We start from the raw sequence: 72,089 nt of genomic DNA, 5'->3' as shown, positions 1-72,089 counted from the left end.
ACACTCTCTGTGCCCTCTAGTTAGTCTGGCTAAGGGTTTATCTGTCTTGTTGATTTTCTCAAAGAACAAGCTCCTGACTTTGTTAATTCTTGTATAGTCCTTTTTGTTTTAACTTGGTTGATTTCAGGCCTGAGTTTGATTGTTTCCTGCATTGTACTCCTCATGGTTGTATTTGCTTCTTTTTGTTCTAATTCTTTTAGATGTGCTGTCAAGCTGCAAGTGTGTGCTCTCTCCAGTATCTCTTTCAAGGCACTCAGAGCTATGAGTTTTCCTCTTAGCACTGATTTCACTGTGTCCCATAAGCTTGGGTGTCTTTTGCCTTTATTTTCATTAAATTCTAAAAAAAAGTCTTTAATTTATTTCTTTATTTCTTCCTTGACCAAGCTATCATTGAGTAGAGCATTGTTCAACTTCCATGTATATGTGCTTTCTGTCTTTTTTGTTGTTAGTGAAGACCAGCTTTAGTCCCTGGTGATATGATAGAGTGCATGGGATTATTTCAATCTTGTATCTGGTGAAGCCTGTTTTGTGACTGATTATGTGGTCAATGTTGAAGAAGTTACCTGTGATGGTTTGTATATGCTTGGCCCAGGGAGTGGCACTATTAGAAGGTGTGGCCTTGTTGGAAAAAGTGTGTCACTGTGGGGTTGGGCTTCAAGACCCTCCTGCTAGTTGCCTGAGGATTCTCAGTCTGTTGCTGGCTTTTTTCAGATGAAGATATAAAACTGTGAGATCTTCCTGCACCATGCCTGCCTGGATGCTGCCATGCTCCTGCCTTGATGATAAGCAACTGAACCTCTGAACCTGTAAGACAGACCCATTAAATTTTCTCCTTTATAAAATTCACATTGATCATAGTGTCTGTTCACAGCAATAAGATCCTAAGGAAGACAGTACCAGGAGGGGCTGAGAAGAAGGTATATTCTTTTGTTTTAGGATGAAATGTTCTGTAGGTATCTGCTAAATCCTTTTAGCTCATAGCTTCTGTTAGTTTCTCTCTATCTCTGTTTAAGTTTCTATTGCCATGATCTGCCCATTGCTGAGAGTGTGGTGTTGAAATCTCCCATTATTATTGTACAATGTGTGCTTTGAGCTTTAGTAAGGTTTGTTTTTTTTTCCAAATGTTTGTGACCTTCATTGAGAGCATATATATTCAGGACTGAGAGTTTATCTTGTTGTATTTTTCCTTTGATGAATATATGTCATTCCTTATCTTTTTTGATAACTTTTGGTTGAAAGTAGATTTTATTTAATATTAGAATGGCTACTCCATCTTGTTTCTTGGGACCATTTGCTTTTTTTCCCAGCATTTTACTATGAGGTAGTATCTGTCCTTGTCACTGAGGTGTGTTTCCTGTATACAGTAAAATGCTGGGTCCTTTTTACGTATCCAGTCTGTTAGTCCATGTCTTTTTGTTGAAGAATTGAGTCCATCGATGTTAAGAGATATAAAGAAATAGTGATTGTTGTTTCCTGTTATTTTTGTTGTTAGAGATAGAATCATGTTTGTATGTCTCTCTTCTTTTGGGTTTGTTGCAAGAAGGTTATTTTCTTCATTTTTCTAGGTTATAGTTCCCCACCTTGTGTTGGAGTTTCCTATATATTGTTATTTGTAGAACTGGATTTGTGGAAAGATATCATGTAAATTTGGTTTTGTTATGGAATATCTTGGTTTCTCCACCTATGTTAGTTGAGAGTGGACTGGCATTTGTGTTCTCTTAGGGTCTGTATTACATCTGCCAGGGTTCTTCTGGCTTTCATAGTCTGTTCTATCTCTTGTATTCCATTGGTGATGCTTCCACCTATGGCTCCTGATCTCTTTCCTAGGTATTCTATCTTCAGATTTCTTGTGATTTCTTTATTGTTTCTATTACCCTTTTAAGATCCTGATTGATTTGGTTCAATTCCTTCACCTGTTTGGTTGTGTTTTCTTGTAATTCTTTAAGAGATTTTTGTGTTTTCTCTTTAAATGCTTCTATTTGTTTATCTGTGTTCTCCTGTATATCTTTAAGGGGGTTATTTATGTCCCTCTTAAAGTCCTTTAACATCATCATGAGATGTGTTTTTTTTTTCTTTTTTTTTCTTTTTTGTCCGGAGCTGAGGACCAAACCCAGGGCCTTGTGCTTGCTACTCAAGTGCTCTACCGCTGAGCTAAATCCCCAACCTGAGATGTGTTTTTAAATCCAAGTCTTGCTTCCTGGTGTGTTTGGATATCCAGTATTTGCTTTGGTAAGAGAATTGGGCTCTGATGATGCCAAGTAGTCTTGGTTTCTCTTGGTCAGGTTCCTGCGCTTGCCTCTTGCCATCTGGTTATTTCTGGTGTTAGCTGACCTTGCTGTCCCTGACAGTGGCTTGTCCCTCCTGTAAGTCTGTATGTGAGCACTCCTGGAAACTGGCTTTCTTCTAGCAGGATCTGATTACAGAAATCTCTGGGACCATCAGCTTTGCTTGCGGGTGGATACTGGAAGGATCCTGTCCCAGACTGTGTCCAGAGTGCTCCAGGAAGGTTCCTCTTGGGCCAGAAATGACTTACATATTTGTGATACTATGAGCCACTTCAATGACCAGCCTGGGATGATAACCCTAAGGGTACAATAGTGGCAATAATCAACAAGAGGAAAAGCATGTTTGGTAGTGGAAACTTTAACTCCTCAGTTCTAGTGAAGTTCTAGATATTTAAGGAGAATATATATCCATGATTTAAGAACAGCATAATTTCCAACAATAATTAATAAACATTTTTGATTATAGCCACAGTTATGTCTACTTCACACATCGTTAAGAAAATATCTCCCTGCAATATTCAGAGACAATAAATAACAGAGACCCCAATGGATAAAAAAATGCAGAGTTGAGGAGCCAAGTATCAATGTACAGCTACAGGACCTAGAGAATGTGACTGAAGAGGGAGCAGGGCAACTATAACAGGAAAGAATTGGGGAGTGTGACGTGAGCCTGAGTCTCCTAGTAACATTTGAAGTTATATTTGTAAAGGAGCAGCAAAGTGACTACCACAAAACTGACCTGAGATTTCATGAAACTAATGAATTGTAGAAAGATACCACAAGGCCCCAACTCTGCACAAAGAACTATATGCAACTGAAGAAAGCTGGGATGTGGTATTCCCCAGCGAGAAACACAGAAATTGGTTTCATAGTGCCAAATGGTTAGCTAAATAACTAGATATCTGAGAGATAGTAGGATTTTATTTACTGTAGTGATTTTTACTTTAAAAATTTTTCAGATTATAATTACATCATTACTTCTTCCCTTTTCTCCACCTAAACCCTCTCATATACTCCTGTTTACATTTTTGCAAATATTTGGCCTTTTGGTATTTATTATTATTATATATAACACATATATGCCTTTGCCTTCAGAGCCTCTGTCTAATCTCCCTTCGAGGGCTTCCCTGTGTCTGAAGTGGTGGCTGTCACCAAGTTCAAGCCCATCATAGTCAAGCCAAAGACTCTCCCCAGGGGACCAGCCTGAGTGTCCCCTTTTCCCCCTCAGCCCCTGGCTACATCCAGCCCTGTGGAGGGGGAGCATGGGACACTCCATTTTCAGCTCTTCCACATCATCCCTGGATGCCCAAGAGCCTGAGAACTCAAGGTCCTGGCCTTTTTGAGGCCTAGGGACTCCAGAGCCAGTTCCAGCTGTCCTGTGCTCAAACCACTCACCACCCCAGTGGTGTCCTGAGTCTTCCCACTGCCTGACACCTGCCCGGCAGTGGTGTGGGGAAAGCATGGTCAAACTTCCTTTGTCCTACCTCCCCAGTAGTTGAGCCTTGCGGCATAGTGGACAATAGACCCTGCCTTAATCCTACACAGATTTGTGCACCCAACCAATGAACAGAAGCTGCTAAACCCTCTAGTTGAATTAGGGAAATGCTGGAGGAAGCTGAGGAGAAGGCTGACCCTGTAGAAGAACCAGCAATCTCAATTAACCTGAACCCCTCACATTTCTCAGACACTGGATCACCAACCTGGCAGCATATACCAGTTGAGATGAGACCTCTAACTCATATAAAGTAGAGGACGCTGGGTCTGGGTTCAGTCAGAGAAGATGCACCTAACCCACAAGAGACTGGAGGTCCCAGGAAGTTTAGATGTCTGGTGGGGTGGTTGGGTGGGTGGGTGTGGAGACTGGGGTGGGAGAATATGGGATGTTTAATAGCCGGGGGGGGGGTGATTAGAACAGGAAGGGAATGATATCTGGAGTGTAAAATTAAATAAATAAATAAATAAATAAATAAATAGATAAATAAATACAATTAATGTTTGATTTAAACTATAAATCGCAAGTGGGATAGAATTTAAGTAGTAGTTAATTGGCATATATCACAAATGAAACACCATTAACAAGTAATAAAACTTGGTTGAAGAACATGTGCTTATCTCATGTGTGTCAGGTGCTGGCTTTGATCCTCAGCACAAAAAAAATCTTTATTCAATATGTATGTGTATATTAAAGAAATGTCATACATTATATTGAATTTCACTGAATGATGACATGTTTAAGTACTGTATGAATTATTTAGACAAATTCAAATATAAATCTTTGTTAAGAGCTATGCAAAAATGCACAGGTTTGGGAAAAATTATATTTGTTTCTTTAAACTACAAAGAGAATCATTCCTTATAAATTCATTTACACTAGCATTCATAGTCATACAATTAAATCGACCCTAAACCACCTCAAAAAAAGATGGTTCCAATGTCATCTAAAGCAACGTTAAGGGATTAAAAAAATTGATCTGTAAAAAGTCTAAGCTTGAAATGGCAGTTTGGTTAGAAGGAAAATGAAAAGTGATTCGGGGAGATTCAATTCAGCAGTGCTGATCTAAGCCCTTTTGCTAAAACCAGTGTCTCCTAATACATGCTAAAGCCTGAAAAAAAATAATAAAAAATACTGAATTTTAGTTGGAAAAGTGAGACATGAACATAAACCTTTGATCTAACCTGCCAAGTGACTTTGATGTTCACTACTTAGAGAACTAGGTGACTTAAAATGTTTGTTTGATAAAGTACATGTTTTAAATTGAGTCATTTCGTTACTTGTTTAAATTTGACTATCGTCAGGTAATAATGAACATGAACATACAACATGCATACTCATGATACAAATTCCATAAACCCAAAGTATTCTTGTGCTCCAGTGAAGTATAAAATAGATGTTTATATTATAACTATTTTAATAATTTTCAGGATTAGGGTTCATTTTCAAACATGTTTGTCAATTCGGTGTGTTCCTATTTCCTCCAATACTGTTCTATGCCCACTTCTATTCTGGAGATATAGACACAAATGAATTAAAAAAAATGTAAATTTCATGGATGAAAGAAAACAAGTTTTATTTTCTTTTGATATTTCTCACATCATTCTTATTCTCCATATTTTTTCCTTATCTTTATTCCTACCCTCAAACAAATATCTTCATTTACTACACACTCTCAGATACAGGTATTGAATATTTCATGTAGCAGATGATATTTTTCCTTGTTTGACTTGTTTACCATGGTGATCTCTATTTCTACCCATTCCTGAAAATGGCATAGTTCTATCTTTCCTATTTGAATTGGGTTTCTTATCAGACAAATTTTACCTAGACATAGCATTCCTAGAATAGCTCTACCAGAATTCTTATGACTGGAATATTTAGATTGCCTGAGAACACTGAGAGGCAATTAGGGATACTTTGCATGTCAATTGAATTCAATATACACTGTATTGTAGAAACTCACTATGGAAAGGAGTTTTGTCTTTTATCAAAAGCACTCAATATGTGTAAAAAGAAGCAATTTAAACTCTATTTTTTATTGCAGTTAAAAAATCATAAAAATTCTAAGAGTTCAGGAGTGAAAAGAATTTAAAACGGTGAAGAATGTAATGTTTGACAGAGGTGGATGGATGGTACAATGCTGCATTTTGAGTATCCATCTGTCAGTCAATTTATGTTCTTAAACAAGGGGGCAAGTGAGAACTACACGAACAAGGCAGTTCAAGTGTTCTAAGAAGCTTATAGCTATTTTGGGAATAAAATGCTCTAGAAAACTAGTCAATTGCAGCTTAATAATATAGAGAAATTTTGCATTTGTTTATTTTGTTGACAGCTTCAAAACTCTGACCTTATACTAATGAATTAAAACAACAAAAACAGGCTTTATAGTTATATGCAGCCAATTGAAGAAAGTAGATTTTAAATAACTAATCAGAGAAACGTGTAATTTATTCTATGAAAACAGTAAGAAAAACAAGTGATCAAAATCCACCATTGCATAGTAACTGACAGGATCTGAAACATATGCTTTTACTAGGCCATAAGTTTGGATTTCAGTGAAAAGAGGGAATGTTCCAGTATTTGAAATATGCCAGTATTTGAAGGCATGGATTTCTAAACAAGGGAAAAGGATGTCCTACCTGTACACAAAACTTGAGCACATAGTATCACAAGAAAAGAAGAAATCAGAAAAAAATGCTAGAAGGCATACATAGAAGAAAATAAGTAGAACATAAAATAAGTTAATTTGTATTAAAGAGTTTTAGCAGCTATTTAATGAGTACCGAAGAGTGCAGTGATAGAAACTAATTTCTAATTTATAAGAATAGAGCAGATACTTGAAGCAATACTCCAGGGACAGGAATGGTAGAAGCAGGGAAATAAATCAGGGTATTGCAGCGTCCCTGAAAACAGTGGGATAGGGGATCATGGGGTAAATTGAATACCAGTTACATTACAGAAGGGAAATAAATTAAGATTTTTCACAGATTGAATGTAGATGGGAAGGGGAAAAAGGATAAGGCTAAAAACTGTAGTTTCGTTCTAAATAATAAGTAAAGATTGCATGTTTACAAACCTGGAAGATTTGTACAAAATAATTTGCTCAGATTTTATTATTGTACTATATGTTTACCATATTTATATATTATCATACTCCAATTCAGTAGGCTGCCAGTTTTTCCTATTGACAATATCCTTTGTCTTATAGAAGCTTTTCAGTTTTATGAGGTCCTATTTATCAGTTGTTGATCTTAGTGTCTAATCTGTGGTCTTCTGTTTCATGAAGTATCTTCTGTGTCAATGAGTTCAAGGCTACTTTTCATTTTCTCTTTAATTAAATTTAGTGAGTCCAGTTTAATGTTGATGTCTTTGATCCACTTAGATTTGAGTTTTGTACAGGATGATAACTATTTATCTATTTGCATTCTTCTACATACAGACATCCAGTAAGACCAACACCATTTGTTGAAGATGCTTCCTTTCTTTATCACTGTATGTTTTTTTAGATTCTTTGTCAAAAATCAAGTGTTCATAAGTGTATGGTTTATTTCTGGGTCTTTAATTTGATTTCATTGGTTTACATGGCTAATCAATAACTGGTCCAACTTGAGAACAATCCCATGGGCAAGAACCAATGTGTTCATGATATCGCATTGTGCTTGTAAATAGGAGTCTAGCTTAACTGTCCTCTGAGAGACTCGACCCAGCAGCTGACCGAAACAGATGCAGAAAATGCAGTCATGTATGAATATGAAATCACAACTCCTATAGTAGAGGCAGGAGAAGGATTGAGGGACCCAAAAGACATAGCAACTCAATGAGAAGACAAAATATACTAATCTGGAAACTTGGACACTAACTAAAGATCAAGCATGGGCTAGACATAGACTCCTCCCACACATATATAGCAGACGTGTATATTGGTCTGTATGTGGGTCCCCCAACAACTGGAATGGTGTCCCTGTTACCTGCCTGTGGATATAGTTTCCTAAGTGGGCTACCTCATCTGGCCTCAGTGGGAGAGATGAGCATAGTTCTACAGTGACCAGATGTGCCTGGATGTGTTTATACTTGGGGGTTGGGACCTCCCTCATCTCAGAGGAGAAAAAAAAAATGAGGGGATGGTGGAGGGGCTGTGTGATGTGGGGAGCAGAATGAAAGGGACTGAAATCAGGACATAAAGGGAATATAAACTAATTAAAGTATATATATTTATTAATAATCATGTGTCAGATAGATAGATGATAGATAGATAGATAGATAGATAGATAGATAGATAGATAGATAGATAGATAGATCAAGAAACTCAGCATCAGCAATGGAAATAATCCAACTGAAAAAAATGGACTACAAATCTAAAATGAGACTTCTAAACAGAAGAACCTCATAAGGTGAAGAAACATTTAAAGAAATGCTCAACATTTTTAGTCATCAGGGAAATGAAAATTAAAATGACTCTGAGATTTCTTCTTCCAACTCTCAGAATTTCTACATTCTACATTCAAAAAACCCAAGTGACAGCTCATGCTGGCCAGGATGTAGAGCAAGAGGAAGTCCTCCATTTTGGATGGGAGTACAAACTTGTACAGGCACTTCAGAAATTAATATAGTGCTGTATCAAACAATAGGGAATTGACCTACCTCAAGATTCAGCTATACCTCTGTATAATTATGCTCATATATCTTCAAATATGTTCATAGCAGCTTTCTTTTAATGGCCAGAAAGTAAAAACAATGTAGATGCCCCTCAACCAAAGAATAGATAGAAAAAAGACTTGGTACCTTTACACAGTGGAGTATTACTCAGGTTTTGAAAGAAATAACATCAAGAAATTTGCTTCCTAATGATATTCTGCTATACTTAAAGATTGGAGCCTAGTATAATTGTCAGCAGAGAGATTTCATCCAGCAATTAATTGATGGAAACAGATACAGGGACCCACAGCCAAACACTAGGCAGAGTTCAGGGAATCTTTCAGAAGAAAGGAAGAAAGGATTGTAGCAACCAGAGAAGTCAAAGACAACATGGGAATACAAAATGGCTTACAGAATCCACTAACCAGGACACGTATAGGCTCATGGAGATGAAACCAACAATCAGGGAACCTGTATGAGTCTGACCTAGGTCATCTGTATATGTGTTTTGCTTGGGTAGCTTGGTGTTTTGGGGGGACTCTTAAGTGGGATTAGTGGAAGTCTCTGACTCTTATGTCTTATGTTGGGACACCTTTCCTCCTACCAGAGGAGAGGATATGCCTTGCCTTATAGCAACATATACGCCATATTTTGTTGCTATTCCTTTAAGGTTTGCCCTTTCTGAAGGGAAATGGAGGAGGAGGATTTGATTTGGGGGAGGATTGATGGGGTAGAAGGATATATAAAAGAGGAGGGAAGTGAGACTTCATGAATACATGAGAAAATAATATTTATTTCAAAAAACTTACAAAAAGAAAAACAAGCAAAAGAGCACTAGTAAAACATGTTGGCCTATTCTAGGGAAAGAAGAATGTCTATTTATGACTAGAGAGAGTGAAAACCTGTGCAGTTATTAAGTCAAAAAAATAAAGCTAGGTCTTCTGTATGGTTTCACTATACAACTCAAGGTAAAACAATCAAGTGATGTTCTATGAATTATGACAGAGACACTTTCTCATACATGTTTCTGGCAGTTCTCTTTACAGTAACTAGGGAATCAAAATAGACTATGTGATCATCAATTGATGAATGGATAATGAAACTAATACACATTTACACAATTGAATATTATTCAGCTAATAAACTAAAACCAAATTCCTAAAATACCCTATGTAAATGGATAGGGCTGGAAAAAATCATCTTGAATTTAATGCTATCTGTGTTCTATTTGGAATACCCATAGAATGGCTGAAGGTAGTAGAGCCATTATGTACTCAATTGAGCAAGAGTCATTTTGGTGGAATGAAGCATCCTTTGGTTGTGTGTCTAGGAGTGGTATAGCTGAGTCTTGGGGTAGATCACTTCCAAGTTTTCTGAGAAGCTTTCATATTGATTACCAAAGTGGCTATATAAGTTCCCATTTCCACCCAAATGGAGGATTTCTTGCTCCAAAATCCTGGCAAGCATAACCTGTCCTTTGTGGTTTTAATCTTTAAAATTCTCAGAGGTGTAAGAATCTCAGAGTTCCTTTGATGTGCACTTCTCTAATTGCTAAGGATTTGAGGAGCTTGCAAAGGAGGGGAGACAGAATACTCTGTTATAAAAACAGAAATTATAATAATGAATTCAGAGTAGTTAAATGAAGTTTGGGACAAGGGGGAAAGTAAAACAGTTTATATGGGCAGGGATAATTAACATTGAGTTTTATTTTTAAAATGTCATATGGAGATGCACTGTTGACGAAATTTCTTAAGACATATGCATACACATATATGAGAGAGAAACAAAGAGACAAAGAGAGAGAAAGAGAAAGACAGAGTTGAAATAGAGTTACCCTATAATATGGCACACAATCTTCTATTGGGTATTACATACAAACTAAAGTCCTAATGATGGTGATTTGAGGGATAACTTAGTTGTTAAGGGTCCCTGTTGCTCTTGCAGAAGAACTGGGTCTATCCTTATCATACAAATGATAGATAACAATCAACTATAATTCTAGTTACAGGGTATCGAATGCCTTCTTCTGATCTCTGCAATTACTAGGCATGCAAATATATATCTACACAGTTGTACATGCAAATCACTCATACACATAAAAATAAATTTGAAAAAAAGATTTTGAAAACAAATGCCATTAATGTGTTGCTTCGCTTAGATTTACTGGACACTGGGGTACCATAGAATTCACCCACCAAGTATTATGAGCTATGGTCATTATTTCTGGATAACCTCTACAGTTTAACAGTAGGAGTCTACTGTTGAGGATACTACTTACTTGAACATAGAAGACACTTCTCTGAACATGAAGAAATTGAGCTGATACTCACTAAAAAGCTTCATTGCTATTGGCTTCTTTTTTATCCATAGTGTTATAGATTGCAATGACACCATTGAAGGCAATATTTAATCATTAATCTTATCCTTCTGCAAACCATGTAAACTCTAGTAATGATTTGACCAGTATGTCTACTGGTGAGATAATGGAAGGAATGCTATAGGAGAAATCAACCACTTTTTGAGTAGATTTAAGGCCTTCTTCATAAGATGTAAACCATATATTTCACCAATCCAGGGTCCCTGAACCTATGTATGAGTTATTAAGTCATAGAAAAACACACACAAAGTTATTCTGTTAAATGGACATAGTATTAAAGTGAATCTTGATGGTACATTGTTTTCTAAATAGATCGTACATCTCACAACCCTCATTAGAGATGCCACTTCTTATAGTAGATGGTCATTAACGGAAATATCCAGAACTTTTTAAGGTGCACAGAGGAAGACTTCAGTATACTTAAGTCTAAATAGGACATTTATATCATACTCTTTATTTTAATCGGGGTTCTTTAGAGTTATATAATTTATGCAATGAATCTTTATAGACTCCTTTTTTAGAGTTTCTGCTGCTGCAATGAAACATGATGATTCAAAACCAACATGGAAATAAAGATTTTTGGGGGGTATACCATCAAAATAAAATCCATAATTGGAGGAAGTCAGGCCAGGGACTCAAACTGCAACCTGGAGTCAGGAACTGATACAGAAGCCATGAAGGGTTGCTGCTCACTGGCTGGCCTCCCCTTGCTTGCATTCCTAGCTTGCTGAATCTGCTTTCTTGTAGAACGCAAGACTACCAGCTCAGGGTAGAACCACCCAAATGTGCTGGTCCCTCGCCTATGGATGACTCATTGAGAAAATGCCTTACAGCAAGTTAGATGTCTCCTCAGCTGAGTCTCCTTCCTCTCTTGGGATCTAGTTTATGTCAACTTTACACAAAACAAGTCAATGTACACTTTCTTCCTTAGACTCAGGAGTAATTGTAGAAGAGGGTGACAGAAAATTTCTAGTGACAGGGGAATGAATAACCATAGCTGTAGAGGGTGAAAAGGCCTTGTGCACACAGGTAAACACAGAGTAGCCACAAACACAGCTTACCTTTTCAATGAAATGAGGTATGTAGCTACTCTTCCTGGAATGCCAGGAATGATGCAGTTTTACAACTTGGTGATCCCTTGCTGTCTAATGAGACAGGATCTGCCTTTATCTTCCAGATTTTATTTATCCCAGACAATATCCTTTCCCCTTAAATCTTGAGCAGTACTTTTAGACCATAAAAATCCATTCTTCTGAGTGATGTCACTTGTGCTTTGCAATATCCTAAATAACTTGCATGATTTTTAATTGTCTGGACAATCCTGAAACCCATAGGCATTATTTTTCATTAATCTTACCAATTACACTCCATAGACACTAACTCTTGGGCGTTATCTCTCTGTCAACAGTGCCTATTCTTATGAAAGAAGCCAGATGACTTGGAAAAGTATTTCAATCTAAAAGTTTCTTAAATTTTCACTTGGGACTGAATTAATTATTATCTGAATAGTTTTGGCCACAATTGCATTGTGCATACTTATATGGCTAAAGTAAAATTTCCTGGGCCTGACCCTATGATTCTTGGTTGAGCACTAGTTACAATAAAAACCTGCTGAACTAAGTTTTATTCTTACCTCAAGGTATCATTTTTCTCTGTCTGTTGTAAAACCTAGGAGAGGAATCACAACATATAACCAAACAATATTTTAAGGGGGGAATAGAGAAGTTATGTACAGGTTTTCATAGTAACTATATGAGCATACACTGGACCGGTTAAACCTCAAGCCAGACAGAAACCTCAGGAGGGAGCAGGAGAGGGAATCAAATCCCTTCCACTTCTGTTTAATAGTTGATAGTTGAGGAAAAGTTTCCTTCACTGTGTGATCCATGATAGGTTGACCAAGTTCTGTGACATGGCCACACACCCAAGTATATATGAACCCCCAAAGTGGGCTTAATAGTTTAGAAAAGGAGAAGGAGCAAGAGGAGGGGGAGGAACTTTGTTAGATAGGATGGTTGGGTGTAGATATAGTAGGAGTTGGGACAGAAAGGTGAATAGACCAATATACCTGTATGCATATATAAAATTCTCAATAATTAAAAAGTCCATTTATTTGAAGATCATTTGGGAAGGTGTATGATATATGTAACTGTTAGTATATATCCATGAAAACATATGCAGTTACAGGAGAAGGACAAAGATGACTGTCAGTTTCTTTCTCAATCTCTCTCAACTTTTTTTTTCTTTGAAAGAGTATTACTGAATCTGGAAATCAAGGCTTTGTAAAGAGAATCTGGGCAGTGAGTTCTAGAAATCTTGTTGTCTCCATCTTCCTGACCTTTCTCCTAGCTGATGTTACCCACTTCTACTTCCATACCACCCTGTTCACATGAAATGTGGTAATCTGAGCTCAGCTACTCATCCTAGCCTTCAGTGTAAGGACTGTAATGTCTGAACATCTTCTCAAGAAACACCTGACTGGTTAGAGGATCATATTCTGTATATTTTAAAAAACTGGTTTGAATTTCTCCTTCCTGAGACCAGCTTTTAAGGTACCAGACATTGCCACGCAAGCTTTCAAAGGATAAAAAGAGATCATCAGTGCTAGCCAGATATGATGGCTATAAACCACAAATTTACCAGTATGACAGGATGACTCCAAGGATAAAGTAGTAGCATACATTCCTTGGATTAATCAACAACTCTCATTAATTGATTGATTGATTAATTAATTAATTAATTAATTTTACATCTTATCACAGCTTCACAGCCAAACCTTTTCTCCTTCCCTTCCCCCCATTCCCTCCCTTTAACTCCAGAGATGGGGAAGGCTTCTATGAATATCAATTAGTCTAAGCATATGAAGTTGCAGTAGGGTTGGGTGCATCTTCTCCTACTGAGGCTAGACAAGGCATCTTATTTTGGGGGAAAAGATTCAAAGGCAGGTAGCAGAGTCAGAGAGAGCACTTGTCCTGCTGTTATGGGACTCACATGAAGGCCAAGCTACAGGTTAGTTACATAAGTGTAGGGACCTAGATATGCCTCATACATGCTCTCTGGTTGGTGGTACAGTCTCTGTAAAGTATCACCCCACGTTAGTTGATTCTGTAGGTTTTCTTATGACATTAATGACCTCTCTGGCTCTTTTAATCCTTCCCCTCTCTCTTCCACAGGATTGCCTGAGGTCTCATGTTTGGGTGTGGGGGTCTGCATTTAGTTGAATGAACTTCTGAATGAAGTCTCTTAGATTACAGTCATGCTAAGCTCCTGCCTGAAATTATAGCAGACTATCATTAATATTCTTATGGTGGACTTCCTTATGTTTCATTAATATTCTTTTGGCAAATCTTTCATTGGACCAGTCACTGGTTGGCCATTCTCTCAACTTCTGCTCCATCATTATCCCTGTAAATTTTGTAAGCAGGAAAAATTGAGGGTCACAAGTTTTGTGGCTGGCATGGTGTCCCAATCTCTCCATTGGAAGTCTTTCCTGGATAGAGCTGTCCCTTTGGAATTAATTCCTGTTTTAAAAGAGGGAAACTGTACCTTTTATTGGAAACCTAGCCAACTCCACAGGGTTCCTGAAGTTGTGGATCCTGGAGGAGAACCAACAACCACCACTTTATTAAAACAGCATAAACTCTGGCTATTTTCTTAATATTTGCTTTTATACCCAGAAATATGTGAATCTTTGCCACTCATTGAAAACTTTATCTTTGCAACAGATGGATACTGTTACAAAAAGCTGCAACCAACAAAAATGCAGAGCCGTGGAGCCCATTCCCAATGGATGCATCCAGAGAACTCCCTTGCACTCAAAACTCCAGGAATTTTGTTGAAGAGGGAAAAATATCGTAATAGCTTGAGATTCAGGCTGTCTCTATGAGAGCATTTCTTCTAGTAATGTCAGAAGTTATACCCATAAAGTTACAGTCATATGACCACCTAAACATGAGCTAAACAACAGTAGACATTCCAAATAGGAAAAAGGTCTTGAGGCCTCAATCATGCATAAAGAATTTATGAGCAGGGGTTGGGGATTTAGCTCAGTGGTAGAGCGATTGCTTAGGAAGCGCAAGGCCCTGGGTTCGGTCTCCAGCTCCGAAAAAAAGAACCAAAAAAAAAAAAAAAGAATTTATGAGCAACTAAGGAATAATGAGTAGTAAAAGGAGTCTTCTGAAGGCAAGAACATACCAATTTATCACTGGGAACCAGACGGTCAGCCAAATATATACATACATATATATATATATAATTATGCATATATTCTGCTGTCTGAACACACTTATATGCATATATAAATGGGTATGTATATTGCATAAATATATTTACATATAATTATAATCCCAAAAAGAAAATTTAAAATTTGTTCCCAGATATTTGTGGTAGATTAGAATGAATAGAATGCTAGACTAAAAGCTTAACCACAGAAGTTCAAACTGGACTTTAGACTAGAGTAATAGAAAAGACAATATAGGACCAGTTAATAGCACAACATCATTTGCTATGCAGCTTGAAGACCTAAGATCAATCCATGGATCCCTGAATACGGAAGGAAAAATAGACTTAAAGTACAGTTATTTCCAAACAGTGACAATAAGAAAAAGGTATTAGATGTCTTAACTTACTTTAAAGATTTTTTAAAAATTTAATTGTTTTACTTACTTATTCTATATCCCACTCACTGCCCCCCTCATGGCCACTCCATATCCAAATCCTTACCACATTCCAGAATTCCCAATCCCCTTCTCCTCTGAGAGTGTTGGGTGCACCTTGGGTATCCCCCAAATGTGGCATTTCAAGTCTCTGCAAGGCTAGGCTTTTGCTCTCCCACTGAGGCTAGACAAGGCAGCCCAGCTAGTAGAATATATTCCACAGACAGGCAATCGCTTTTGGGATAGCCTTGCTCCAATTGCTCAGGACTCACATGTAGATCAAGCTGTACATCTGCATGTATGAGTGGGGAGGCCCAGGTATGTTCTTTGGATGATAGTTTAGACTCTGAGAGCCCCAAGGGTCCAGGTTAGTTGACTCTGATGTTCTTCCTGTGGAGTTCCTATCCCCTTTGGGGTCCACAATCTTTTGTCCTATTCTTTCCTAAGACTTCCCACTGTTTGGTTGTAGTATTTGTATCTATCTGTGTCAGTTGCTGAGTGTAGTCTCTCAGAGGACAACATGCACCTGTCTGCAAGCATAACAGAATGTCATTAGTAGTGTTAGAGTTTGGTGTTCGCCCATGCGATGAGTCTCAAGTTGGGTTACTTATTGGGTGGCCATTCCCTAAGTCTGTGCTCCATCCTCCAGTGCCTGCATTTCTTGTAGACAGGATATGTTTTGGGTTGAAAGTTTTGTGGGTAAATTGGTGTCTTCACTGTTCCACTGGGATTCCTAGCTGGCTACAAGCGTCAGCCCCTTCAAGTTCCACATCCCCAATATTTTGAGCCACAGCTAATGTCACCCTTTTGATTTTTGGTTATCCCAGATGTCTATTCTATCCTGGAGATGCCTCCTACTCCTCATCCCATTAATTGCAGATTTTCATTCATTTTCATGGTCATGTGACCATATCTCCTATCTTCCACATCTGATCCTGAACACCCCTTTCCCTTACCCACTTTGCATCCCCCAGTTCCTTCCCTCTATCTGCCTTTTATGACTATTTTATTCCTGTTTCTAAGTGAGATTCAAGCTTCGTTGCTTGGGTCTTCCTTCTTTTTTGACTTCTTTGGGTCTGTGGAGTGTAATTTGGGACCTGCATTTTATGGTTAATATCCACGTACAAGTGAATACATACCTTCCATCATTTTAAAGATTTATTTTAATAGAATTGACATAAAGGTTCCTTTCTATTCCCACATATATTCTTTACTTTTCTTCTTTTTCCCCCTTGTAGAAAATGACAAAAGTCAGGCATCATCTTCTAACATTTGGTGTTTGTATTTATGAAAAAAAATGCATCAGTTTTCCTCAAAGCATTTAATTTAAAATTACTGAAGTTTTACTGAATATAAAGACTTCACCATTAAAATTAACTAGGACACTTCTTTGTTTATGGTGGTATGTCTAATTTATAGAAATTATCTAAACATATCCTTTTGAATTTTTTAAGGAGCAAGTTGTGATATTTTACTTTCAGTATACCCAAAGAATTTCTTCTCAAAAACAATTATTCTAAATATATAGTTAGACGAGTGCTTTATCAAGTCAGGAACCATATATTTAATCTCAGCTCAGAATAAAGTGTGCAAATGAAAACTTCCTACCATACAAATAACACCTTAAAATTATCCATCCATTTAAAATGTTTATTGAATATCTACTATAGCTGAACCACTGTGTCACACAAAATTGCGTCTTAATTAAAAACTTTCCATTGTGGTTTCTTCCCTTAAATTACCTTTAGTCTATAAATAAATATAAGACTTCAATAAGACAGAACTGTTCAGAGAGAAGACTCATCAATGTAATAGCTGAAGAGCTGTGTACTAAATAATGAGTCTATGGTAGCACAGCAGTGTTAATACAATAGTGCTTTATTGCTGTTGGATCTTTATTAGCCTAAGAGAAAGTGTCCAGGGTTAGCTAGGGTTTCTATTGAAAATAGGGTTTCTAGTTTCATGACTAAAACACCATGACCAAAAAAATCAGGTTGTGGAGGAAAGTGTGTATTCAACTTATACCTCCAAACCATAATTCATCATTTAAGGAAGTTGAGTAGCCACTCAAGAAGAGCTGGAACCTTGAGCCAGGACCTGATGCATAGGCCATAAAGGAGTGCTTGCTTACTGGATTGCTTCACACGGCTTGCTTGGACTACTTTCTAATAGAACCCAGGACTATCAGCTCAGGTATGGCACTACCCGCAGTGGTCTGGGCCCTCCCCCATTGATCACAAATCAAGAAAATGCCTTATGACTGGATCTCATGGAGGCATTCTCTCAGTTGAGGTTTCGTTATCTCTTATGTAAACCCAATTAGTGTAGTACTGCTGTTCATTCTTTAATGCACATTCACAGGAATGACTTTAAGACATTCTGGGAAGTAAAAGGGTCTCTGCCAGACATATTTCTATCTTTTTCTCCAATGCTTTGTTAATTCTTTGTGAATTCCACATCATGTACCCTGGTCCTGCTCCTCTCTTTGTGACCTCATATCCACCCTCTGCTCTTGCAAATGAACAACAAAAAATAAACAAAAAACAAACAAAATAAAAAACAAAGCGTAGAAAACATCCCCCCATGGAAGCTGTAGTAAGACACAATGTGTTCCAGAGTATATCTCTTTGTCCACACATCTTCACTTACAAATGTTTATTCCAATTGGTCTGGTGCCAGATCTCTAGCTTCTATGACACCATCAATACTTGATTCTCACAGGGATTCCTGATTATCCTGTTGTTGCCCTGTGCTGTGGAGATCTTGCTGGTTTGAATCAGCAGGACTGGCAATTTCATGTGTCTCAAACATTTACAGATGATATAGATTTTGGGATGGCCTAGTCAGCGTCCTGTCTGGGCCGTGTAGTAGCTGAGTTCATCAGCAATCCAGCTCTCCCTTATCCAGACCACCATGTTGAGCTGTCCCCACTGCCCTACCTAGTCCACCTACTGCCAGCGTTAGCAGGAGGAAGGACCAATTCTCCTGCTCTCATGGCCTGGGATATGCTAATCTGCAGCCACACCTTATGTCTCCAGAGCCAGCTTTACTTCTTTACCCCACTAAGATTCCTGACTACCTTTTTCTAAGCCTTCGTGGATCTGAGACAGGTTTCCTGCTCTTACATCCTCAAGTCTGACTCACTCCTGACTTCTCCATCAGCTCCAGCTCTTGTGTGGGGCCCAGGTAGGTCCAAATCCTGTTCTCCAGAGTGTTAAAGCCAGTTAAGAGGGAGGGATACTTCTCATGACCCTGGGGTCAACTCTCTTGACTACAGCATGTGACAGGAGCAGAGAGGGAGGAGTCAGAGGAGTCGTGGGGCCAGCTCTCCAACCTCTTCCCCTTAGGGTGATTCAACTGCACCCTCCCTCTGACCAGCCAAGACGCAGAGCCTGCCTTCTTGACTGCTACAACCAGTGAGGGGCAGGTCCAGGTCACCCACTCTCATGACCCAGGGTCAGCTCTCCCAGGTTCCTCACGAGGTAAGGGATGAAGGATGCCCTACCTCCAGCATCCTATCCCAGGTCAACTCATGACAGAGGAAGAGTGTTGTGGCCATCTTTCTCTTGTTCATGACCTTGGGGCAAGTTCACCTGAGACCCTACCATTAAGCCCAGCTCTTCTGTTCTGCTCAGTTGAGGTGCATGGTCCACTATCCTCAGTGTGGCAGCTAGCATGAGGGGCAGAAGCAGATCTCCGGCTCAAGACCCAGGGCAGTTCTCTAGACTGCCACAGGTGGCATGGTGTTGGGGAAACATTCCCCATTCCCCATATTTTCCAGACATATTTCAAATATAATCTTAAAAGGTTATAACTGAGCCAGCAAACAGGCAGCACACACCAGCTGATTTGAGGCCCACAACACGTATACAGCAGAGGACTGCCAGTTCTGGACTTAGAGAAGATGGGCTTAACCCTCGAGAGACTTGGGGCCCCAGACAGTGGGAAGGTCTGGTGAGGTGGGACAGAGGACATCCTCTTGGAGAAACGGGGCAGGGAGGAGGTACGGGATATGGAACAGTCTGAGGATGGACCAGGAGAGGGATAGTCTGGATGTAAAAAAGATTAAAGAATTTTTAAAAAGTAACATCAATCAAGGAGCATACATTCTTTTGTCCCTTTTAATTTTCAAAGAAACTATCTTCCATTTTACTCCTTGAACTATGGCAGCCATCTTGGAATCCAAAAATTTATTAGTAATTTAACAAGGGCAGAATCAAAAGATTGAGAGGGAACTAGACCATTGATATGAACTAATGAATCAATCAAGCAAAAATCGAAGGGATGCTCATCACTTGCAATGTTAGATAGTTATTTAAAAATGAATTCTCTTTGAAGGAGAAAGAGTGGCATGAAACTGAAAATATCAGAATTAAAAGAATATTCAAAATAGCATCAGGGCTAGGTTTGTTGTTGATTTTGTTGTTGTTGACATTTTAGTTGTGAGAATATTCAAATATTATAACATTATAATATTACTGGCAATTGTGATATTATCTTGAAAAAGAGCACCGGAGTTTACTTCTCCTAATTACCTGTGATTTTGTTCTTATGAAATAACTAAGTTCTCTCTTATCCTTGCCTGTCTAAATTCTGGTAACCACAGTCTATCTGTCTCCACACCATCAGTTTTATCCACATGCCAAAAATTACTGCACTATTTTTCTTCTTATACCTGTCTTATTTTGCATACATGATGTTCCCCAGATTTATTATTACAAATGCCAGGAAGTTATTGAAAAGCATGACAGAAATATTGAGGCATAGATGAAGTTTTAGGCTTTTTCTTCTATTGTAGCTAATTGAACAGAGTGTGATAAAATGAAAGTGTGGAAGGAATGTAAACTCAGTTTCTTTTGAAGTTAAACACATTAATGTTATTGGTTTTTTTTAATTTCATGTCCTTTTATATAGAGTCTCTAGGAATTTGTAATCACTGCATATGATTTCTCATTTCCCCAATTCTATATTGAATGTTATTTTATCATTTAACAATAGGCCTTCTAACTTGGATGAGACAAAAACCTAAACATGCTTTATTTCTTTTTATTTATGTGTGTGTGTGTGTGTGTGTGTGTGTGTGTGTGTGTGTGTGTGTGCTTGTCTTGTTCATTGGAGCTTCGTATTCATGAAAAGTCCATGGATGCCAAAGAGGGTTAAATCTCTTGGAACTGAAGTTACAGGTGGTTGTGAGTCACCCAATAATGTGTGCTTGGAACTGAGCACAAGTCTTCTGTAAGAACAAGTTCTATCATGCTCTGAGACACATATCCATCATTACCACATTATAGCTTTGAATTACACCCTCATTATAGTTAATGACGTTAAGAACATTTGTTGATTTTCATTTAATTATATGTAATTGCATTATTTCAATACTCCTTCTTTAAACCCCTCTATTGTCCCCTTCTTCTGTTTCAAATTCATGTCCTCCCTTTCTCTAATTATTACTTTAATGATTTACTTTAATTATTACTTTATATGGAATTATATCTAAGTTTGGCCTGCTTTATTTAGTGTTATTTCCATATTTACATTTTAAGTGATGAATATTAGTTTTAGATAATGATTTAGGGGAGATCATCCCCAAAGAAGATTAATTCTTCCTTTCTCCAAAGTCCTTAAATGCTTATAGCTATTTACTTAGGTATTTTCTTATAAGTCCTTAATTTCATATTTTTAATTCATCTAGCCCATTAGGTGCATGTGCTAATATCTTTATCCTGTTGCTAGGTAAATTTGTGTTGTCATTGTTGGTTCTCATTTAAGCAGTTATCTTAGTGATCAAGATGTTTGCGTGATTCCTAGATTGAAAATACTTAATTCCACGGTAGTCCATTGCTTATTTTATGTTACCTTTGTGTTGGTTTGGTTAGTTCAACTCTGTGGTACATTTTGGTGCCAAAATATGCGATTTGTCCAATGTTGTTCTTTTGATTTATTATTCTAGGTCAAAGAATCTCAGTAAATGTTCAGTTGATAGGGTGAGTTTCTGAACTAGGGGGAAAAGTCCTCTCTCAGGGACATATATTAACAAACCTCTAAATATTAATTTTATATGTGAAAATACTATTCACCACATTTTAGTAAAAAAAATTGAGATACAAGGGAGGGTATTATTAGCTCCCATTTTTATTTACACAATGGCTCCTCAATTTAAACTTTGACAATGATATTAATTTACTATTTTAAATAGCCTTATGCATACTATTGGCATAGTACACAATATATTCCAACTCATAAGTAACTATTTACTATACTTTTTACTTTCCTAACTAAATTTCAAGGCTCATCATCTAGCGATCTTCAGCATACATCAAAATTTAAGCACAAGACATAATCACTTGACAAGTTGTGAGGCAAAAACTGTATGTGGAAGAGAATTCAATGAGCAAGAATTGGGCACATATAAACTTGATTTCTGAGGTTAATTTTTATTGTCGTTAAAATAGTAATTACTGTTTGGTCAATTGCTTCATTCTGTGCTTAAAAACACCTGTTTCTTAATCTTTGGAACACTCTCTTAATAATGCTCTCTGTACTTGAACCTTCTTGGATAAAAAGAAGTTCAGTTGTATTATAGAAGATTGAAAGTGCATGTGAATTTAAGATCTGGAGAAGCCCAAAAATCAAGCCACTCAGGTCAGACCATATCTTAGAAGCAAATGTACCTCTGTAAGCAGTGTTCACTGCCTGCCATAAAGTTCCTTAAAGAGACTGAGATGAGCAAGAAAGGGCGAGGTGGGGGTGCACACAGAGTAATCACATTCTGATGACATCAGATCAAAGCTGCTGATTATTTTTGTGGGCTTTTCAAAGTCTCTCTTGTTTTTAGTAAAACCATGTGTGCCTGCAAACGATGTATAATATGTGTTATTTCTGGATGAATGCACTTAATTATCTCTAAAAATCATTTCACCAACAGATGTCTCCTCCTCCTTTTTCTTGTACTAATCATTCTCGGCAGTTGCAAACTTTTTTTTCCCAGAGTCCTTGTATTCCCTCTCCTTTTTTGTGAAGGATTTCTCCTCCAGGGCAATTTTCCCTCTCAAAATCAGAATGTGAAGAGGCGCCATAAAAGATACCATAAAGCTATGAAAGTGTTCTCTAGTGCATATTTTACTATAGCTACCAGATTTGTCCAAAGAAAGTGGATTTTCCCAATTTAGTGATTTTGCAATGGCATTAAAATCCAAATTTATTAATCTATTCCCCATTTATTTATCTCTGTAGGTGTGTTTGTACACTGTTTTGCCAGTGACTAATAAATGAAAATGAATTATATATAATGTTAATGTTATTCATTTATGATGTTATAGCTATCATTTAAAGAATCAAATTGTTTAGGATTTTGATTGCACAGCACAGGTAGAACAGATTTCTAGCCAAAGAATCAAGCCCCTGGAGAAATGAGCAAACATCTCTTGGGTTTAGAAATGAATATAAGCCCAACTGGAACTACAAATATATTAGATTTTACTGGAGTTTTATGGACAATATGACTATTATTATAAGTGTTGATTTTCTATAATGTAGGCTCATTTTAATGGTTGTGCTTGGATACATTGGATTGTGCTTGCACTCTTATTTATTATTAAAGTAAGGATTTGATAAGACAAAATCAAATTAGAGTCATGTAAATGTTTAGACATAAATTCATGGAAATAGAAGGTGCTTTAGTATGAATTAATAGTAAAAATTTAAGTTTGTAATTGAGATTCCATTCTTTTAATCACATTGTGTCCAATGTGCTTGATTAAAATACACAGACATACTCTGAGGGCCTTTCCTGTTTCCTTTTCTTCTCTTTTTCCCTTTGTGAAATCAAAGGCCTGCAAGAAAGAATTGGAATTTCAAGATCCTGCCTAGTTTAAGTTTCAAAAATTTTTGTAAGCTCATTCTTCCCTGTAATTTTGGTATAGAACTGCTAAATTGCATGGCTATTAAAGAGTTCATCCTAGGTAGAGAAGTGGTGAGTCAGACAGATTTGCAGTCCCTCAATTAAATACATTAGAGTTACTCCATTGGGGTTTTGAAGGACAAGTTCTTTTCAAATGTGAATCTACTCAAATAAAGTGTTCAAAATTCACAAATCATTTGAAGAATAAAAAAATTGAATGGAAATGTTCAGTTGAAAAAAGTATATTATTATACAAACAGGAAAAAAACTAAAATGGGAACTGAAATTTATTATGATTATTTACAGAAGTAAATAATCACAGCAAGTCCAGTTATTCTTTATGCTATGACATTGTGAATTGTTGATACTATACCCAATACATTTAATGGTTATTTTATCCTACTGTAATATTTTTCATGGAAAATATAGGAGAAGGAAGATGTGAATGAAATCAATACTGTAGAAAGAGTGCATTAAGTCAACTTTGGTAACATTCAATCAAAACTGTGTTTTTATTGTGCATTGCATCTGCTGCTGGACTCCTTAAACATAGTTTGCTATATAACATTGCACATCTAAACATATTAACACACACACACACACACACATATATATGAAATGTGCTTGTGATATTCTTAATGTATACTCTAGTATAACATGAATAAGCACATATGTTTATATATGATTGTGTTTAAAAACATAATGTACTGTGAGCATGTAGAAGCTTATTTATGCAAAAAAGCAAGTACACAAACAAACTGGAAACATTTCTTTTGCAAAAAGCAAGATTATCTGGCCTGTTCTTTGTACTATTATAAAAGAAGTTACCATCCATGAAAGAATGCACAAAGCAATGTGGAACACTCACGTAATGTAATTCTAAAAAGACTGACAGTAATACCTCAGGGCAGCTCTAACCTCTACAATAGTACGTAGCCACAAGGTGAGCTATAAGTGTAGTTTATGGAAGTTAACACATCCAAAGGACTATCAAAGAAATGGGTTCTCACCCAAGAGCTCTTACAAAGGAATGTAGCCATGAAACTGCACTGATGTTAGTGAGTGAGCCATGGTTGTGGATGACTTTTGATTCTCAGACTGTTAGTTGAAAACCTAAGGTTTTTTGTATGTGTGTATGTTTTGAACACTGTGCCATAAAAGTAGTAAAGCATTGCTACAGACCTATATTACAACTCTTTTCATTCACATTTCTATTTTAAATGGGTTTACAAAAGCAACATTATTTTCTAGTTCAATAAATTTTTCTACGTAACTTTTTCTTACCTAGCATAGCATTATGATGGCCTGTTTATGTGAAACATATATTCCTATTATTTCTAACTGACACTTTCTAGCATTTAAATAACAGGGGAAGGCGTGCTCTCAAAGGCACAAAAACATTTTTATGTTATTAGGTATGTATTGCTTTATTTCCACAATAAATTTGGATTTTGCTGCTCTTGAGAACACTAATTTCTCAATCAATACTGATTGGTTCCTCATCACGTTGCAATCAATAAGATGGACTTATTCTCTTTCACCTTAGGCATAGGTTACTTAGATGTCCAAGATGTCCTTTCAGCTTACGCTGGGATTTAGGGCTGATTAAAAGTATAAATAATGTTGTGGATATATTTAACAATTTTGTATAAAATTTCACATAATATTTGTACTGTAAAATATATCAAAGTCAATAGGAACCTCTAAAGAATAAGTTTAATCTTCATTTATGGTACTCAGATGGAGATTTAAATGATCACATGATAGAAGAGAAAACCTTTTTGTGATGCTATATGTTGGCATTCATTTAGAAAAAAACCAACAACAAAAAGAGGCTTCCTAGGAATGTTTTTAACTCATATAAATTGAAGTTAGAAGACTTGGTCAAGGCCATATCCCTCACTATTGGAAAAATTAAGATTTGTGTCAATGTCACTGAAAAGAAGCCACGAGCTAGTCACCCAGGGCTAATTGCATGTGCTGTATCTAATAAGGTTGCTGCCTAATGGACTTCATACAGGGAAGTCTTTATTGCCCAAGAGACCTTGACAACAGGAGCATTATTGGAAGGGTTTCTCTTTACATATGTAACCAGTGATTTACCCATCCGGCATTAACCGAAGACTTTCTCAAAAGGTTGATTGGTTCAGCCATCACTTTGATTTCCTGTCTCTTGTCACCTTTTGCAGTAATCACATAAGTAGTTTTTGTTGTTGTTTTTTAAGCAACCTGGATTAAGAAAATAGTTTTTCACTTGTACTAAGAGGTGTTTTTCATTAAACAACCTGATCAAAGTTGCTATTTTCAATTTATATGCTAATAAAGTGTACTTTGGAACTTATAAACATGCATTGCCCAGTGGGATTTTATTCCTAGATCCAACATAATCTACGGCCTCTGAGGATCTCTTCAGGTTATAAGACTAACGGAAAAGTGGTTGTCAATTGAAAAACATGAAACCATATGCAGGGGGTAGAAGCTTAGAGCAATAAATGATAAATTTAAGAAAGACCTCAGGGTAATATAGATATAATAAAAATTGTATAATTTTCAACATTAATTATTTTAGACTTTGTTTTCCATATATGTTCTGCACCATATGATTGGTGCAAGTATGCATTTATCTTTTGAATATGCCTCGATGCATCTTAATTTCTTACACACGGATTCACTGCAATGTTTGGTAAACATTATTTTGGTTAAATTTAACTAGTTTGACTAGTGATGACTGAATCTTTTGATTTCCAGTTTCGAATTTCTCCTATTGAGAACGAAAAGGGACACTTAATTTAAGATTGTTTGTGTGTGTTTAATGTAACTTGTACCAGAAAAATCTGATAGCTTTGATGTAAATACTTGACAAAAAGGAGAATAATAAAGAGATTTTTTTGTATGAAGATATATACTATGGTGATTACCCAAAGTGGCACAATGTAGTTAGGTATTTACCTTTAAGCTTTACTCAGAAATGCATTTCTCTACAATACACAATGAGCATGAACTTTTATTGTAAAAATTTGTCTTCAGAAAACACAGAGACCTTGAAGCAGTATATAGTGAGTTAATAGAAAACATGAGTTAAAAAAAAAAACAAGCAATTACCATACAAATCCTATAGTAAATAGTAGCCACAGATAATAAGGAATTAAATAAAAAGAGATAGAGAGTTGATACAGTGTTTATAGCAACAAGGGAGCAGATGTTAAAATTGGAGGGGAGTATCAATGCACATTCTCTAACCTTCTCTTTCTTATAGAATAAGCCTAAGATCTACATTAAGGAACAAATGAGCAGTTGATAAAGTATAGTATGATTGTATATTGGAAGTACTAATGAATTTTTATCTATCTATCTATCTATCTATCTATCTATCTATCTATCTATCTATCATTTATCTACAGGTTCCTTGACTGAATTTTTCCTTCTTGGTTTGGTATATAAATCATTTTGAGAACAAGGAGAAGCTTGTGCTTTTAGAGGTTGGTGAAAGATCACTGCTCAAGAAAGATAATATAGTATAAAATAATATTTGGACTTCCTATCACTAGATTAATTTAACTGAGAGTAAAATATATTTTAGCATTAAATATTTGATATTTATGGCTTATTAATCTAATAAAATGTTTGCAAAATTTTTCAGCTTTATCATTTATGCTAATGCAGTTTTGTTAATTGAGGTATTACTACATGTCCAGTACATTACTAATTTCTTTTTTCATTTACAGTAATATAGGGGGTTTTATGTGAGACAGACTCACAAATAGAGAAACAAAATTATGATCAGTGATATACATAATTATTTCCCAAGATTATGCTAAATATAGTTTCAAAGTAGTCTTCTGAAGAACATCAATATTTTTGAATGATATTCAACTTTCTCTGTTGTGTAAATATTTAAATTATACTTCTAAATATAGTTGAAAATACCAAAAACCTATGACTTCCATGGCTGTTGAAAACTGACTCAAAATTATGTCATATAATTAATCTCACGTTAATATTAGACTAGAATATTTAATAATCAAATACCATCTCATCAACTCATTTTCCTTTTTCTAGAGATTGTTCTTTTCTGTGTTGAGAATTGCCTAATGGTTTGTAGGAAAAATACTAGTATATGAAGGAGACACTGAGGTCTTTTGGTGTCTGACAGGATAATATAATATCTTCTATTTAAATAGTCTTAAAAAAAGGAAGAGTGGTTTGAAGCAGAACATGCCCTATAGGGTCATATGTTTGAATACTCGGTTCCCAGTTGCTGAAATTGTTTGGAAAGGATTTGGATGTGTGGCTTATATTAGAGAAGGTATGCCACTGGATATGGGCTGTGAGGTTTTACAGAACTCATTCCATTCAGTGTAGTTTTTAGAAGCTAAAGTTTTGACTATGTCAGTGTTACCACCTGCACTATTTCCATAATTTAATTCAAAAGGCACACTTTCTGTTGTTTTAATTAAATAAAAATTCCCAAATTGAAATATTTAATAAAACGTGATATGAAACTGGGAGCTTACTACAGCAGCAGTAGGTCATGAGCAGGAAAGAAGTTTTTTTCTACTGCTTCAAGGAAAGAGAGAAGAGAACTGCTCTTAATATGGCCTGCCTTTTGGTAACCACAGTTTCTGTTTAGGCTTGGCTGTCTGTAAAGGTATGGGCTGTAAGGTGCTTCTCCTCTGCATGACTAAAGACCTCAGTGGGTCTAGTAGAATATCTCTAAGTGTGGCCATCTGAAGTTTATGCAGAAATCTCATGCCAAATATTTGGAGTTACTGAAGTTTGTCTTAGAAATAAAATACCATGGCTGATGTGATTTTCCCACATAAAGGCAGAAACAGAAGTCACTTCTTCAAAGGCAGCCATGCCAGTTAAAGAGGTTCTGAGGCTGGGATGAAGTTTCCTCCAAGCATCATGGTTAAATCAGAGCCTCCTGAGCTGCATAAGCTGTGTAAAATTAAGGCAAGATAGCAATGGAGAAATTGCTGAAGAAGCCACTCTTTTACTCAGAGGTCCTACAGATCTGCAGGAATAGTGGCTCTGTATGCATGCCACCATCTCAAAGACCTTTAAGATCAAGTACAGGATCAATCAGAGCATAATGCCTCTTGTTCTGTATTGGTGTTTGTGGTCGGACCTTCATCTTTACCCCATGTTGTACACTGAGTAGCTAGCTGCTACTGATGCTTTTCAGGAGAGGGGAGTTTCTCTGACAGGTCCATTAGTCCCTCAAGCTGCTTGGACTGTATCAGGACAAGTAATAAGACTAGGGAACCAACTTTGGACTTAAATCCATCCAACAAAGCTTAACACATAACCAAATATCTTTAGAAAAGTTTGGTTATTCATAATCTGTCTTCGAATCGTTTCTGAACGTTGAGGCATTTACCCAGAACTGGCCTAACTATGTACAAGTAGCCATGTTGCTTGTTTTTACCAGGGAGACAGCAGGTTTAAAGAAGTTCCTCTAGGAAGAAAATGTAACAACACTTTCCATTAAATGGAAAGGACGAAAAGCTGAACAGCAGCCGATGCTTTATTTCCAGAGAGAAATGAATCTCCTTTGCTTGAAGCAATGCTGATAACACGAACTGTAAACAGAAGAATAATATTTCAATTTTTACAATTTGGGGGTTATTTTGTATCTTAATATCATGTGGATTCTCCATTGAACATCTGTATAACTGTATTTCTGTAAGCTGTCTTTTACGTTCTTTTCAGATGGAGAAATAAGATAGTTCTTTTCATAAGTGATTTGTTTCAAATATTTATTTTTTATGTGTACCCTAATCTTACATCAACTTTTGTCGAGCTCATTTTTATCTTTTAACTCCTGGCATTTTGATTCACAGACTAGCACATTTTTAAAATGCCATTTGAGAGAATATTTGATTTTATTAATCATTAAAATAAATTAATATTAATAAGCTATTAATATTAATAAAACATTAGTTAAACTGTCATAAATTACTTTATGATTTTGAGTTTTAAAAATTATTTAGCTTCCTGAAGAGCTAATAAAACATTTTGTTATTAATGTAAGGTATTACATCATGAACATGTTTTTTCTATAATGTTTCAATAACCTTTATCTAGGGAGCCAGTGTAGAAAATTTAAAGAATAAGAACGTTTAAACATTTTTCTCTCATATTTTACATCTCAATTGCTATCTCCCCTCCACCTCCTTTCTCCCTGATGTCCACTCCTACTATTTCCTTTCAGAGAAGTACAACTATCCCAGGTAAATCACCCAAACATGGCATATCATTTTGTAATAAGTCTAGCCACCCCCTCATAAGATGACTGGATGAGGCAGTCTGGTAGAAGGAAAAGAGTTCCAAAAGCAAGCAAAAGAGTCAGAGACAGCCCTCACTCTTACTGGTAGATGTTCCACAAGAAGACCAAGACACACAATCATAACATAACATAGAAGGCAGACCCATGCAGCCTCCAGGACTGCTGCTTAAGTCCATGTGAGCTAGTGTGAGCCCAGCTTAACTGATTCCATGTGCTGTTTCCTGTGGTATCGTTCACTTCTCTGGCTTCTACGATCTCGCCTTACCTTCTTTAGCAGGAGTCCTTGAGTTTTGACTGTAGACCAGAACCTAGCATAGTCATCATCAGAAAATCTTCATCAAGTAACTGATAGGAGCAGCTACAGAGACCCACAGCCAAGGATTAGGTAGTACATCGAGAATAAGAACATGATGATGATGTTTAGAGTGAGAACTTTGTCTCTTTTTTAAACACAGTGAACGTATTCTCGTTATCTTCCTTAATTTTCATAGAGTTAGTTCTTGATTTTTTATTCACACATAGTGTGTTTTTATTATTTTCTGATCATCCTCAACAGAAGTCTCTTCTTCATCACAAATCTCTTTCTAGATTGGTTTTAATGACTCATTTGCTTTAAGCAGGGGCATCCCTGCAACCATTGGATTGTGCCTATCCACCAAGGCCTGGCAGAGTCACCAGTGGGTACCCAACTAAAGGCAATGACTTCCCTTCTTTCTCCCTTGTAGAAGAATTTTAATCCAGAAACATGGCTTCTCTGGCAAGAGATCACAACCAAAGGCTTTATATGCTTATGTGACATAGAAAGCAAAAATAAAGACACACTCTGGGTTATAGTGTAATCTACCTGGAATATAGACATATCCTTCATGCACACTTTTAATCCCTAACAGTGAAGGTAAGGTTAGCTTGTAGAAGGAAGCGGGCATGTTTGATAGTAATTTCTGATTGAGGGCAGAGGAAATGACACTGAAGAACCAAAAAACATTTTGACAGAAATGAGTCAGAGATAGAATATGCCCAGCTCTCAGGACAACAGAACAGAGAAGAGAGGCTACTTCACACTAGCAAAGGAGAGGGGGCAGCCTAGCCACAGGCACTGATGGTGATGTATATGTGGAAGTTTTACCAAGACAATTTATAGACACAAGTTGCAGAGACACAGGTGAAGGCAAAACAAGCCAGAGAATTATGAGCCAGAAGATTAGAACAGATTGAAAAAGTTAGTGTAAAGCCAGCAGAGGAACAGAGAGAAGCTGGATTGAATTAGGGACCTTGAAAGATTAGATTGTACGGAGGCTAGAAGCTTCCAGGTCTAGGCCTAGGGATAGTTAGAACAGAGAAAGGAACACTCTGGGCTCCATCCCAGCCATGTATTTGCATAGCTTTCATAGGACTCTCGTCTTATTCTTTCACATGAGGAAATGAAAGCAACACTTACACATCCTGTATCTCCAGTAACAAATAGTTTAGGAGTGAGGACTAAATTGAGGCCACCCCTACATGTGCCGTACCATTGCCTAGTCAATTCTTAGGAAGACCATTCAAGTGAAATTGCCATTGTTTGTGTCTTCCTGATAGTACTGGCAATGCCTTTCCCAAGAGATATTTTCCCATAATTTCTGGTTCTTTCCTTCTTTCTCCTTCATTCTCAGTTATGTTCGTAAGGTATTAGAGGTAATATCATATTTAGAATTGAGAAATCTACGATCACTTACTCTCAGCTACTTACTTAGCCTTAAGTCATAGCTATTTACTAAAAGAGATGCTTCTTTCTGTATTTTTATTTCATTTTTTTTACATTCCAGATTTTATCACCCCACAGGTCTGCCCTCTGACTGTTCCACATCCCATACCTCCCCCCTTACCATCTCAACAAGGATGTCCCCAACCCCAACCCCACCCCACCAGACCTCCCTACTCCCTGGGGCTTCCAGGCTCTTGAGAATTAGGTGCATCTTCTCTGACTGAACCCAGACTGGGGTTCCTCTGCTGCCTATGTGCTGAGGGGGCCTCATCTCAACTGGCATATGCTGTCTGGTTGGTGATCCAGTGTCTGAGGAATCTCAGGGGTCCAGGTTAATTGAGACTGCTGGTCCTTTTACACGGTTACCCACCTCTCAGCTTCCTCCAACGTTCTCCTAATACAACCACGGAGGGCAGCAAATTCTGTCTATTGGTTGACTGTCTTAGAAGCTGACTCTGAGCTGCTCGTTGGGGTGTTTTGAATAACTTTTTCCAGGTATGCTTGGTATTTTACTTTTATCCGAAGTTGTTAAGAAAAGATTACTGTTTTTATTTTGTTTGTAAGCTCCCATGCCAGTTTTTGGTTTCGGTTTTGGTTTTCATAAATCCTTCATTTCAGTTGTCTCTATTCCCAGCAATCTGATATCCTTTCTCCTGGCACTCTTTTCATCTTCAAGTCTAATGTTCTACATTCTAATAACAAAACCCCTTAACCTGCACCCTTCCATGGCCTCTTTCTAGTGTCCTGGCTTCTGCAGAACTCTAGGTTGAAAATATAAATTGAGATATTTAAAGCTAGACTACTCCTATGGGCGCAAAAGGTAGTATTTGTTATTTCTGTGTCTGAATTATCTCACTTAGGAAATGCTTTTTTCAGTCATGTGCTTTTACTTGGATGTGTCACAATTTCGTTTCTTTAATTTTCTTTACAGATGAATAAAATTCAGCCATGTACATATATTTTTAAACTCTATTTTCAGTTATACATCTGTAACCATGAGCTAATACATCTGCTATTAACCATTTGGAGAAGTTTACCTTCAGGGTCACAAGTTTCCAGAGAAATTTAGGTCTCCTTTCAGTGCTCTTAGAAGGAATCTCATGGACAATTTCATTACAGTTTAATAGAAAAAAATCCATAGAACATTCAGGTGTACATCTTTTAAGTTTCTCGTAGGTAGGGCATAGAAATGAGAAAGAGAGAAAACCATGTTGCCTGCAAGAAATCCCATGATAAAAATAGGGAATAACTGGGAATAACTTCATAAGAGGGGGGAGGGACGAAGAGAGAGAGAGAGAGAGAGAGAGAGAGAGAGAATGCTCAAGAGTGCCCTAGCATACTTATGCATTTCCAGATAATTTAAAAGAATAAAAATGTGATTTTAAATATTCTAATTAATTGACAAAATCAGGAAGCTTCAGCCAGCCATATTGCTATACCTGCAAGAACAATTATGTCAGAGGTAGATATCCAGGTAAGGGAAATTACATTATCTCATTAAATGAATAACATGAATAACTATTCTTTCCCTCTCTTTAGCAGAGTTTGAATAGAATCAGCATTCCTGAAAGTTCATTTCTGAGCCAGGTGATTGACAAGGAAGTTTTTTCTTTTGTTTTGAGTAACTTGAGATACTAGTTTGTAGCTGGGTGTATTATGAATGCTAATTATGTTCTCCCCAAAATTCTTTGTATGAGAGCGCCTGCCTGTAGCTTCTGCGAACTTGCTCCCAGATGGTTCTGATTGGTAAATAAAGATGTCAAAAGCCAATAGCTATACAGATGAGGGACTTTTACAATTTCCAGGGGTTGGGACGAGGACAAGGAAGAGGGAGAAGGGAGATGTGCCGTGCAGTGAGAGAGTGTGGAGGAGAGAAGAGATGCCTTGTCTGAGAGGAGTGGAGGAACAGGAGCCATAGCCTCCATGTGAATGAGCCAAGAGAGCTGGGGTCAAGAGGGCTACATGACTGGGTCCAGGGCTGCCATGATAGGACAAAGAATTTAATAAGTAATAACCAGGGATTATCAGCTAGAGGTGGCTTAACTGTATGGAGGTTGGGAAATGGCCCAGTTATTATACTGTTTATGACACATCAAAATATAAAGACAGTATAGGGTTGGGGATTTAGCTCAGCGGTAGAGCGCTTGCCTAGCGAGCACAAGGCCCTGGATTCGGTCCCCAGCTCTGGAAAAAAAAAAAGAAAAAAAAAGAAAAAAAAGACAGTATATGTGTCTTTCATTTGGGAACACAAACTTTGGTGCAGGTAGCAAACCTGTCACTGAGACTTATTTATGTATTAATTAATTCAATATTAGGCCTGATAGTTTCACTTAATGTTCTGCTGCAAAGCCACAGTTTAGGTAACATGTCAGACATATAGAATCCTTAGCTATTTTCAGTAGAGCAGATACAAATATACGTTGAATGCATTTCTGTTAGAAAGCATTGAGTTCATTAGGAATATTTCAAGGAGTGAATTAGCTGAATTCTATGGCCATTTCATTTCTGGTTTTTGTTTGTTTGTTTGTTTAATCTCTATGCTGGTTTGCATAGTGATTGGGCCAGTCCGTTCTCCCATCAGTGGCTCATAAATGTTGTCATGTTTACATGTTGTTATTTCATTTGTGAATATTAACCATTAAGATTTAGATTGAGTTAGGGTTTCAAAATCGTTTAGATTTCCATTTGGCTAATGATGTTTATCACATTTAAAAAAATTTTACTGGCTATTTGATTTGTATTTCATCTTTTGAGAGTTCTATGCGAAAATCTATACCCATTTTTGTTTGAGGGGTTTCTTTAATAATATTTTGATTTTTGAATTATTTATATGTACTAGATATTAATTCTTCATATATACACCTGACAATATATATGATGAAGCAGCTTCTTCAATAAATTTGCTCTTTTGCTGTATTAAAGTTTTGGAAATTAATTATGTGTTTTTGTGTGTGTGTGTGTGTGTGTGTGTGTGCATATGTGTGTGATATACTCTAGACAGAGTAATTGGCAGGTATTAGGTATTACGCTCTACCAATTAACGTTTTTGCTATTCCTTTGAATCAATGTACTTTTCTGAGCATGGACCTTCAGGGTTTTATTGGCTTGAGCATGGACCTTCAGGGTTTTATTGGCTAACAACAAGTATTTCCTAGTGATCCTTCTGTCTCTGCATGCCCTAATCCCACAACAGCTCTAGGGTCACAGAAGCATGTGAGACCAAACCATGCTCCCTACTTGATGTGTATATACTAGGGTCCAAATTTAGATTGTGCAGCAAGAGGTCTTAAGCAATGGGCCATCTCCATAGCCCAGTATTTAATTTTCATTGTTCAGCATTTGGAACTATAACACTACATTTTCTCTCTGGCATTTTTCTTAACAAATCGTTTAGACAAACATGTATAGAACAAGGCTTCCTCTGCTTCTTTCTCTCAGTAAATCTTTTCAAATGATGTAATTTTATGCAATCCTTTGTATAAAGGCTTATATAATAAGTCTATGATTCAAGGATTTACTGAAAAGGAATCTTTAAGAAGTTTGTTTAAAAACAATTCTTTGGCATATGTATAATTTTAGCATTTGGTACAGATATAAACAAGCTTTCATATTGTATTAGGGTTTCTATTCCTGCAACACAATACCATAACCCCACAGAAAGTTGGGTAGGAAAGGGTTAATTTAAGTTAAACTTCCATGGTACTACTCATCCCCAAAGGAAGTCTAGACTGGAGCTCAAGCAGGGAAGGAATCTGCGGGCAGATCTCTCCTGAGAGACACACCCAGAATACAGCAAATACAGAGGCGAATGCCAGCAGCAAACCACTGAACTGAGAATAGGTCCCCTATTGAAGGAATCAGAGAAAGAACTAGAAGAGCTTGAAGGGGCTCGAGACCCCATATGTACAACAATGCCAAGCAACCAGAGCTTCCGGGACTAAGCCACTACCTAAAGACTATACATGGACTGACCCTGGACTCTGACCCCATAGGTAGCAATGAATATCCTAGTAAGAGCACCAGTGGAAGGGGAAGCCCTGGGTCCTGCTAAGACTGAACCCCCAGTGAACTAGACTGTTGGGGGGAGGGGGACAATGGGGGGAGGGTGGGGAGGGGAACACAGATAAGAAAGGGGAGGGGGGAGGGGGATGTTTGCCCGGAAACTGGGAAAGGGAATAACACTCGAAATGTATATAAGAAATACTCGTTAATAAAGATTAAAAAAAAAAAAAGACCATAGGCGAATGTTGATACTGGCTTACTTCACATGGTTTGCTCAGCCTGCTTTCTTATAGAACCCAGGGCCACATGCCCAGAAGTGGCAGCAGTCACTTCTCCCATTGAACTTTAATTAAAAAAAATGACTTGCAGCTGTATCGTATGGAGGTCCTTTCTCAACTGATGCTCCTTACTTTCTGATGACTCTACCTTGTGTCAAGTTGACAAAAATAATCAGTCAACACATATGCTGAAGAGAAGAATGTTTTTATGTATTTTGATGCAAAGATTTTAAACCTTGGCTGAATATTTGATACTGCAGGTTATAGGTTGTCTTCAATGTTTTCAGAATTTAATATTATTTTTTATTTTTCTTCATATGCATATGGGTTTGTGGGCTTGCATGTGTGGGCATACAAAATTTACTTCCTAAACATTGGAATGACTAGTGGACTTCCATGTCCACTGCTAGCATTTAAGAGAGTTCTGGAGATATTTTTTGAACTATATATTTGTACATCATATTCTTTATCTAGTGAGTCACTATCTCCTGATCTCTATTATTTTGAATTCTAGATGTTAATACTGAGACTACTGTATATAAGGCCATTTTAGAAATTGTTAGAAATGATCCCTTAAACTTCCCTTAAAACTGATTATATATATATATATATATATATATACATACATACATATATACACATATATGTATATGTGTGTGTTTATGAAGTACATAAATGACAATTTTTAGAATCAAACATTCTAAAACAGTACAGCCCAAACATCCCAACTGTATAACAAATTGATATTGGTAAGAAAATATTAAAAGTTTTAGGATATTTTTCCTGTATTTGGACTAGAATGTTTCTCTAAGATCAGAAAACATAATGACATACTGTGCATGAAAATACTGCAATTAGAAACACACAATGGGTTGTAATCTGAGCCTAATTGTTTTCAGCAGCCTTTGCAGGTGCTGAGTGAGGCAAAAGTTACACCACTGAACAACACAAAGTACACATACTGTGTGTTCAAGAGCCAAGGCTGTTGTGAAGTCCCGTGATAACCAGTGAGCTCTAGCAGAAACACTTCAGTTCACTATGGTCTTTGATTTCGAACTTAAGTTCGGCTGTTAAGTGATCAGAAAGAAACCTTTTCCTCCTGCCAGCTTTTCCCCTGATGCCCTCCTTCTGCCCAGTTCAGTTCCACAGTCTCATGTGTTGTCACAAGTCTCATTGTAAGAAGCTGTGATAGAGATTTCCTAGACAAAGATGTCTGCACAAACCTTTCTTGATAATTTTCAGTTTGTTGCTTCCTTTGTTTTTTAGCTCTTGTTTTGAAATTTTGATAAACAATTTAATTATAAGGAGTCCAATATAAAGTCAACACTAATAGTGGTAAGCATTTTAACATGTTTGAGGCCAATATACTAAAAGTCTCTCAAGCTTCAACGCATTACAGGAAGGGAGAATGTGTTTATCACTTTACAGAGGAGTGTGAAAATGTGTTTATGCATTATCCACTTTTTCATAACCCTTTTAATGTTCAACAGCAACAACAAAATCACTGTTTAAAACATTGTTTTATTGTCAAAAATCTAGCCTAATTTAAATATTAGATTCATCGGGAAGTATAAAATATTTAGAATACTTAGAAGATAAATAGGGAAATGTAAAAGGGAAATAGTCTTAGAATTGGTAATATTAAACAATACTACAGTAGTTAAATTGTTTAATTATTTTTGAAACATTAAATTGGGTAGGAGTAATATAGGTTCATGTAAAATATTTCCCCAAAAAACTTTTTTTCCTTATTTTGTGTGTATTGTTATTTTTGGGGGGCCTGGGAGCTTTTTCCTTGATATATCAGTAGAATTATTGTTTTCTTCTGTTTTTACTAGTGATGTTCCCCAAACATGACTAACTACAAAGCAATCTCCCAATGCATGTGTCAAAACAATGTGATCAATGCCTGAATGCTATAGCAGAAACAAAACTCTAGTGATGTTTCTAGAGCAACACTTAATTAAGTTGTTGTTTATGCAATAAATACAACATCAGACTCTTGGGTCTAGCATCATGAACTAAGGGGACTACACATCTTCACAGACTCTAATCAGAGGATGATGTGCTTTATGTAGAGTGAGAGAAAAAAAATCTAAAGGGGATACAGAGATTCTGGCATATATTATCTGATCAAGCACATGTTTTATGAATAAACTTTTCACTAGGGAGACCAAGATAGCAAATGGGTAAGTAATGCATAAGTAAATAATTCAAGCTTTATTTTAAAAATAAGAGAAAATTATTGAAATTGCAATTAGCATATGCTTCACATTTTTTATTTTTTAATTCATATTTCACAATTTATCCTAAAATATTAGATATTGGTTAACTATCCCATTGAAGCATGTTTAAGGAAATAAAATTTTTGTTATTGATAACTAGCAGAATAGACTATATAGTCCTAAAATAAAATGGTTTCTGACTATTGGTCTTTCAACAATCTTTTTCAAATATTTTATGTTATTTAACAAAAATACAAAACATAAGGGCACATTGTTAAGTTTATGACAGAAAAGCACTAGAACTGTACATTTACATGAACACCCCCTTTGAACTGAAATGAAGTGCAATGGAGAGAGACCATACTCAAACTGAGTCTACAAACACTTGCAGAAAGATAGTCCAAACTATGGAAATAAGAGGTTACCCAGATAGAAAGGAATTGAAAGTTTCCATATTTACAAGTAATATACTCCTATTCACAAAATTGTGCTTCTTGCATTAAAATGAATTCAACTTTATCTCATGTTAAAGCAAGTAAGTATCACTCAGAAAACAGTTTTCTCTTGTTTATGTGTTCTAGACTTTATGTACATATTAAAATAGTTTATTTGCGTAATGGAAATAAATGAGAGACTGGAAAACTGAAGGGACTTAGTACAGTTATGAAAAGGGAGAAAATACAGGTGATGAAATTTTTAAAGCTCACAATTTCTTGTTAAAAATGTCTTTATGAAATTCAGTATGATGTGCATTGAATATTTACTGACAAATATAAAAAATCAGTAAGTATAGATGAAAAGAAATAGGGCAAGTACAAGATTTAATGATATCTTCTTATAGTCTCAGATTTTACTGGAAAGTCAATGATTATGTGATCTAAAAGCAAACATATTTAACTGAAAATTGATACATATTTTTTAAAAGTATACTGAAGAAAAATATAGTAGTTATATTTAAGATTATATAAAATAAGCAATCATGTGCATATATTACAATTTTGAAATTCATTATATCTCTTCCCTAATTAGAGAAAAATGTAACAGAAGTTGAGTTAATGATGCAGTAAATATATTATGAAAACAACTTCTTCCAATGTACTCACACAAAAGGACACAGATGAGACTTGGCAGAGCAGGGCTGAGGACAGGAGGCTAAAAAACAGATTTAATGAAAGGACTACTATAAAAAAGAAATAATAGGAAGCAGTGGGAAGGTGTACATAAACTAGTATAACGGGATACTGTGAACATTTGACTTAGTGTCCTGAACGTCAGACCCACATTCACTTTAGGAATAGTAACAATTGAAAAGAATAACTCCCCACTTAGATACAAAACCTGGATGGAGTCAGGTTTCTGAAGCTATTAGAAGTACATAACATGTAGACTGTAGACATCATATCTAATGGATGTTTCTTTGTGGGTGGAAGACAAGAAGTCATATGATAGCTTTAATGAGTACAATTGGTTATTCAGCCAACTAATTTCCAGGTCTCTGGGCACTGAAAGAAATTCTTGGTAGTTGTAGTGACAAGGTTTGGCATTCCAGAATCCTATTTAAGAGATATACTTTAGATTAGTTAGACTGATGAATTATTTTCATTTATTATTTTATTTATTTCTTCTCTCACATATTATATCCCAACCATAGCTTACACTCCTTCCATTCCTCCCAGTCTCCCTTCCACCTACTTTCACCTCCCAAAGATATCAACCAGGCATGGCATAACACATTACAGTTAGCATAGGCACATACCCTTGTATCAAGAATAGACATGTACTACAGTAGTAGGGAAATGGTTCCAGGGACAGGCAAAGAGTAAGAGATACCTGAATCCACTATTAGGACTTCCACTAGAACACCAAGCCATACAACCATAATATTTGCAGAGGACCTAGCTCTGATCCATAAAGGCTTTCTCCCCGATTGTTGGTTCAGTCTCTGAGAGCCCCTATGAGCCCTGCTTAGTAGATTCTTTGGGCAAGTTTCTTATGTTATCCTTGATCCTGCTGCCTTCTACAATTCTGCCTCTTCTTCTTCTGCAGGGTTTCCAGAGTTCTGAATAATATTTGACTTTAGGTGTCTGCAACTGCTCCCACCAGAGTCTCTCTACTGATAATTGGGCTAAGATTTGGTGTATGAGTAAAACATAATGTCTCTAGGAATAATTTCATTTAGTTGTTTTTTTTAAATTCTGATTTGGTTCATTTATTTAGTTGTTTGGGGTTTTTTGGTCACTTTTGGTGCTATGATAGGTCTGTGAAATATTCAACCCTTAGTCCCTGGCCCTCCTGAAAGTATCTAGCATGGGCTCCTTCTCAGGGTATGGGTCTTGAGCTGGACAAGTCATTGTTTGGTCACTATAACAAGGTTTTGCCACTTTGATCCCAGTACATCTTTGGGCAGGACAAATTGCAGGTTGAAGGTTTTGTGCCTTGGTGACACAGTCTCACCCCTGGCAGCTTTGTCTGGTTAGAAAAGATGGCCAGTTCAGGGTCCCTATTGCCCATTACTAGGAGTCTTTTCTAGGTGACCAGGATATGTACACAGGAGTTTCCATTAATCTCAGTTTCCACATTGCCTTGAAATGCCTTCAAGTTCCAGCCATCTCTCCCAGTCGTCTGTTTCTCTACTGTCCTATCCCTCCTGTTTCATTCTCACCTGCTGCCACTCTACCCATGAATTATATTTTGTCTTCCCGGGCAGACACAGCATGACGAGTTCTTGACTAGTGGATCTCTAGACACTTCCAAGAATGTGTTAGCTCTTAATCCTTTGTATTAAACTCTGTTGTTTGACATAAGTAAGGCTTTATTTCCTACAGTAAACTTCAGACTTAAATTTTGACTGAAGTTTTAGAAATAATGAATGAAGGAAAAAGGAAGCCGAGAAAGAAGTAGTATAGCATATTTACTACTTAAAGACCAAACTTTGTTCCTCCCTAAAGTTGTACCCTTCTGACCTCAGAGCTAATCAAATAAACCTTTGCTAACTGCAATTAAAATATAACCTAACTTGAGGTTTTGCTTAAATAACATAAAATTGAAATGGTTCTCTTGCCAACAAAAACTTCAGATTATTTATAGTTTGCCTAAACCATGCTGCTTCATTTTTATAGTTGAAAATTATCTGTAATGTATTCCAAAAATGTGATAATTAGTTAAAATAAAAATAATCTTTTTCTGTACTTATAAGCATAACTTTGATATTTATAATCTAGATATTTATGATACCACATCTGTCTAAAATTCCATATGCTATTTATATTAACTGTAGTGGATAGAATAAATGAGCAAGAAGTTTTGATTAATCATAGTAATGAAAAAGAGTGATGTTTGAAAACAAAACTATTTCTATACCATACTTTACACATTTGAAAGTGACATTATATAAATATATTCATTACTTTTTTCTCAAATATAACCCACAGAGAAGTTCAGTGACCTCTACTAATAGTTTAGCTTAATATCTTAATCCTTTCTTATATAATAAAATGTCTTCACCTTATATTTGTAACCACAGTTGCAATGAATAGTCAATCTGATTATGTAAACAGTTATCAAAAAAGGACCTGTTGTATTTCTATTAAATGTCTATCTTTTGTGAATAACTGGCTTTGTTCCCAGAAGAACATAGCAAGATCATACAAGAAAAAGTATTCTTTAAAGAAAACAAATCTATTTTTGGATAACTGATGTTCAACTTAGAATCAGAGGATAGGAAAGTACATAAGACAAGAATCAGAAGATAGGAAAATATGTAAGACACCACATAGGCATTATTAGGAATCTTCCAAAGCCCTTCTACCCAAGCTATCTCAATAAATCTTCATGGCTACTAACACTAGTTCATACTTCTTGTTTTTCTTCCCGTAAAAATCTTCTTAGTGTTTCCAAAGATATTTAAACAAACTTGGTTTTACCTTTCAAGTTAAAACCCTCCTTACTGTTTTTCTTGTAAAATCTAAGCTTCTTTCTTAGCTATTCAGTCTTGTCTTTTCCCATTCTTATATCAAGCAACTCTTCTCCAGTTTAACATGTCTTTACAATAAACTCTAGCAGCATTTGGTAATCCCTTACATCCTGTCTTTCAGGGTTCTAGGTATAACACTTTTCACCAATTTATATAACACTACTTACATTTTTAAATTCAGTTCCACATGTTGCAAATGAGGTGGGAAATTGACATTTGCCATGCTGTCTAGACTTTCTCTATGGTGTTCTAATACCTACCCTTACAAGAGTAGGTTTTTCAATTTCTTTTTTAAGTTTTAATATAATTTTATTTTGCCCCTTTGCTTTCCTTCTTCCACACTCTTCCATATACCCTCCGGCACTCTCCTTCAAATGCATAACTATAGAAATATTTTTATTATAACACAGAAGCCTCCTGACAACTTGGAATTTGAAATAATAAAAAAGGGGTTTTGATTTATGTCTCCCATAGAATCATGTGTTTAAATGCTTGTCCATAGGGAGTGGCAAAATTAGGAAATGTGGTCTTGTTGTACTAAGTGTGGCCTTGTTGAAGGAAATGTGTCACTGTGGGAGCAGGCGTTGAGGTTTCCATTGCCAGAGCTATGACCATTGTGGAACAGAGTATCTCCTTGTTGCCTATGGATGAAGATGTAGAACTCTCAGCTACATCCTTAGCCCAGTGTTGGTCTGTATGCTGTCATGCTTTATGCCATGACAATAATGGAATGAACCCCTCTGAAACTGTAAGCTTGCACTAACTAAATTCATTTTTAAAAAGAATTTTAGCATGATCATGATGTCACTTCACAGCAATAAAACCCAAACTAAGAAAATAGAATACAAAGACAAATTCATTATTTCTATTTCAGCACAATTTCTGTCATTTATTAAATGTGTCATGAGGATGGTCAATGAAGATCTTTCCAGTGAATCAAGCACTTCATAATAGGGTACCACATGACAGGGTATTTGTGTTTTATCCATTCAGAGTTATTTACTTCAGAGAGATAAGTCTTCATAGACTTACATAAATAGACTTAATATTCATAAATGATTAAAGACATGGAATATTTTATCTTGATATGTTGATCAAAATATTAAATTAAATTAAAATGTTTTGAACAGAGGTTCTTTGTATGGGTAAAAAATATAGAATTCCAAGGCCATAGTTTATTTTAAAAAGTCAGTAATGTTTCCAATATAACAATTGTTGGTTACCTGGTATCTATCACAATGAGATGACAAGACCCTGGTGTTATAGATACCACTCACTTCAGTCACTACATAGAGAAATCTGGAAGCTTCTTCCATGTTGACTATTCTGAAGTGTGCCACAAGTTCTTATGTTTGGCAGAATTGTTATCAATGGTTGTACTTTCCTGTTGACCTTTTGTGCAACCATGAGCCCACTGGTATAGTAGTAGTAAGATGTCTCTTAAGGAGATCAACAACTCTGTCACCTTTGGATTTGATACCAGCCCCTAGGAAGTAATTTGATCATGGACTCTAAATCCAGTCTACACAGAGGGTGAGGTATGCTTCTTAAACTCACAAAAGCTATGGTTATGTTCACAAGATCTCAACAAGATTTGGTCCTCTAATATTTGGAAAGAAAAGAGTCTCTGGATGGCCTTTCTTTCAGACTCTCCTCCATACTTAGTCTCCATATTTTCTCCTGTGGGTATTTTGTTCCCCCTTCTAAGAAGAACTGAATCATCAACACTTTGGTCTTCCTTCTTCTTGAGCTTCTTGTGGTCTATGGATTGGATCATGGGTATTTTGAACCTTTGGACTTATCAGTAAGTGCATATGTGTACTCTTTTGTGATTGGGTTACCTCACTCAGAATGATATATTCTTGTTCCACCCATTTCCCTAAGAATTTTATGGAGTCATTGTTTTCAATAGCTGAATAGTATTCTATTGTGTAAATGTATCACATTTTCTGTGTATATTCCTCTGTTGAAGGACATCTGGGTTCTTTCCAGCTTATGGCTATTATAAGTAAGGCTGCTATGAACATACTGGAGCATGTCTCCTTGTTATATGTTGGATCATCTTTTGTGTATATGCCTAGGAGTGATATAGCTGGGTCCTAAGGTAGCATTATATCCAATTTTCTGAGGAACCCCCAGACTGATTTCCAAAATAGTTGTACCAGCTTATAATCCTACCAGCAGTGGAGGAGTGTTCCTCTTCCTCCACATCCTGGCCAGCATCTGCTGTCACCTGAGTTTTTGATCTTGGCCATTCTGACTGGTGAGAGATAGAATCTCAGGTTTGCTTTGCTTTGCCTTTCCCTGATGACTAGATGTTGAACATTTCTTCAGGTGCTTCTCGGCCACTCAATTTTCCTCAGTTGAGAATTTTTTGTTTAGCTCTGTACCCCATTTTTAATAGTGTTATTTGATTCTCTGGAGTCTAACTTTTTGTGTTCTTTGTATATATTGGAAATTAGCCTTCTATCAAACGTAGGATTGGTAAAGATCTTTTCCCAATCTGTTGGCTGTCATTTTTTCTTACTGATAGTGTCCTTTGACTTATAGAAGCTTTCCAATTTTATGAGGTCCCATTGGTCTATTGTTTATATTAGAGCATAAACCACTGGTATTTTGTATAGAGTTAGTATAAGATTATGCTACACTTTACAGCTAGCTAATGCCTGACTGAATACAAAAACCTAAATATACAATGATAAAATAAAATCAATAAGAAATAAAAATGCATCTAAGAAACCTATGGAAGATATATATATATATATATATATATATATATATATATATATATATGACTATCAGATAAACATGGTCTGAACACAGATGAGGAAGCTATCCACAGTGTTCTGGTATTAGTTGAATGAAGCTGTATATAGCAAGAGCAGAACATTTCAAATTGAACAACACCTTTCAAAGAACTACAGTCAGGTGAGGGTATTGAATATACTTGCAGTATGTTTCTGTGTCATATGAGATCAGAATTAGTAGACCATCTGGTAGTATATGTCACAGCACTAGGCATGTTTTGTTGTTGATTTTGTTTTTTTTTTGTTGTTGTTGTCTTTTGTTTGTTTTTTTTTTGTCTTTTGGTTTCCTTTAAAGTTTTTATTTTCTTTTATTTTTGAGATTATATACAATATAACACATATAATTAAATAATTTCTTCCTCTAAAACCTCTGACATAAGCCTCCTTGCTGCTTTCAAATTCATGGTCTATTTTCATAAATTATTAACTGTATATATGTATATCTTATGCATATGTATATACGTATATATTTCTAAACATAGCTTGATCAGTCTGAATAATGTTACCTGTTTGACTGTTTTGGAGACTGATCATTTGGTATAAGAAAAGCAATTTTTGTGCTCTTCCCTGGGGAAGACGTTCTCCCATTCCCATCTGTTTTTAGTTCTTTGTGCAGGACTGAGGTCCTATGGATTATTACTGTCTGTGCTTATTGGTGTGATCATTACTCAGCTCATATTTCATGTTGAAACTTTAAGCAAGTAGTTTCCTATATTACTAGGAGACTCAATCTCATAGTTAACTTCCAGATTCTATGCCTCTTCTAACATTTCTAACCCAATGTTTTCTGAGCTTTAAGTGAAGGAGAGTTTTATACATGTGTTCATTGGGACTGGATTATACAATGCTCCATTTGGATTTCTTTGAGTTCTCTGTAATGATTGTCATCTTCTGCACTGAGAAATTTCCCATAAAGGACAATGCTGAAAGAATTATCATTCCAGATCTTAAAATTTATCAGAGGTATAGAAATAAAGATGATATGAGACAGACACAAAACAGATACATGAAACAGTTTTGATGAGTTTTCCAGAGCACTGAGGTAAATGATGGATTTTATAAATAATTTTTGAAATTGTGTAACTAAGGCATGGGATATATTTATGTTAGCATGTTCACAGTGACACCAGGAGTTTATACAAGAGATGATGTAGCCAGGTTAGAGTGGAAATAATGAGTACTAAGAGATAAAATTTAAAAACAAAATGGGGCTGGGGATTTAGCTCAGTGGTAGAGCGCTTACCTAGGAAGCGCAAGGCCCTGGGTTCAGTCCCCAGCTCCGAAAAAAAGAACCAAAAAAAATAAATAAATAAAAACAAAATGGGTGATGACGTGGATAAGGAATAAGGTAAAAAACTTCCTAAACCTAAAAGGGTTAATAACAAGGTCTTTTTGTAAAATTGTTTAGTTAGGAAGATAAATGAAAAAATAGTAAAATACAATACTATAATATTCTTAATGGTCAAAAAATTTAAAGAAGCAAATATGAAAAAGTAGATTAAAAGAATTTCATTATAACTGTTTTGTAATAACATATAATCTTATTTATTGAAGCCATTATGAACAGAAAATATCTGTTTAGGGTTTTGGCAGTTGAACTGTACAGTAGTAATTTTAAGAGGGATGTGGAGTGATGTAAAATGGAAAATCAGTTCCTCAGAAATAACGGAATTTAGGTTTAAAAGTAAAGTGTTCAGTGAATCATTGACACTGTCTTTAAGAAGCAATAAATGATCAAGCATAGAGATATGATAAAGGTGAGTGAGGTGTTGAAGTCATCAAGATAAAATAAGTTGTATTGGCTATATGGACAAATTTTAAAGTGATATGGTATTTCTTCAAGTAAGTATGAAAACTAAGTTAAAATGAGAGAACTAAATTTTGTGATAGAAGTTTCAGCTAATCTATAGGAGAGAATTTTCTCTGCAAGGAATAGGTTATGTGGATGCATCATGCCATTCAAGTCAAAGATTGTGAAAGTCTTGATGTGTGTGTGTCTGTGTATGTGTGTGTGTTTGTGTTTCCAAACTTTATATTTTATTATTCTTCTGTTCTGTCCTGTTCAGCTACAAATAGAAACTTGAGAGTTACCTTTTCAGCAAGAGAATTTACTGACACCACTGGAGTATCCTTTCATGGTTATTTTGTGGAGAAGCTCAAGCTTTCTCTTTGCTTCACTGCCTGCATCCCCTTCTGTGAAGCTGCTAGTGACAGCCAGGATCTACTAATTTAACCACAAAATAATTTGGGTAACTTAATGTCTATTTGGCATCCTGTTACTCCTTTCATACAATCTGCTCCTGGCTTTAACTATACGATGCAGTAAATTGCTATCATTAGAAAGAGGCCTAATTGTTTGTTGAGGCCATAGTTTATTTCATGTAAGTATAAAAAGTGAATAGAAACCTGTCAAGGATCTGGCTATAGAGTAAGATCTCTAGTGGTTACTCTCTATCCAGGCTGAGAAAACTAAGTTGCTCTGCAACATAAATGTAGATACAACAACAAAAAATAGAAGAATCTTTCTTTTTTCTTTTTTCTTTTTTTTCCGGAGCTGAGGACCGAACCTAGGGCCTTGCGCTTGCTAGGCAAGGGCTCTACCACTGAGCTAAATCCCCAACCCTGAAGAATGTTTTAAATTCTGGTAGCAAGTTTGGCATTCAGCTTTAGTACTATTTCATCAAACACATGAGCCTCAGTTGATGTAGAGTCAAATGTCTGTACCTTTATATCTTCTTTCCCTACTTCCCTTCCCTGGTTAATTAGAACAATGCAGCTAACCAGTGTATCTGAGACAATGTAGCAAGTAGGCAAACACTGTTTGAATTGCTTAATCAATAAAGAAAATATATCGTTCACAAACTATATTAGTTTTGTTGGTCTCCTTTAAGAAAAGCCTGTGTATGTATTCATAGGTGAAAGAACACAGTATAATTGATCTCTTCCTTCTTGTGAGATAGACCTAATGATAGTGGTTCTCATGCTTCACGTTACTAATTAAATAAATGTATAATCAAAAATTAATCTACCCTCATAATAATATGGATTTTTATTGTATTTTATTTTTATTCAATCTTTTTTACAGTCTAGATTTTATTTCCCTCCTGGTCCACCCTCTGACTGTTCCATATCCCATACCTCCTCTCTTCATCTCCATGAGATTTTCCCACACCCCAAACCCCACCCCACCAGACTTTCACACTCCTTGGGGCCACCAGTTTCCTGAGGCTTATGTGAATTGTCTTTGACTGGGTCCAAAGCTGGCATTCTTTTGCTGTATATGTGTTGGGGGCTTGGTGCTAGTCTAACTGGCTCTCTGTATGTAGAAAAATGAGAGAATGCGTCCGGAACTCAATGAACCCAGTCAAACAGCTCCCTGCACCCAAATCCCAGGGAAGGGACAGCTAGACCTTCAGAGGGGCAAGCATGCCTGGGAAACCAGAGGAGACCACTCTCTGCCCACATTTCTGACTATAGAGGAAAATGCCTAGTGCCTTCTGGGGCCCCTGTGCACAGGGACCCAGGAGAAGCATGGGCAGGCCCTTCTGGTTGCTGCCCTCACAGAAAGCTGAAATCGAGCCCCAAGGAGCAACTTCAGGCCGAAGACCAGAGGTAAGACCAACTTTTCTACTCCAAGTGACCTGCCTAGTGGACTCAGGACACACAAAGGCAAAATTCCTCTGGGACCAGACACTTCCAGTTTCTAGCTAGTGCCTGAACCTTGCTGATCCCAGGCCATAGCTCCCTAATGCCAAACCCCATGGGAGAGAGAGCTCATTGCCTAAATGTGTGGGCAATCCTGAGAATGTAGGGCAGGAGAAAATGCTACTTCTGCCCACCTTGGCTACATTCCTGACCCTAGAGGCAATTGTATAGGGCCTGTGGGCACAGGAAGATAGGGGGAATCAAGCTGCAGGAGCCCTGAGGTCCAGAATGTGCCCGGACCTGAACAGACCCGGTCAAACAGTTCCCTGCACACAACCCTGGATATAGAAAACCAAAAGAAGGGACAAGGAGCCATAGATACAAGCATCACTAAAAGAATACAAGACAAAGAAGAGAGAATCTCAGGAACAGAAGATTCCATAGAAAGCATCAACAAAACAGTCAAAGATAAAGAGAAACAGAAAAAAGCTACTGGCCCAAAACATACAGGAAATCGAGGACTCAGTGAGAAAATCAAACCTAAGGATAATGGGTATAGAAGAGAGTGAAGACTCCCAACTCAAAGGACCAGTAAATATCTTCAACAAAATCATAGAAGAAAACTTCCCTAACCTAAAGAAAGAAATGCCCATAAACATATAAGAAGCCTACAGAACTCCAAATAGATTGGGACAGAAAAGAAACTCATCCCGTCAAATAATAGTCAAAACACCAAATGCACAAAACAAAGAAAGAATATTAAAAGCAGTAGGGAAAAAAGGACAAGTAATATATAAATGCAGACCTATCAGAATTACACCAGAATTCTAACCAGAGACTATGAAAGCCAGAAAATCCTGGACAGATGTCATACAGACCCTAAGAGGACACAAATGACAGCCCAGGTTAATGTATCCAGTAAAACTCTCAATAAACATAGATGGAGAAACCAAGATATTCCATAAAAAACCAAATTTACACAGTATCTTTATACAAATCCAGCCCTACAAAGGATAATAAATGGTAAAGCTCAACAAAAGGACGCAAGCTACACCCTAGAAAAAGCAAGAAACTAATCATCTTGGCAACAAAACATAGAGAAGAAAAGCACACAAACATAATCTTACATCCAAATACGAAGATAACAGGAAGCAACAATCACTATTCCTTAATATCTCTCAACATCAGTGGACTCAATTACCCAATGAAAAGACACAGATTAAAAAACTGGATACGCCTCATAAAACTGCAAAGCTTCTGTAAGGCAAAGGACACTGTTGTTAGGCCAAAATGGCAACCAACCAATTGGGAAAAGATCTTTACCAATCCTATAACTGATAGAGGGCATATATCCTAAATATATGAGAAATATATAAGAACTCAAGAAGTTAGACTGCAGGGAGACAAATAACCCTATTAAAAATGGGGTTCAGAGCTAAACAAAGAATTCACAGCTGAGGAATGCTGAATGGTTGAGAAACACCTAAAGAAATATTCAACAACTTTAGTCATAAGGGAAATGCAAATCAAATCAACCCTGAGATTTCACCTCACTCCAGTGAGAATGGCTAAGATCAAAAACTCAGGTGACAGCAAATGCTGGTGAGGATGTGGAGAAAGAGGAACACTCCTCCATTGTTGGTGGGATTGCACACTGGTACAACCATTCTGGAAATCAGTCTGGAGGTTCCTCAGAAAATTGGACATTCAACTACCTGAGGACCCTGCTATAGCTCTCTTGGGCATATACCCAAAAGATGCCCCAACATAAAACAAAGACACATGCTCCACTATGTTCATAGCAGCCTTATTTATAATAGCCAGAAGCTGGAAAGAACCCATATGCCCTTCAACAGAGGAATGGATACAGAAAATGTGGTACATCTACACAATGGAATATTACTTAGCTACCAAAAACAATGACTTTATGAAATTCATAGGCAAATGGATGGAACTGGAAAATATCATCCTGAGTGAGGTAACCCAATCACAGAAAAACACACATGGTATGCACTCGTTGATAAGTGTCTATTAGCCCAAATGCTTAAATTACCCTAGATGCCTAGAACAAATGAAACTCAAGACGGATGATCAAAATGTGAATGCTTCACTCCTTCTTTAAAAGGGGAACAAGAATACCCTTGGCAGGGAATAGAGAGGCAAAGATTAAAACAGAGACAGAAGGAATACCCATTCAGAGACTGCCCCACATGTGGCCCATACATATACAGCCACCCAATTAGACAAAATGGATGAAGCAAAGAAGTGCAGGCCTGCAGGAGCCAGATGTAGATCTCTCCTGACAGATACAGCCAGAATCCAGCAAATATATAGTCGAATGCCAGCAGCAAACCACTGAACTGAGAACGGGATCCTCATTGAAGGAATCAGAGAAAGGACTGGAAGAGCTTGAAGGGGCTCGAGACCCCATATGAACAACAATGCCAACCAACCAGAGCTTCCAGGGACTAAGCCACTACCCAAAGACTACATGGACTGACCATGGGCTCCAACCTCATAGGTAGCAATGAATAGCCTAGTAAGAGCACCAGTGGAAGGGGAAGCCCTTGTTCCTGCCAAGACTGAACCCCTAGTGAATGTGATTGTTGTGGGGAGGGCAGTAATGGGGTGGGAGGATGGGGAAGGGAAATGCATATAGAAGGAGAGGGGTAGGGGTTAGGGGGATGTTGGCCCAGAAACCTGGAAAGGGAATAACAATCGAAATGTAAATAAGAAATACTCAAGTTAATAAAGATTAAAAAAAAAAATAGGTTACGAAATGAGGACCCAGCATTTTGCTGCCTACAGGAAAAAAACAGACACAAAGACAGACAAAGACAGACACTACCTCAGAGACAAAGACAGACACTACCTCAGAGTGGAAGGCTGGAAAACATCTTTACAAGCAAATGGTCTTAAGAAGCAAGCTGAAGTAACCAATATAATATTGAATGAAATTGATTTTCAACTAAAAGTCATCAAAAAAGATAAGGAAGGATACTTCATATTCATCAAAGTAATAATCCACCCAGATGTACTATCAATCCTAAATATCTATGCTCCAAATGCAAGGGGTACCTATATACATAAAACAAACCTTACTAAAGCCCAAAGCGCACATTGCACCTCACACAGTAATAGTAGGAGATTTCAACACCCCACTCTCATCAAAGGACAGATCATGGAAACAGAAATTAAAGAGAGCCATAGACAGACTAACAGAAGTCATGAACCAAATGGATTTAACAGATATTTATAGAACATTCTATCTTAAAACAAAAGGATATATCTTCTTCTCACTACCACATGGTACTTTCTCCAAAATTGACCATATAATCAGGCACAAAAGAGACCTCAACAGATACAGAGATAGAAATAATCACATGAGTCCTATCATACCACCACAGGCTATAGATGGTCTTCAGTAACGATAAGAAAAGAACACCCTATATACATGGAATTTGAGCAATGCTCTACTCAATGATAACCTTGTCAAGGAAGAAATAAGGAAAGCAATTAAAGACTTCTTAGGATTTAATGAAAATGAATGTATGTGAGGAGCTGTCCGAGGAGCTGTCCTCACATATGTGAGGAGCTGTCCTCACAAACTCCGTTACAAGATGGCACCGGCATCCGGCAGAACGCACCTAGTAAAAGGGGCAATACGCAGGCGCCTGGTAACGTCCCTACTCAAAGGGACACGTACGTTTTGGTACGTCATCTGGCATAATTGGCAGCGACCAGTCAGAGAGTGACACGTCCTAGGCGAGGATAGTTTCCTATATAAGGGACGGTTATTCCTCAGTCTCCGTCTCCGCATTGTAAGCTTATGCTCTCCCTCTCAAGACGCATTAAAGCTTTTCTGTAGTAGGATCCTGTGTGTGCCGCGTCGTTCCTGCTGGCGAGACGAAGCGCGGGACAAATGTACAGCATACCCAAACTTATAGGACACAATGAAAGCTGTGCTAAGAAGAAAACTCATACTCTGAGTGCCTGCAGAAAGAAACAGGAGAAAGCATATATCAGCAGCTTGACAGAACACCTAAAAGCTCTAGAACAAAAGAAGCAAATACACACAAGAGGAATAGAAGACAAGAAATAATCAAACTTAGAGCTGAAATCAACCAAGTAGAATAAAAAAGAACTATACAAAGAATCAACAGAACCAAAAGCTATCAACACGATAGATAAACCCTTCGCTAGACTAACCAGAGGACACAGATAGTGTGTCCAAATTAACAAAATCAGAAATGAAAAGAGAGACATAAGAACAGGATCAGAGGAAATTCATAAAATCATCAGATCCTACTACAAAAGTCTATATTCAACAAAATGTGAAAATCTGGAGGACATGGACAATTCCTGAGACAGATACCAGGTACCGAAGTTAAATCTGGAACAGATAAATCATTTAAACAGCCACATAACTCCTAAAGAAATAGAAGCAGTCATTAAAAGTCTCACAACCAAAAAGAACCCAGGTCCAGATGGGTTCAGTGCTGAATTCTTGTGATGTTCATAGAAGACCTCATACCAATACTATCCAAACTATTCCACAAAATTGAAAAAGTTGGAGTGCTACTGAATTCCTTCTGTGAAGAAACAATTACTCTTATACCTAAACCATGCAAACACCCAACAAAGAAAGAGAACTTCAGACCAATTTCCATTATGAATATCGACGCAAAAATACTCACTAAAATTCTTGCAAACTGAATCCAAGAACACATCAAAACAATCATACATCATGATCAAGTAGACTTCATCACAGGTATGCTGGGATAGTTTAATATATGGAAAACCATCAATGTAATTCACTATATAAGCAAACTGAAAGATAAAAACCACATGATCATTTCATTAGATGCTGAGAAAGCATTTGACAAAATTCAACACCCCTTCATGATAAAAGTCCTGGAAAGAATAGGAATTCAAGGCCCATACCTAAACATAGTAAAAGCCATATACAGCAAACCAGTTGCTGACATTAAACTAAATAGAGAGAAACTTGAAGCAATCCCACTAAAATCAGGGACTAGACAAGGCTGCCCACTCTCTCCCTACTTATTCAATATAGTTCTTGAAGTTTTAGCCAGAGCAATCAGACAACAAAAGGAGGTCAAGGGGATACAGATCGGAAAAGAAGAAGTCAAAATATCACTATTTGCAGATGATATGATAGTATATTTAAGTGATCCCAAAAGTTCCACCAGAGAATTACTAAAGCTGATAAACAACTTCAGCAAAGTGGCTGGGTATAAAATTAACTCAAATAAATCAGTTGCCTTCCTCTATACAAAAGAGAAACAAGCCGAGAAAGAAATTAGGGAAACGACACCCTTCATAATAGTCCCAAATAATATAAAATACCTCGGTGTGACTTGAACTAAGGAAGTGAAAGATCTGTACAATAAGAACTTCAAGACACTGAGGAAAGAAATTGAAGAAGACCTCAGAAGATGGAAAGATCTCTCATGCTTATGAATTGGCAGGATTAATATAGGAAAAATGACCATTTTACCAAAAGCAATCTATAGAATCAATGCAATCCCCATCAAAATTCCAATCCAATTCTTCATAGAATTAAGCAGAACAATTTGCAAATTAATGTGGAAGAACAAAAAACCCAGGATAGTGAAAAACTACCCTCAACCATAAAAGAACTTCCAGGAGAATCACTATTCCTGACCTCAAGCAGTATTACAGAGTAATAGTGATAAAAACTGTATGGTATTTGTACACAGAAAGGAGGTAGATCAAGAGAATAGAATTGAAGAACCAGAAATGAACCCACACACCTATGATCACTTGATCTTTAACCAAAATGCTAAACCCATCCTTTGGGGGGAAAAATAGCCATTTCAACAAAGGGTGCTGGTTCAAATGGAGGTCAGCAGGTAGAGGAATACAAAGCAATTCATTCTTATTGTCCTGTCGAAAGCTCAAATCCAAGTGGATCAAGAACCTCCACATCAAACCAGATGGACTCAAACTAATATAAGGGAAAGCGGGGAATATATTAGCCCAAAACTCAGATTACTCAAGATCTAATCACGTATCACATGAAGGAGGATGATCAAATTGCTAATGCTTCAGTCCTTCTTAGAAGGGGGAACAAAAATATTCATAGAAGGGATTATGGAAACAAAATTTTGAGCAGAGACTGAAGAAAAGGCCATCTGGAGACTGCCCCATCTGTGGATCCAGTCCATATACATACAATCACCAAACCCCGACAATATTGCTGATGCCAAGAAGTACAGGCTGACAGAAACCTGACATAGCTGCCTCCTGAGAAGCTCTGCCAGAGCTTGACAAATACAGGGGAAGACTCTGGCAGCCATCCATTGAACTGAGAATGGGAGTTAGAGAAAGGACTAAAGGAACTGAAGGGGTCTGAAACCTCCTAAGAACAACAATATCCCCAAGAGTCGGGGGATGTCAGAATGGGGAGACAGGAAGAGGTGGGTGGATGGGTGGTTGAGCACCCTCCTAGAAGAATGGGAAGGAGGGATGGAATAAGGGTTTTATGAATGAGAAACCAGGAAAGGGGATAACATTTGAAATGTAATTAAAGATATCCAATAAAGAAAAGAACTGCAATGGCTCATGTTCCAAGATGAAGAATTGATAAATGGGACCTCATGAAACTTAAAAGCCTCTGCAAGGCAAAAGATATAGTCAATAGGACAAATCTACAAACTACAGATTGTAAAAAAACTTCACTAACTCTATATCCAATAGACGTCTAGTATTCAAAATATAAAAAGAACTCAAGAAGCTAACCACCAAAAAGATCAAAGAATTCACTAAAAAAAAATGAGGTATAAAACTAAATAGTGAATTCACAACAGAGGAATTTTGAATGGTTGAGAAGAACTTAAGAAATATTCAAAATCCTTTGTCATCAGGGAAATGCAAGTGAAAATGACCCTGAGATTCCCACCTTACACCATTCAGAATGGCTAAGATCAAAACTTCAGGTGACAGCACATCTTGTCCAGGATGTGGAGAAAGAGGAACACTCCTCCATTGCTGGTGGGAATGCAAAGTGGTACAGACACTCTGGAAACCAATCTGGAGTGTGCTCATAAATTTAGAAATATATCTATACCACTGTTGGGCATATACTCCAGAAGATGACTGTTTAAATAAATAAATAAACAAACAAACAAACAAACAAATAAATAAATAAAATAGTGCTACCTGTTCTCAAGAATACTGCTCATGCTTTTCTCCCGGGCTTTCTCTTTGACCTGGGTGGTCTGTGAGCCGTTTCAGGGTGACACCTTGACATGCTGTTTTGTTTTCACTCACATTTCCCTTGGCGGGTTGTTACTATGCCAAGCAGACACATCCCAATTCCATGGCCAGTTTGATGTGTCCAGCCACAACACCTTCTTTTGAACTCAATTAAGTGACCACAAGGAAAAACACACCACACACTAACCCTTGATCTAATTGATAGGATATAATTTGTTCATCTAGACAGTACAAAATCTTGTCCACACCCATCCCTTAAAATATTCATAACAACCTGTATCTATGTGCAGAGAAGATTCTTAACATCTGCCACTCCGTTCTCCCAGAGGTCTTCCTCTCTTGCTTCTCCTTCCCTTCTAAAACCTCTGTTCCCACCTTCCTTCCCTCTTGCCCATAGACAGGCCTTGTTTTATTTTGTCTGCCTTCACTTGCATAATGACATCAACCTACAGATGACCAATCACGCCACAGGTGCATATATTCCACTATGTTCATAGCAGCCTTGTTTGTGATAGCCAGAAGCTGGAAACAACCCAGAAGTCCCAAGAAGGAAGAATGGATACACATAATGTGGTTCTTTTACACAGTGGATAAGTACTCAGCTATTAAGAACAATGACCTCTTGAGTTTTGCAGGCAAATGGATGGAACTAAAAATATCATCCTGAGTGAGGAAACTCAGACCCAAAAGCAAATGGATGGTATGTGTTCACTAATAAGGGGATATTAGCCAAAAATGATGTACAGAATACCCAAGATACAAGCCACAGACCTAAAAAAGATTAGCAAGACAAAGGGCCTAAGTGAGGATGCCTCAATCCCACATGGGAAGGGGAAGAAAGCAATCACTGGACAAGGAAGAGAGGGAAGAACCTGGGCAGGAAAAGCGACAGGGAGGGGAACAGGGGAATATGATCAGGTATTCGGTGGGGGGAAGAGGACTGAAGCCCAAAGGGCCAGCAGAAAGAATTGAAACAGGCAACTTCAAGAGGAAGGAGGTGGGGGAACCCTCCAGAATATTCCAGAGACCTGGGAAGTGAGAGACTCTCAGGACTTAAAGTGCTGAAATTCCTTACAGTGGGGAGAGGGAACTTGTAGAGCTCACCTCCAATAGAAAGACAGGGCATCAATTGAAGGATGTGGTTGCCATCTCACAGACAAAAAAAAATCTGACCCATAATTGTTCCTGTCTGAACGAACTGCATGGACAAAAATGGAGAAGAGCCTGAGCAGGCCCAAGTTTGGATCCAGCTCAAGGGAAAGCCCTGAGGCCTGACACTTTTACTGAGGCTATGGAGCTCTCCCAAAAAGGGACTTATCATGACTCCCCTCTGAAAGACTCACCAAGCAGCTCAAAGAGTCAGATGCAGTTATTTACACCCAACCAATCAATGGTCAGGAGCTGCTGACTCCGCGGGTTGAATTAGGGAAAAGCTTGTAGAGGCTGAGGATGGCAGTCCGGTAGGAGGACCAGCAGTCTCAACTAACTTGGACCAGGAGATTTTTCAGTCACTGGACCACTAACCAGGCAGAATGGACTTTTACTATAAGAATTTATTTTAATTCTTTGAAAAAAATCACATTATGTCAAAAGATTAAAGAAGCCTCATTTCACCTCATTTTTTTTTTTGACTATTTTTTCTTTAAGGATAGCAATCAGTGTAACAATGTGTTAGACTGCTTAACATGTTCTCTAATTCCTCAACAGGATAAGACAGATACATTACCAAGTTGATAATTTCTGAAGTATGATTTTGGCAAATGTCGTTCCCACTGTTCATCTTCTCTCCATTTGTCTTTGCAGAGAAAATGCATTCTTCTCTGTGATCTGGACCCTTCCTTCATATGTAAGCCTTGGTAGTATTGTCATTTCAACAGATATTTTATGAAATTGGTTATTTCATGGATGTTTAATATTAGACTTCCATATATTGTAGAATATTTAACAGCATTCATGTCTTAATAAATCTGGGTGCCAGCATCACTCCAGATATTCCTTAAAAGTGAATAAATAATTCTAATAGAGAACCACAGCTTGAGGCTTTCACAGGAAAAGCTCAGCAAATCAGCTGATTTAAATCAGACACTGCTGTGATATTAGAATTTGTATAAATGACACATTTTGCTTTGTAAGCACATTTTAGTTCTTTACATATAAATGAAGACAACAGTTAAATAGAGATCATTGTATGGCTAAGGAATGAAATCCATTTCACTTTTTTCATTTTGCCTAGAAATTAGTTTTCCAAGCTGTGGAGAATAAGAAAGAATTATATAAGTTGTAACATTAAGCAGGCATCACTCATTTATTAGCTCTGTACGTATATTTAGTATAATTTTTTTTCCAATTTTGTGATTTCATCCCTAAACAGGCAAATGTTAGTCCTTCCCCTCATACATTTTTATTTTTATGAAACACATTAGATAATATATGTCAAGTACACATCACAAAATCTGGCATGTAAGAAGCACTAAAAATTATAGTCATCATTCTAATTCACACTCAAAATGATAACAGCAGGATAAGTATGTATTCAATATGCATGCAGCACAAAAAACAGGGTGATTATTGACACTCTGGGATAAGCAGAGATGAGAGGGAGTATTTGGGATATTAGACAATGGAGTGTAATTTAGATTCTTACCAAGTTTAGAAGATAATGTATTAAAAAAAGGTCACAAAAGTATCTACATTACACTGCTTAAGAGGTTGGAAATATATAATTTCAATGACTAGGAGTAAGATTTATTATACATTAGTTAAAACATCCAGGAGATTATTAGCATCACTACTTACTTAATTTGAGGGGAGTACATTCTCCCATTAGTTGAGGAAAACTGTACTTTGGATTTAATGAATATAGAAGGTTGACACAGCCCTATGGATAGTCTACTCTTGAAGGTCATCATCACCCAAAATAACTGTTGTCTCTAGGGTTTCACTTATTTTCAATAGGTAGTTAAATAGAATTAAGGATTTGATGTGCATGTTTATCTTACAAGCCTAGAGAATACATTGTTGGTTTAGTCCCTGGGGTTTTGGGGAGGTGATACTAGAAAGGGGATATTTGAAATGTAAATAAATGAAATAACCAATAAAAAAGAGAATATATTGTTAATTTTTCATGAGTGTTATGGTGTCTCTCATTTAGTTAGGTCATTTCCTTGGACACAAAGGAGTGCATAAGCCTAAGTGAACACCACCATGCTCGCACACAAAGCAGATGCCTAGGAAACAACTTCTCACAGCTGTGTCTGGCAGCTGTATCGATTGTGCTTGCCCAAGTGGCATCAAAGCAGGGGCTGTTAACCAGATAACCCATTCTAGCTGAAGACAGGAAGACATCTTTACATTGTGCTAAGTGGGATCAATGGTCCCTGGGGTACAACCTTTGTCCCGCCTTGCCATCTCAGTTGGTAAGCCATTGATATAAGCCTAGATAACAAGCAAGAAATCAGGTGGGTGTTGTCAAGAAGAAAGTGCTAGCATTCTGCTTTTTTCTTACCTTCTGTGCAGAATTTGGCTTTTTGCTGCTGATGGAAGTCCTATGGACAGGACAATAGAGCTCATAAAGAAATGGGGAAGGGGAAAAATGCCCATGAGAAAGTTCTCTATGGATTTCACACTCTGGAGAGTTTATCAAAAACAGATAAAATGACATCCTATTTACATTTCAATCTTCCTAATTATCTCTCAATTTACCTTTGGTTATTATGCAATTCAGCACTCAGGCACAGATCAGGCTGCTTCACCTTCCTCTGAGATTTATGAAAAAAGGAACTGAGCACTCATTGAAAACAGAGACAGGGAGAGAATTATCCTTCCGATCCATTTTAAGATTTCTTAGAGAATTCAAGGTGCAATGGTTCAAACTTAAACAAACGTCTCTATTTTTCTCTTGTAAATAAAGACTGTCAATCACAAGTTTACTAAGGAGATGCCAGCCCTTCAAAATGATGTTTACTTCATATCCGCTTAAACAAAATCCTTAAAAAAAATGCAACATCCCAGAAAAATAGATCTTATGTGTATATCAAGTTCATTATCACCAATATGCAGTCATATTTGTTAGGTATAACATAAAAGTAAGACAACTATTGGAACACTGCAGGACAATATGTAATGATGAGGGAGGGGTTGGGAGAAAGACTTCGCGCTCTTCACAGCACAGACACTGCAGCTCACCCTGTCAGTAACTCTAGTTCTAGAGGATTCAACGTCCCCTTCTGGTCTCTTTGGGTACTGCCCACAAATGGTGCACTGTTACAAAGGCAAGCAAACCAAACACACTCAAAAAATTAAAAAAAAAATTAAAAGAAAAGGAAATTTAAAATATTCAATTACTTAAAGAGGACCCGTTCAACAAGACGGAAACCATGCTTGGCACTGGAAATGAAGCCAGCTACATAGGGCTAGTGAAGTCTTGGATCTTGTAGAAAACACCTCTGCCATTTTACTGAAGCCATGGAAGGACTTCAAACATTCTAAATGCTTTTCTCTATACCCAGAGTTAAATCTAGTTCCTATACCTCTTCAAGGAACTGTCACTTTGAAGCAGGTGAATATGCCATTACAGAAAACCACAAGCAATCAATATTCAGAATTGTAGAGCTCAGTCCCAAAATAGCGCTCCTAAAGATCTTAGGCAGGTAAGACTTTGGGAACATCTATGAAAAGGAGGCTCAAAGGTTATAAGACTCAGAGGGACAGAAAGTTCACTCTCCAATTATATCAACATCATGGCAGAAGCTACAGCAATAAAATTTCACCAACATAACTTCCTAAATTTGAGTGGAACAAGGATAATAACATTAGACATGGTAACATGGAGGAGACCTGGAATGTGTACAAGGAACTATAGGTAACTAAGGGATGCTGAGAGTAGAGAAATAGTTTCCACTGAGAAGAACACGTGAATTCATTATCTGATTCCACTTATCAGCCCTGAAAACATACACATAAATAACATTATATAGAATGAGGAAGCTGTATTCATGGACTTAGGAACACAAACACATCTATGTATGTAACAAGAATTAATGTTGTTACATTATTGCAAAATGTCATAAATTATAAAGGGGATGCAGAGAGGTATTTCAGAGAGTCTCTGGAGAGAAAAGGGAAGGAAGAAATAAGGTAATTTTATTATAATCTCAAAAATAATAATTAGTAAGAGATTGATTGATTTTGGAGAGGAAAAATGTACATAGTTGAACTTCAATCTGTATCAAACTCTGCTGTTTTACTTTGATAGAGTATTTGTGAAAAGACTTTGTTACATTTACTTTGTGTCTCTCTTTATATATATACATATATGTAATATATATTATGTATATATTATATGTATATATATATGATATATGTTTTTTTGTGTGTGTGTGTGTATGTGTGTGCGCGCGCGCGCGCGCACTCAGTGAAAGTAATACTGCTCAGTTACTTTCAGAAGAATGAGCAAATTCCTTTAATGTAGTAAGAACCTTTGGATCTCACTGTGTCAGGCTAGACATCTTCTGTCAGATCACCCACTATGCAATTCACTCCTACATTTGTTTAGAATATAATTTAGATACTCAGTTTCGACAATTTTTACTTCCTTGGCCCACTGCACAATGTTTGCAGGATTTTATGCTTCTTTGCCATCAATTCATTCCCCTTATATCTACTGATATAAAAATACATGAGAAATTAAAATTTGTCCCTTGTGGGTAGTAAAATTTTCAAGAATTTAGACTCAGACATGGACTTAGATTAACTTTATCCTGGAAGTTAGGACCAATTTTGATATATGATGCTCCATTCATTAGTCATCCTTGCTTAGAGTTAGTAATTTAACTCTAAATATGCAATTCATTTTAACTTTTTTTGATTAGCCCTTTTCTTTGTAAATTCTAGGAATTCATAAAAGTTTTGGTATTTTGTTGTCTATCTGCTTTTTAAATACACCAAGCATTCTCACTCCACCTCAGGATCTAATCTGCAATTTCTATTGAGGATTTTGCTGCTGATTTTATACAGAAATGTGTAATACCTATAAGATAAATTATATATATATATATAATGCAGTTGCAATGTTTATCTGTTTACATGTATTTCTGTCCTATATTTATTATTGCAAACTTTGTGACAAATTTTCAATTTTATTCCATACTGAAGAATCTGAAGAATGTGGTGTAATAAAAACAAACTTTTTCTTTTCTTTCTTTCTTTTTTTTAATCACAGCACTTCTATCTGTATTTGAGAAAAAAAGTAAATTTATGTCAAGGACAAGTTGGGTACTGTGCAAACTTTATAAATATCTGTAGAATGACTTAGAAAAGTTTATCTTGTAAGATAAAGATCCTAAGCACAATGGAGATTCAGAAAAGAAGAAAAAAATGAGTAGTGAAGAACAGAGATTCCAGCAAAACCTGGCTGCATGTCAGAGCGTGGGTGTAACTTGAAGTGTGTGAGGAAGCTCAGTCTGTGTTTTGAAAACACTGACCTGAGATGCTGGACCTTTAAAAAGAGGTATAAGCATCAAGACTAAAGTGGGACTCTTCAAAGAAGAGTCTTGTCAGAAATTGGCACACCACAACAATATTTTACCTTCCTCCAAGTTCACAGGTCTCACTGTCTTGATCATGCCAGTAGACCTCCAGACTTCAATTTAAACTCTGTGTGTACACTCTGCCCAAGCACTCCATGCTGATTTCTAAGCATCTGACCTTATTGTACCCCTCAGATCATTTTCATTGTTTAGGCTTTTGGAGTAAATTCTATGTCTTTGATTGCTATGTCATGGGTATTCTGGGAATATAATTTCTAATTTTGATATGAATTTTTTAAATTGGAATATGGGCAACAAGCTGGCGGCTCCGTTGGAAATGCACACTTATCAGACAATCAAACGAGAAAAAACTCCAACGAAAATCATTATAACAGAAGTTCTACCTGGGAGGGCAGGAAATGGCATCTGTCATGCTCACCTGGAAGATTTTGCTTTTTGTTCACAAGGGAGTGGATGAAAAGGAAAGTGAAATTCACATACGGAGAACACAGGCAATGGGGGGAGCAGGGTCAGTAATTAAAGGTGCTTGCTGATGAGTTACAGATGCCAGATGCCAGAACTATATCATATCAATGTGTTTGTATTTGGTGCCTGTTTCATGATAGAAAAAAAAAAGTTACCACATTGAAATTTCTGAGTGTGACTGAAGACCTTAGTATGTGTATTAATAATGGTTGAGGTTCTGTGATTAGAAAGAAGGGCTTTACAGATTTTTACAGGGTATGCTGTCATTGTAGAGAGTAGAACTGAATTGCCTTTGGCAAGACATTTCTAGAAAAGGCTCATTTGAAGCATGGGGTTTACACATGGTTACATTACTGATGTATGGCTAGCAATTGGGGGTCAACATGAATAGGAAAATCAGACAATTTTAATTTATTGTCAAATAATGTGTGTTCCTTTCCAACTGCTAAGTTAGTCTTCTGTGGTTGAGAGGAATGAGAATTGCACAGAGACACTGGAGCATAAGTAGAACAGAAAAGGGAAATGCAGCTACTGAAGTCTATATTTTCTTATGTTGGTTTTAGGCCAAAAACACTGAGAAAGATTTGTTCTTTCCCCACATCTATGCCCAATTGTTTCTCTATCTCTCCATTCACATTTCATTTTAAAGCTTACAGTGGAATAACTTTCACTAAAAGCTTTACTCCAAAATTTAAGTGATACTTTTTGCTGCCGGGCTGGACTATATCCATTTGAAATACTGGAGAATAGGGAACAGTATTTCAGAGACAAGGTGTGATAGAATACACTCATCTAAGGATGATTTCAAATAATCGTCAAACTCATTAAACCCAAAGAAACAAAAATGAGACAACAAAAGAATGAAAAGCAGGGAGGGTAAGGAGAAGGAAAGTGATGCACCTTTAATATTTTCAGACTACACATTACAGGAAAGTCAAGACCCTTCCATACCAGCAGCTTCATGCGGCACTTAGCAGACTGCTCAGAGGAGAAGGATGAAACTGTGCATCTCTATTAACTCTGACCACAGTCTGACTTGAGTACTTACAACTACATCCCTTAGCCTCTAGGGCAACATTCAAATGCAGGGGCAGAAACACAACAGAGATGGCTGAGCTCAGAGGAGAGCATTTATGATAGTATGGCAAACAGCTCATTTAAAAGGTTTTCAAAATATGGCTGCAATATTGTTCCATGACTTCATTCTAAGGACTCTTAAAAGCATTCTTCTCAAAAATTGTAAGCTCATAAACACCATTTTCTCTGCTTCTTTCTTTTTCAGTCGCACACTCTAGTTTCAGCAGAAAATAAAATGGAAAGAAAAAAAAAGTCTGAATTCAAGATAGGCCTCAAATTTCTGCTTTGATTATCTTGTAACCCAAAGTCTTAGGTAATAATCTGTTTTTAAGTGGATATTTGCATTGCTAAAAAAAGTTGTCAACATTCTTTTGATGCTATGGGGATGAGTATATTTGTTGCTGGGTTCGGCCATGTGGATTACGTAAGAACATTTTCTTTTCTCTCTTTTTCTTTTTTATTAATTAGTTATTTACTTAATTTACCTCCTGATTGCAGCTTCCCCTTCCTCTTTTCCTCCCAGTCCCTTCCTCTCACTTCAGCTCCCCACTCATCCAACCCTTCCTCCCTTTCTTTTCAGGAAAGAGGTCTCCCATGCATATCAACCAGCCTTGGCACTAAGACTTCTTGCATCTTCTATAGACTAGGCAGCCCAGTAAGGGGAAAGGGTTCTAAAGGCAGGTAAAGAGGTCAGAGACAGCACCTGCTCCAGCTTTAGAGGTCCCACATGAAGACTCAGCTGCAGATCTGTTACATATGTGCCGATGACCTATGTTAGTCTCAGGCTTGCTCTCCGGTTGGCAGTTCCTTCTGTATGAGCCGCAACCAACCCAAGTTAATTGAGTCTGTAGGGATTCTTGTAGTGTCCATGACCCCCCTGCCTCATTCAAAACGTCCTTCCCGAATTCTCCAGGATTTTCTAGGCTCCCCATAAGGTTTGGCTGTATTCCTTTGCATCAATTTACATCAGATGCCAGGTGAAGCCTCTCTGATGACAGGTATGCTAAGCACTCGTCTGCAAATACAGCAGAATACCATTAACAGTGTCAGGGGTGGGCTCCCTCTCATGAAATGGATCTTAATCAGAGCCAGCCAGTGGTTGGCCATTCTCTAAAATTCGTCTCTTTCTTTTACCTTTTGCACAACTTGTAGGCAAGGCAAACAGTGAGTCTAAGGCTTTGTGACTTTGTGACTAGGTTAGTATCCCAAACCCTCAATCCCTCCATTGGAAGTCTTATCCAGTTACAGTAGATGGAAGACTCAGGCTCCAAACCCTTCTTCTAGGAGTCTTGGCTAGGGTCACTCATAGATTCCTGAAAAAGTTCTTAATTAATTAATTAAATACATTTAAACTCCAGATTTTATTCCCCTTTCAATCCAACCTCCAACTGTTCCACATCCCATACCTCTTCTTTTCCCTTCCCTGTCTCCATGACCATGGGCCCAATCCACCAAGCCCACCAGACCTCTAAACTCCCCAGGGCCTCCAGTCTCTTGAGGGTTAGGTGCATCTTCTCTGACTGAACCAAGACCCAGTATTCCTCTGCTATATTTGTACTGGGAGCCTCATATCAGCTGGTGTATGATGCCTGGTTGGTGATCCAGTGTCTGAGAGATGTCATGGGTTCTGGTTAATTGAGACTACTGGTCTTCTTACAGAATCACCCTCCTCCTCAGCTTCCTCCTGCTTTTCTTTAATTCCACCGCATGGATCGGCAACATCTGTTCATCAGTTGGGTGAAAATTTTCTTAATTGAAAATTTTTCTCTGGATATATGAATGTGCTTAGCACATTCCTTTCTTAAGATCTCTAGTGGCCAAACAAAAGAATATGAAAACTTAAGTATTTTAATATGGAAGAGTGTTTAATAATTGCTATCTTCTTTTTTATCTTTATTAACTTGAGTATTTCTTATTTACATTTCGATTGTTATTAATTTTCCCAGTTTCCAGGCCAACATTCCCTTAATCCCTCCCCCTCCCCTTCTGTATGGGTGTTCCCCTCCCCATCCTCCCCCCATTACGGCCCTCCCCCCCAGCAATCATGTTCACTTGGGGGTTCAGTCTTGGCAGGTTCATGGGCTTCCCCTTCCACTGGTGCTCTTACTAGGCTATTCATTGCTACCTATGAGGTTAGAGTCCAGGGTCAGTCCATGTATAGTCTTTGGGTAGTGACTTAGTCCCTGGAAACTCTGGTTGGTTGGCATTCTTGTTCATATGGAGTCTCGAGCCCCTTCAAGCTCTTCCAGTTCTTTCTCTGATTCCTTCAACAGGGTACCGTTCTCAGTTCAGTGGTTTGCTGCTAGCATTCACCAATGTATTTGCTGTATTCTGGCTATGTCTCTCAGGAGAGAAATACGTCCGGTTCCTGTCGGCCTGCACTTCTTTGCTTCATCCATCTTGTCTAATTGGGTGGCTGAATAAGTATGGGCCACATGTGGGGCAGGCTCTGAATGGGTGTGCATTCTGTCTCTGTTTTAATCTTTGCTTCTCTACTCCCTGCCAAAGGTACTCTTGGTCCCCTTTTAAAGAAGGAGTGAAGCATTCGCATTTTGGTCATCCCTCTTGAGTTTCAAGTGTTCTGTTCATCTAGGGCAATTCAAGCATTTGGGCTAATAGCCACTTATTAATGAGTGCATACCATGTGTGTTTTTCTGTGATTGGGTTACCTCACTCAGGATGATATTTTCCAGTTCCATCCATTTGCCTATGAATTTCATAAAGTCATTGTTTTTGATAGCCGAGTAATAGGCCATTGTGTAGATGGACCACACTTTCTGTATCCATTCCTCTGTTGAAGGGCATATGGGTTGTTTCCAGATTCTGGCTATTATAAATAAGGCTGTTATGAAAGTAGTGGAGCACGTGTCTTTGTTATATGTTGGGACATCTTTTGGGTATATGCCCAAGAGAGGTATAGCAGGGTCCTCAGGTAGTTCAATGTCCAATTTTCTGAGGAACCTCCAGACTGATTTCCAGAATGGTTGTACCAGTCTGCAATGCCACCAACAATGGAGGAGTGTTCCTCTTTCTCCACATCCTCACCAGCATCTGTTGTCACCTGAGTTTTTGATCTTAGCCATTCTCACTGGTGTGAGGTGAAATCTCAGGGTTGTTTTGACTTGCATTTCCCTTATGACTAAAGATGTTGAACATTTCTTTAGGTGTTTCTCAGCCATTCGGCATTCCTCAGCTGTGAATTCTTTGTTTAGTTCTGCACCCCATTCTTAATATGGTTATTTGTCTCCCTGCGGTCTAACTTCTTGAGTTCTCTGTATATTTTGGATATAAGCCCTCTATCTGTTGTAGGATTGGTAAAGATCTTTTCCCAATCTGTTGGTTGTCATTTTGTCCTAACCACAGTGTCCTTTGCCTTACAGAAACTTTGCAGTTTTATGAGATCCCATTTGTTGATTCTTGATCTTAGAGCATAAGCCATTGGTGTTTTGTTCAGGAAATTTTTTTCAGTGCCCATGTATTTGAGATGCTTCCCCATTTTTTCTTCTATTAGTTTGAGTGTATCTGGTTTGATGTGTAGGTCCTTGTTCCACTTGGACTTAAGCTTTGTACAGGGTGATAAGCATGGGTCGATCTGCATTCTTCTACATGTTGACCTTCAGTTGAACCAGCACCATTTGCTGAAAATGCTATCTTTTTTCCATTGGATGGTTTTGGCTCCTTTGTCAAAAATCATTTGACCATAGGTGTGTGGGTTCATTTTTGGGTCTTCAATTCTATTCCACTGCTCTTTCTGTCTTTGTACCAATACCATGCAGTTTTTATCACTATTGCTCTGTAATACTGCTTGAGTTCAGGGATAGTGATTCCTCCAGAAGTCCTTTTATTGTTAAGGATAGTTTTAGCTATCCTGGGATTTTTGTTATTCCAGATGAATTTGCAAATTGTTCTGTCTAACTCTTTGAAGAATTGGATTGATATTTTGATGGGGATTGCATTGAATCTGTAGATCGCTTTTGGTGAAATGGTCATTTTTACTATATTAATCCTGCCAATCCATTTGCATGGTAGATCTTTCCATCTTCTGAGGTCTTCTTCAATTTCTTTCTTGAGAGGCTTAAAGTTCTTATTGTACTTCACTTTTACTTGCTTGGTTAAAGTCTCTCCGTGGTATTTTATATTATTTGAGACTCTTATGAAGGGTGTCATTTCTCTAATTTCTTTCTTGGCTAGTTTCTCTTTTGTGTAGAGAAAGTCCACTCATTTATTTGAGTTAATTTTATACCCAGCAAAAAAAATTCACAGGAGAGGATATGGAGACACAGTTTGCAGCAGAGACTGAAGTAATGGCCATTCAGAGCCTGGCCCTCCTGGGGATCCAACTTATATACATATAAGCACCATACCCATACAATATTGATGATGTCAAGAAGTATATGCTGACAAGAGACTGATACAGCTGTCTCCTGAGAGGCTATTCCAGAGCATGACAAATCCAGAGGTGAATGCTTGCAGTCAACCATTAAATTTAGAATTTGTTCACCATTGGAGGACTTAGAGAAAGGAATGAAGAGCTGAAGGGTCTTGCAACCCCATAAGAATCACAATACCAACCAACCAGAGCTCCCAGGGACTAAACTACTACCCAAAGAGTATATATGGACAGACCCATGGCTCCAGATGCATATGTAGCAGAGGACGGCCTTGTTGAGCAACAATGGGAGGAGAAGCCGTTGGTCCTGCTAAGGCTGAACCCTCCAGTGTAGGGTTGGGGGGAGGGAAGGGGTGGATGGCTGGGTGGAGGAATACCCCCATACATGAAGAGGTTGGGGGCATAGGATAGGTGGTTTATGGACAGGAAACTGGGAAAGGGGATAACATTTGAAATGTAAATAAATAAAATAAACAATACGTGAAAAGAAATAGATAAAAGAATTACGCTCTCAGGTAACAGACACTTTAAATTTTTCATATTCTGTGAATCTAGTAAGTTTTTCTTTTCCTTTGTTTTTAGGGATTGGGTCTTAATATCAACATCTGTGGACAATCATTAGATGTAATCTTTGGTATCTATTGGGTCCCACTAGCTAGCAATTCAAATAGGGGTAAATTTTTTCTCACAGGTATTTTCATAGCCATGGTATCTAGTAATGATACGATTACTTCATTTCACAGGGCAACTATAAATACCCCTTTCTTTAATGATCTCTGAGTTGAGAAAAGATGGGTCATGGTGCATATATCCCACTTTGAGCTTAGGATAATACAGTTTTATTTTTCACTTCTCAGCACTGTGGTCCTGTTTGTATGCATGCATGTGTGTGTGTGTGTGTGTGTGTGTGTGTGTGTGTGTGTGTGTGTCCTGTACAGTAGTGGATTTTCATAAGAGTTTCCAAGAGTGCAATTACAATGATGCTAAATCATAATCACAATTTCCTAAAGTTTAAAATGCAATTCAGAGTATTCTGCTATTTTTAATTACATTCTCTGTTTTAATGAAATACAATATACATTGTGTATCTACTTAAGTATTCCCTATGTACCCACAGCCATATGGAGAAAATCTGGAGGAATCAATGCAGAAGAGTGGGAAACAAAAATGGACAGGACAATAATATTCTGGGCCTAATATGTTAAAAACTTTATATTCTTTCGTCCTTCACACCAGCATAGGTCTCTTGCTAAAAATAAGCATACCAAGAAGATTCAAACCAATACCCTTACACCAAGGCTTCCTTTTCTTATTTCTCCTTCCTTTTTGTTGCCTATTTCCCTGCCTGAATTTAGAACTGAAGGCTGGAAGAGTTTAATAGTGTGGATGTAGAAAAACATGATTCACGTTTGCCATCTCATTTGATTTAATTCTCCTTCTTTCATTACTGGGTCAGAGTAAAACTATAAGTAAACTTAAAAAATTACATCATTTTATTTTTGTTTTTAATATAGGCACAGGGGAAAATTTGCTGAAGAGAACACTGGTGCTTTATGCTTAGATCAAGAGTCAACAAATCGGGCCTCATAATATTGCACAGCTTCTGTAAGGCAAATGTCACTGTCAATAGGCAAAAAAGTAACCAAGAGATTGAAAGGATCTTTACCTATCTTACATCTAATAGAGGGCTAATATCTAATATATACAAAGAACTCAAGGAGTTAGACTCGAGAGAATACAACAATCCTTTTTAAAATGGCATACCCAGCTAAACAAAGAATTCTCAGCTGAGGAATATAGAACGGCTGAGAAGCACCTAAAGAAATGTTCAACATCATTAGTCATCAGAGAGATGAAAAATCAAAACAACCTTGAGATTATACCTCACAGCAGTCAGAATGACTAAGATCAAAAACTCAGGTGACAACAGATGCTGTTAGGGATGTGGAGAAATAAAAATTCTACTCCATTGTTGGTGAGATTGCAAGCTGGTACAACCACTCTGGAAATCGGTCTGACATTTCCTCAGAAAACTGGACATAGTGCTACCTCAGTTATACCACTCCTGGGCATATATCAAATAATGATTCAATATACAACAAAGACACATGCTCCACTATGTACATAGCAGCCTTGTTTATAATAGCAGAAGCCACAAACAACCCAGATGTCCTTCAACAGTGGAATGGATGCAGAAAATGGGGTGCATTTACACAATGAAATACTATGCAGCTATTAAAAACAATGAGTATCTGAAATTCTTAGGCAAATGGATGGAAGTAGCAAGTATCATCCAGAGTGAGGTAACCCAGTCACAAAAGAACATACATGGCATGCACTCACTCATAAGTGGATAGTGGTCCCAAAACTTGGAATATATTATTTTATAAATAAGAAGAATTTTTACATACCATACCCTTGCACTAAAATTTAGTGTTTCTTGAATTAGTATAATTTATTAATTTCTAATCCAACATTAAAATGATTAAATAGATTGCATTCTTTTCTAGCAGATTTTCCTGTGGTGCCTGCTGTCCTCAGTCATGTAAAATATCCACAAAATAGACAAGAACACACTGCATTTAGTGGTTATATGTTCTAGATCTCTTGCTATATCAATTCCTCAGTCATCTTCTATTTTGAAAAACTTAAAATATTTTAAAAGTCCTGGTTGGGTGTCTACTCTCCAGTCGTGTCTTCTGACAAGGTTCTATTGATTGAATGGAATCATGACTCTTTGAATGATGGTGGACGCAGCTGTTTTCTGTCATATCAACAGTGCTTAAATGAGCACACATAACACCTTCACTGTTAAACGTGATCACAGACTGAGGCAGAAAGGATCAGATTTCTCCACTGGGACATGACTGGCTTCTTTTCCTTCTTCCTGGAGTATATTTCTTAGGAGTTATAAACCACACAATTTACATGTAATGACTTGTGGGTTCCATCCATAATTTAAACAGTGGTAGATATTGGGATAGAATATGCATTCAATCTATCATAAAATAATCTAATGATAATACAGGCATATTAGAATGCATGTATAACTACATAATCACATGTATCTATATATGTAGCATATATTTCTATTCATGTATATAAACCTATGTACTTTCCCATGTACTTACACTTCAGTGCCAAATGACCTCTCATGACACAGAGAAAAATGGAAAAGTTTACAAGCCTGTGAGTTTTCAAAAAAAAAAAAAACTCTATGAAACTTTGTTAAGTCAGTAATACTGCAGAAGCAGCAGAATCAATGCCAAAGAAAGAACACTATAAAAACATTGATGGAGGAGTCCAGAGGAAGGAATGATTCTCTGGACTAAAGTCTTCTTTATCAAAGACATATATAGGAAACTATCTTAGGAGTTATTTATAGCTTATAATAGCAATACTAAAATACAAAAAATGAAATATGTGATTTCCTGGGAACTGAGTAGAAAAGAATATCTTTTTAAAACACATTTTATAACGAATACTTTCACAAAAAGTTTAATAGCTGCTTTGTCTTTTATTTTAGCTTTAACTTTCTATTTGGTATGAAAAATCACTCATTGCTAGTAATAGAAATGTTTTGACTTTAAATATTGTGCAATATTCTTTGTAAAATCATAGGTTGAGCTGCCAAGTTGAAGACATCCTCTTGCCAAGACCTAGGCAAAAGTGGTCAGGACCTCATCCGAACAACAAAAATAATGGCTATGTATATGAAATCTGTGTGTAGATGTTCAGGAGTCGTAAGTAGCCAGGAATTCATGCCACAGCAGAACACAGCAGGCCAATGTCCAGTTAGTGTGGCAAAAGATAATTGCAAAAGAGTAACTTGTGAATGTACAAAACATTGATAGAGCATTTAGATATAAACTAATCAACAGAAAAATCATCCTGGCTCAGGGAACTGCATAAATTAGAAAGATTTAGAAAGACTCAAAGATTTCTTGAATCCAATATTATGTCGCATTTCTTCAGAATTCAGTGTCAGGTTTTCATCCCTGTATTTGGTGCTGTGTTCCTTTCCTTTGGCTAT

This window comes from Rattus norvegicus, chromosome 15, assembly GCF_036323735.1.
Source record: "Rattus norvegicus strain BN/NHsdMcwi chromosome 15, GRCr8, whole genome shotgun sequence".
In the NCBI taxonomy this organism is placed as follows: Eukaryota; Metazoa; Chordata; class Mammalia; order Rodentia; family Muridae; genus Rattus; species Rattus norvegicus.
This window is presented reverse-complemented; position numbering follows the sequence as displayed.